Raw genomic sequence first — 72,089 nt, forward strand, 5'->3', positions numbered from 1 at the left:
TGCATTTCTTTTCATTTTTTCGCTACTATTCTCTTTTGTGTTTTGTTTGCTGCTTTGTTTTTGGGTTTTTTTTTTTAGTTTTGTGGCCTGGAAAGGTTGTTGTTTTTGCTGTGGAAGTGATTGAACATGGCCTTGAAGAACTGAATTTGGAGAATGGTGAAGAAGAGGCTTTTTCTATTCTGGAGGAATTAGAAGAACAGAATGCTGCGTATAGTTTTTGCTTGGTGGGATGTTTTCTTACGGCCAGTGTGGTGCATTTCCCAGCCATGAGGAATACTTTGGAAAATATTTAGCATCCCTTGGAGGGGGTGCAAATATCAGATCTGGGGGAAAAACATTTTCTCTTCAAATTCTTTAATGAGTTAGATATTTCCCGTGTTATTACAGGTGGCCCTTGGACTTTTAATAACAACCTTCTGATTTTTCATCAGATTGGGGAGAATGAAGACCCGATGTCTATTCCATTGTTGTATTCAGATTGGTGGGTGCAAGTTCATGACTTGCCTCCAGGCTTTTTCAGAGATTCAATGGCAATTCAATTTGGCAATTTTGTTAGTCGATTTCTAGAATATGATATGAAGCAGGTTCCCAATGGATACAAGAATTTTATGCGCATTCGTGTTCAAATTGATGTGCGAAAACCCCTAAAATGAAGGAAGAAAATTATGATTTCTGGGTTAAAGTGCTCTTATGCAAAGTTTAAGTACAAAAAATTAATGTTGTTTTGTTTTTTATGTGGATGTCTTGGCCATGGTGATAATTTATGTTCGATGAGATTACATAATGTGTAACAATCTGATTTTGGGCCTAGTCAGAACAGTGGTTTCGGAACCACTATTCCGGGGCCGAAGAAATTATTTTTAATGATATTTTGTGTTATAGCATGATTATATGAGTGCATGAAATTTTTGGTGAAATAATTTTAGCGATTTCATGCTTAATTGTAAAAGAGAACTAAATCACATAAAGGACAAAAGTTTTGTTTTGCTAGCTAAATATGTTAAATAGCTAGAAAACCAAAATTTAGGGTGTTTAAAGAGCAATTAGACCCTTAAAATGTTGATGGCCGGCCATAGAGGGGACAAAAGAGTTGAAAAGTCAAAAATTTGGTATGGTTGGTATTTGATGACATACACAAAGACTAATAAAATAATACAAAAATATCCACCCTTCTTTCCATCTTTCTCTACTGAAAATTAGGGAAGAAAAACCTCCATGGGAGCTTGAAAATTTCAGCAACATAAACCTCTTTCATGTTGTAACACCCCTACCCGTATTCGTTGCCGGAATAAGGTACGAGGCATTACCGGAGTTTACGAATTAAATTTTTTTAACTCAATATAACCCCTTTATAGATATCCAATCTTCCCTGCAATTTTAAACCGAGACCAATCCACATCAACCAATCCAATTCAACATATTTTCAAGATAGATCCATGCATATTTATAAGATAATCTCATCCCATACTAAAACCAAGATTTGTTAGCTATACCAATGGCTGACCTTACATTCATTTCACATTAACTTTTACTTTATTAGCTTATACATGCCATTGATTTCCAAAATAAAGATTCTTTCTGTACCGAAATCTTGAGGTTGATAGTGTGATGTGTCTCTGACCGAATCCGACCTCCGAGCTCTTAACACTACAAAACAGGGGAAAAGAAAACAGGGTAAGTACTTTGTACTTAGTAAGCTCATGTAACAAGAATTATACTTACCTAATATTTTCAATACAATGCAATAAACATTCATATATCCATTCAATGCATTATTACCCTAACATGCACAAACTCAACATTCAAGTTAGTCCAATAATTTTCATGTATCGATAATATATACCATGATTGATGAGTTCATCAATACCATTATTTCCATTCCCTTGTTATTTTTCCACATTTATCCCGTTGAATTTCTCAGAATTTTCGATGAATTTTCAAAGGTACACTTTTAATGAACAAATCCCGATCTGTCAATTCATATTCATGTGCGCACATTTCTATTTCAGAGAGCACACTCCCGCGAACCTCATCCTTATAGCGGGATTACTAGTCCAGGCTAAATCCCCTGTAATATAAACTCATAGAGTATTGTCGGGATTACCAGTCCAGGCTAAATCCCCTACAACGACAATTACTCTAATGAGCTTGGATCTGAATTACCAGTCCAGGCAAAATTCAAACCCTAATTCAGATTACTCGTCCGGGCTAAATCCATTTTACACATATTCTTTGGGAGGGCTATATCAAGATAGGATCACCCGTCCAGGCTAGATCCTTTTTACTGTCAATTCCTTTTCAGAGATCCATCGAATTTTCCTTTTATTCAACTGAGATTTCCTCCCTTTTTTATCAAATATATCAATGTTTCATCGATTTTCATACAATGAACATTCAAATCATATTCACATCAATAACATACATTTCAAGCATTTAAAAATATAATTCAAGTTACACGAACTTACCTCGATACTCATTCGTATACAAAAATCTACTAATCTCGAACTTTTTCCTTTCCTCGATCTAGCTTCGTACTTGAATTTTCTGGATCTAAATAAATAAATTTAATTATCAATTTAATACATTTCATGTTCATATGCAATATTCTCTATAATTCCACTATTATTTATAGTTTATTCAAAGCTGTCTACTTGAGTAATAGTCACTAAATTATTTTTATCTTGAGCTACAGAACTCAAAATTAGGATTCGATAATTTTTCCTAAAACTAGACTCAAATATCTTCTTACCATAAAATTTTCAGAATTTTTGATTTAGCCAATAAGTAAATTTTGTTCTTTAAAGTTACCCATGTTCTGTTGTCTGATAGTTCTGACCTTTTTTCACAAAAAATTAATTATCTCTTCATACAGGATTCAGATGATGTTTCCGTTTATTTTTCATGAAAATAGACTCATTCAGAATTCTAAATATATAAATTTAAGCCCATAATTATTTTTATTAAATTTTTTATGATTTTTTAAATTCAGAATAGGGGAACCTGAATTCATTCTGACCTTATCTCACAAAATTTATTATATCTCATGATTTACAATTTCATTGATTACACTGTTTCTTTTATGAGAAACTAAACTCAATAAGACTTAATTCTATATTTTTTTCATCTTCTAATTCAATTTCTAAAATTTATGGTGATTTTTCAAATTTAGCCTACTGCTGCTGTCCAAAACTGTTTTAGTGCAGGATGTCTATTACCATTTTTCCCCTAAGCTTTTAATAAATAATAATATCGTCCCTACTCAATTAGCCTCTCAATTGAGATGATTTTCTCAATTAACACTTTATTCTATCACTTTAAACTACTTCATAACCTTTGGGAATCAGAATTTCAGCACTAGACTTTAATTACAAACATTTTCACAATTAGGTCCTAAAAATCAATTTCTATTGAAATTACCTAATAAAATCATCTCATAAACAAATTAAAGCTTCAATTTCATGCTATTTCATCATAAACTTATAGAAATCAACCATGGTGACTTTCAATTTCATCCATGAACTCAAAAACTAATGAATTTAATAGTAGGACCTAGTTGTAAAAGTCTTAGAAACACAAAAATTACAAGAAATAGGCAAGGATTAACTCACTTGGTGCAAAAATTATGGAATACCAGCTTAAATAACCCTTCCTATGGCATTTTGGCTGATGATAATGAAGAAAAATGAAGAGAAATCTAGATATTTCCTATTTAGTCCTATCTTTATTTAGTTAATTATGCAATATTCTAATTTTGCCCATCAATTTTCCTGCTGATTTCATGCCCTTTCCTTCCAGCCCAAATAAATTTTGGGTCTAATTTCCTTTTAAATCCATTCTCATTAGACACTTAAGCTATTTAATCATTCTAGCAACTTTTGCACCTTCTTTAATTTAGTCATTTTCATTTAATTGACTACCCAAACATTAAAACTTCCTAACGAAATTTTAATACCACATCACTAACATTTCATAAATATTTATAAAAATATTTCCTACTCGGTTTTATAAGATTGAGATCTCGATACCTTGTTTTTACCCAATTTCTTCAATAATTTCTTTTTCTAACTAACCACTAAATCGGTAAAATTTTTCTATCGATATTTTCATACGATTTTCCTATTACATTAATATTCATGCAATAATTTTTTTAAAATAATTTCTCTTTAAATCGGATTTGTGGTTACGAAACCACTGTTCTGATAACTTTGAATTTAGGCCATTACACATATAAGTCATTTTGGTGTTGGTTTTTGATGTTTTTGAGATCCTTGAAGCATGATATAGCTATTTCTATCATTATTTTGAACTAGATTTTATGTTCAAAAATTCACCCATGTGTGTCATGCATGTTCTTTGATGTTTAATGGAATAAAATGTATCTTGGTTGTGTAATAAACTTTTGTGAAAGGATTTTCATGGAAAACACCTAAATAGGTCATTTTGTAAAAGCTATAAAATAGGTTGTAATTGTGTGAAATAATGAAAATTTTGGGTTGCTATAAGAGTAAAAAAGGTTTGGCTAGGCTTAAGACATGAAGAAATTAGATAAAAATCGATTTTCAAGCCTAGGGGTAAAATGATCATTTTGCCAAAAATGTGAATTTTTTATTGTGTAAATTTATTTAGTGATTAAATGAGTGAATTTCATCATGTTAAATCAAGAAAATCGAGATTTGGGCTTAAACCGAAAAATACGAGGTTGTGGACTAAAATGACGTAATTAGCTGAAATTGTATTCTAGTGTTTCCAGGTTAGCTCGGGGTTGGAGATCGTCGGGGGCAGCATCACACTATCAAGTCACTACCATTGGAATAATGAAGCATATATTAGAAATTTCAAGTGAATGGCATGTATAGGGATCTAGTTTATTGACATGTATTATTATGCTTTGGCCAAATGTTTTGGCTTATATTGAGTTATACATATATGGCCATGAGATGTGGCTTATATTGATTATGGCTTGTAAACCTAGCTATTCATGCCATGTCTAATGTTTATGATATGATTATGTTTGCTTGCCATGCATTGTTGGTAATCATAGTATAATGGTAGAAGTGATCATCAAAATGACAAGTCCTATGAATGTGAATTAAGGAATCTAGACTTGGTATTGCATGAGTAGATGCATTGCTTGTAAGAGGACATGTTAATGTTATGAATATGTCTAAATAAAGAGTGTTTAATCACTAAAATGAAGCCATGAATTGTGGTTTTAATATGTATAAGGGTTTATGGGTAACATGAAGGCTTGGAAAATAGCTTAAGTGTTTATTATAAGGCTGAGACACGATCGTATGTCTCAACCATGTGAGAGACACGGGCGTGTGGCCCCGCCGTGTGGTTCGACTTGCATGCTGACATCATAAACAGAGAGTTACACGACTTGAGAAAACGGGCGTGCCAAAGGCACACGGGCATGTCCCTATGTCCACACGGGCGATGACCCTATTTTAGGGGAAAATTTTTTAAGTTTTCCTGAAACTTCTCAAGTTTTTGGTTTAGTCCCGAATCAGTCTCGATGTATGTTTTGGGCTTCGTAGACCCAAATAAGGGACTACATGTATGTGTTTGAAAGGTTTTGAATTAAAAGAGATTTTATGGCCCAGTTTTTACATGAATGTGTATTGTTGTAGGCTAATTTTGGCCTGTTACAATTAAACCCGAATAGCCCAATAGACCCTAAATTACCCATTACCCAGTTACAAGCCCAGCATACTAAAACCCTAAGCCCAAAAATGTTTAACACTTTCAGAGGAACCCTAGGGTTTCCTCCCCTTCAGCCACCCCACTTTCCTCTGACACTAGCACCATCTCTGGTCACCACCATGTCGGCTACCACGCCCCATGCTTCTGCCAACACCATCCCCGCATGCCTGGCACCTCCATACCCTGTAAGACCAGAAAAGAGACAAGACAACAAATATTAAACAAAATATTGTAAAGGCTATAAAAGCCGATTTGGACTTCTGTAAAAGGGGTTCGGCTTCCTTTTTTTTTTTTCGTTTTTGATATTCATTCGAATGTTCAAGAGAAGTCAATAACCAAGTTAGAGTAAAATACATATACAAACAAAGGACTCGACAATCAAATCGAGGATCAAAGTTGTCAAAAAATCAAAACTATTAAACATAAGGTAATCTTTTATTTTTTATTTTAGTTTCGTTCTCTAAGCTTATTTTCCACACATAAATACTAAAATATATAAAACAAATATAAAACAAATATTAAAAAAAAAGAAAATTACCTTTTTCACGGTGATTGGGCACCACACGCCATGAGGGTCCGTGATGGACCCGTGATCGCCCCAGCCGAGCTCCCTCTCCTTCTCCCATTCTCTCTTCTTTCTCTCCCTTTTTTTTTCTTTTCTCTTCATCAAAAGTTTTTTTTTTTGTCAAATTAGGGCCTTATATAGCCCACCAAAACGACGTCGTTTTGGGGGCTGCTCATTAGCCCCAAAACGACGTCGTTTTGAACATGACCCGAACCGTCTGACCCAACCCGCCTCAGGATCCGCGTGTTTTTGTTTGAATGGGCTATTTATGCGCGCAGTCCTTCCGCTTTTCTGGGCCTTTACAATCAAGTTTTCTTATTTTCAATTTGGCCCCATAATTTTTTGTGTTTTTCAATTGGGTCCCCTATACTGCACAACGTTTTGACTAAGGGATTTATTGCGCTTTTGACCCTCCAAGTTACGCGCATGTTATAATTTCGTCCTTTTCTTTAGTTTTTATTTCAAATTGGCCCCAAAATTTAGTTTTTAATTCAATTTCGTCCTTTTTGACCTTTTTTTCACATTTCTACTTTAATTTATTATTATTATTATTATTATTATTACTTCTAATGTGTCCATATTATGTATTGTACCGTGTATATATATATTTATATGTTACGTACTTTTAATATTATATTTATATATACTATTAGGTATATTTTAATACATATGTATTTGTGAAGTATTATCAATAGTTTTTATTATTATTAGTTTCAAAATGTATATATTGTGTTTATATTTTAATACTACGCTATACATATTTTTGTATTATGTATATATATTTTAAATATTATATATTGAGTATTTCTAACGTTATTACTATATATACATACGTATTTTTATCGCATAAATGTTTTTATTTATCACTTCTAATGTATATATATATATAGCATATGTTTTATATCGTATATTTCCTTTATTTTTATTAGTTATATGTTTTTATTATTTCATGTACATATCTTTATAACATCTTTATTATTATTAATCTTAATACATGTTTTATATATGTATATATTATGTATATTTTAATATTATATTATATGTACGTATTCATATTATAGTGTTTTTAGTTGCATATTTTTGTACTATATTATTTTATTATTTTGCTATTATTAGTATTAGTTTTAGTTTCAATAAATATTCTAATATGTATATACATATATACTTTAGTATCATAGTTGTATACTTTTACACGGTCTTATGTACATATATTTACACGCATATTTTCTTTTATATACATTTTTAATACCATATATGTATATGCTTTTACTATATTAGTTAGTCATTTTCTATTTTATATATACATTTTAAATACTATGTATAGTATATTTATGACTCTATTACTATATATATTTTATGTACACACTTTTAATATTATTATTATGTATATATAATCGTTGTTTTTATTTCATGTTTAATATTATCATTATTTACGTTTAATATCGCATGCATGATTATTATTTTAATATTATTATCATATTTATTATTTGTTTTAAAATATGCCTGCACTTTTATTTATTTCTATTTCATATCAATTTGCTTTGCATTATTTCGAAAATCTTATTCTTGTTTTCCGATTAATTTCAATGCATAAGGCAACATATTGGTTTAACACCAAGTCGTCAATTTCTTCGCTATGTTGGGTGAACGTCAATCGACTTGTGTTAAAACGGTATATCCTTCTCAAAAAAAAAATCAAAAAGATTGAAAATTCTTGTCTTTTCAAACGGATCACGATTAAATCCTATATTGAACTCGTATCTTTAAAAATCAAGACAACACGTGTTTATAAGATACCAATTTTGGGCGTCGCGAGGGTGCTAATACCTTCCTCGCGCATAACCGAATCCCGAACCCTAAATTTTCTCTGGATTTTAACGTAGACCTAAACTCAGCCTTTTATTTGTTTTAATAAGAGATCTAATAGGTGTCCGATCACACCTAGGAAAAAGGATCAGTGGCGATTCCCTGTTTATTTCAAAAATCAAACTTCAAATTTCAAACTTTTTTTTTCAATAAATCGCCACAATTAGCGACCAAGCTAAGCTAAAATTTTTACATCGCTACAGTTGGCGACTCCACTAGGGACATTTTTGAGAGTCGAGTTGAATTAAACGCGTGTTGTCAAAATTTTCAAAGTTCCGTGTTCAAATTAATATTTAATCATGATCCTTAAGTTTTGTTTTCGAAAAAATCATACATATATATCTCCTAATTTGTTTTATCTTTCGTTTTTCAGCTTTAAGTTTTATGGTTCTAGTTTTGTAGTTTTAAAATAAAACGTAAAGGTTTGTGAGTTTCTCCCACGCACCGTGCACTTGCATTTTGCATAACATGAGCTCTCTACCCGGGCTCCGTCCCTGTTAAGTGAAAGTAAACTCTACGCCTTCATGAGTTAACTCGTTCCTCCGCACAGGCTAGTGAATACTTTCGGGTTACATATGACTTATGCTTTCGTGAGTTAACTCATCCCTCCGCATAGGCATAAGTAAATGTAATCCCTCGAATTGATCTCGTAAGCCTATGATGGGCCATGACCGAGGCTCTGTACTAATCTTAGTAGATGACAATACAGACGATTCGAGTACCCATCTAGAACCAAAACCGCATATAGTGAACCATACGAGCCATCCAACTAGAGCCGTGCCAAACCTCCGTCCGTTTACTAGTCACCGAAATAAGTACACGGGAAAAACACATCTTACCTTCTGTTTCTTTTACATTTACGCTTTCTATGCAAGGGAATCGAGTCCATTGGACCAAGTAGCTTAATTTATTAGATTGTCTACAGTTTTTCTCTGTTCATATGTGTTGTGCTAACCAAGTTTGTTTGTTTTTATTCTTATTTTACATCATGCATTATAGGCATCATATTAGGAAGGTGTTGACTAGAGATCGGTTTCCAAAAAACTGGTTTCTAATAGAAGAGTCAATTATACAAACAACCGAGAGGAATACCGCGGTTCGAGACTGGTCTCTAAAGATTCAGAAAGAAAGAGGGGATAGTCTAGTGGAGGGATGTATTGCCAATCTGCCCGAGCACGTAACTGTAAATGTTCACCAAAATAACCTTGAAGATTTGGTTCGGGTGTGGAGTCAGTGGGACTCGGATACTAGGGGTATCTTCACTGAAAGATATGGAGACACAGCCAACTTTATTGCTGTCAGCGTAGACGAACGACTGATCCAAGCCATGGTCAGATTTTGGGATCCGGCTTACGCATGTTTTTTCTTCAACCAAGAAGATATGACTCCGACTATAGAGGAGTACGCTGCTTTACTCCGTGTCGATAATGTACAACCTTATAAGATATATGTAAAGGGGCTTAAGCCAATGACCTTCAAGAAAAAAGTTGGTGAGATTGACAGACATGACTGACGCATGGGCCAAAAAACAGATAAAGAAGAAGAATGAAACCATTTGTATTCCATAGTCTGCCCTACGAGATTTGGTTCTGAACCATCCCGACATGTTGAAAAGGATAAATCTATTCGCTTTGGCTATTTACGGTTTGATCATCTTCCCGAAGGTCCTTGGACACATAGAAGTTGCGGTGGTAGATTTCTTCGAAAGATTAAAACAAGGAATCAACCCCGTCCTAACTATCCTGGCCGAAACCTTCAGATCACTAAGTAGCTGTAGGAAGAAAGGGGAAGGTCATTTTATCGGATGCGCGCAGTTACTTAATGTTTGGATTCTGAGCCACTTCTGGAAAATAGAGCGCACATCGTTCCATATGTTTTCTAAAACATTCTCCCCATTAGAAGCTTATCTCAAGAAACAATGGTCGAAGGAGGTCACTGAACAATACTGGGTCTCAGTCTTTCAGAATCTTCGCGCCGATGACGTAACTTAGAGAGCCCCGTGGATACGCCCGTCAGTTCTGCTATACAAGGTCGGAGATCAAGATTGGGTGTCACTACTCGGATTATGGGGAGGAGTCGGATATGCCCCACTATTAGTTCAAAGGTAATTTTCTTCGCTGCAATTCATACCTGCCACAGGAGGATTGGCACAATCCGAGTTCGCTTTCGCGGGTGAAGGAAATATGAAGAAGGTCCGAGACAATGCAAAATCCTGGAAGAAAATTCATCTATTGGAATTAGCCTTATATGCTGATACCCTAACTCAAGATTACTACGTATGGAGGAAGCAACGGATAAATAGTCAGCAAATCTCGTCAACAAACTACACCGTCCAGAATCCTTTCTCAGAGGAAATGCCTTCTGAGCTAGAAATAGCAAGACAAGAATTTGAATGAGAAAATGCCAAAATGTCTCGGGACCTTAGTGCCCTTCAAGAAGAAAACTACCAATTGAATATCGACATTCAGATTGAAAGATCCAGAACCGAGAAAGTGCAAAAAGAAGTTGAAGTCGTGAGAAATGACTTAAGAGACCTCCATCTGGAAAATAAAAAGTTAAGAGGCACAATAAAAAATAGTGGGCTGGGCAAGTCGTCGGCAGAATGGAAAGAGGAGATAAGCAACATTAAAGGAGGGATGGAGTTTTGGAAAGGAAAAGCAAAGAAAGAGGAAGAAAAGGCTGCGCGGGCTATGATAGAATTGAGGAAGAAGAACGCTGAATATGAAGTCGTGTCTGCCGAGGTGATGACTAGTCGATCTAAACGTCAAGAACTAAAAGAAAGGATACAAGAGTTAGAAGATATGCTGCAAGATCGTCAACAACAATTAGATACTCTCTTGAAGGCTTTGGAAGAAAAAGATAGTCAGTATGATAGAGACGTTCGTGCTTACAAAGAGGGCCTCCAGGAAAAAGAAAGGCAACTTAGCTATTTGATCAATGAAGTTCGTGGGGTAGCCATACACGTGGTACAATTATCGGAAGAAGCTGAAAATATCAGTTGCCAATTCCCACCAAGCCAACGATTAACCATATCGGAATTCTTAGAACGAATAAAGAAATATGGCGATATAGCTAGAAAATTTGTGTAATAGCTGAATCAAAAATGGAAAAATGTTTTGTAATAAACTCTTTTGATGAATGAAATGCCTAAATAGGGGCTATCTTGAAATCAACACCAATTCCTTACATGTCATTCATGACTAACATTCATTTGGCATTCAAGCATTCATGCATTTATTCATTCATTCATGGCATATCCCGTACTCATTTGCTGAGGTTAAAACGTACAATTCGCAGTTACAATACTTCAAATCTGGAACCACGCCACTTGTATAGAACGCGTCGACAAACTAGAACAATGGAAGCTGAATTCAATGAAAGGATTGAAAGAATGGAAAGAATCCAAAAGGAATTGCAAGAGCAGTTGGCTAGGTCACAGCAAGAGACGAGAGACTTAATGGTGAGATCACGAGAAGAATCGCTTGAATAGAAGGATCAAATAGCCAAGATGATGGAGATGATGTCACTTTAGTTAAAGGAAAGGGACCCATGCAGAGCCCTGACATCGAGGAATCTTGGTCAAGAGTTAATCACAATCAAGACCCGCTCTATCCCCCCGGATTTACTCCACCACACGCCCGCGCAGCACAAAGAGGGTACACCCAAGGAGAACCCACAGACCCAGAGCAACGGCCGGTGCCACATACTCATTTAGGGCAAGGAATATTCATATCAAATTCTGGGGCTAATCCTGCCAATCCAATTGTTCCAGATTTGGACGATCCAGCGGAAATAGCCAGGTTGAGAACGGACGATCATGAGGCTCAAGAGAAGTATAGGAGCTTAGAGGAAAGACTCAAAGCAATAGAGGGTACTGAAGCCTTCTCTGCATTAAGTGCCAAAGAGCTCAGTTTGGTGCCCGATCTAGTTCTGCCTCCGAAGTTCAAGGTGCCTGATTTCGAAAAATACGATGGCACGAGATGTCCAAAGGCGCATCTTGTCATGTTTTGCCGAAAAATGACTGGTTATGTGAATGAAGACCAGCTACTCATACATTGTTTTCAGGATAGTCTAGTAGGATCGGCTCTTCGGTGGTACAACCAGTTTAGTAGGAAAAGGATCCGATCTTGGAAGGATTGGCATCAGCATTCTGTGAGCAATACAAGCATGTATCGGATATGGTACCAGACCGGATGACTTTGCAAATGATGGAGAAAAAGCCATCAGAAACTTTTAGACAGTATGCGTAGAGATGGAAGGATGTCTCAGCCAAGTGGAACCCCCACTAACAAAAACGGAGATAACCGTTTTTTTCATCAACACTTTGAAAGCACCGTTTTACAACAAACTAGTGGGAAGTGCCACGAAAGACTTTGCGGATATTGTAATATCCGGTGAGCTTATAGAGAATGCCGTCAAGAGCGGTAGAATGGAAGGTCAAGAAAGTTCAAGAAGGGCAGCGCCCATGAAGAAGAAAGAACCAGAAGCCCACATGGTGGGAATGGGAAGTCGTTATGCCCCTAACCCATATCTAAACCAACCCCGACCTCAAAATTATCCACCTCTGAATTTCTATTACCCTCCTCAAACCCCTTACTACCAAACACCGCCTCCTTACTCTTCTTACCCCATTTACTCCACAAGTAACCCGAGACCAACCGCCACATTCCCACAAAATACAATACCCGCCCAAGGTCAACCCAAAAACGAGCAGAGGCCAGCAAAACCTAATTTCAAGAGACCACAATTTACCCCTATTCCTGTGTCATATGGGGAACTGTACCCAAAACTTTTGGAGAAGCAATTGATATCCCCGCATTATATGGCACCATTGAGGCCCCCATACCCAAAATGGTACGACCCAAATGCTAGTTGTGCATACCATGCGGGAAACCAGGGACATTCCACGGAAAATTGCCTAGCCTTTAAAAGGAGAGTTCAAGGACTAATTGATGCGGGTATCCTACGATTCGATAGTGCTAGTAATACAACTGGGAACCCGTTCCCTAACCATACTGAAGGGAATGTGAGCACGGTGGGGAAAGAAGATGAATGGCAAGTCAGAAGATGTGTTTTAGAAATAAGGACGCCTCTGCAGAAAATCTGGGAGGTACTGGTTAAGAATGGATTGCTCTGTCGCCCCGATGATAATCTCAGAAAAGAATGTCAAGTTTTTTGTGATTTTCATGGAATTGTAGGGCACGACATTCAATCATGCGAGGAATTTAAAAGGTTATTGCAAGATCGGATAGATAATAAGGAGATTGCGATTATTAATCAAAGAGAGGCCAATGAGAAAGAAGTATGTGCCTCTGACAATTAATCGTCAAGTTGTCCGTATAGCACCGATCGACCATTCGTAATTTATTACGATGCAAGGAATGAACCGGTGAAACCAAAAATAATAATTGAAGTACCGTCTCCTTTCCCTTACAAGGACAATAAAACAGTACCGTGGAAATATGACGTTAATATCGTCACACCTGAAGCTAAAAAACCCAAAGCCATGACTGGAGGCGTCGGGGAAGTAGGTCATTTCACTCGTAGTGGAAGATGTTATTCGAAGGAGGTGAAGAAGAACAGTGACTTGAAACAGAAAGGAAAAGCACCGATGCACGTGACCGAAGAGGAGCATGAAATTGTGCCTGAACAAGAAGCTAAAAAGCCTGTGAATAAGGAGGAAGCACAGGAATTCTTAAAATTTATCAAACACAGTGAGTACAACGTGGTAGAATAATTGAGTAACTAGCCAGCACGAATTTCGGTATTATCTCTGCTGTTGAATTCAGAACCACACCGGAACGCTCTGTTGAAAGTGTTAAATCAAGCTTATGTGGCAAACAATGTATCCGTTGAAAAACTGGATAGATGGATGAACAAATTGAATGCGGATAATTTCATTTCTTTTAGTGATGATGAAATACCGCCCAATGGTAGAGGCTCAGTGAAAGAATTGCATATCACAACCCGTTGTAAGGGCTATATAATACCGAACGTGCTCATCGACAATGGATCGGCACTCAATGTCATGCCTTTGGCCACGCTTACCAAGATTCCAATGGATTTGTCCTATCTAAGGCCCTGTCATTCTATAGTAAGGGCATTCGATGGAACAAGACGAGAAGTTATGGGAAAAATCGAGATCCCTCTAGAAGTGGGTCCCTACATATACGACGTTGAGTTTCAAGTCATGGACATTACACCATCATACAATTGTCTCTTGGGAAGACCTTGGACCCATTCTGCTGGAGCAGTCCCATCATCCCTCCATCAAAAGGTGAAATTTATCATGGATGGCTGTTTGGTCACTGTCGAGGGAGAAGAAGACATTGTAGCATCTATTTCTGCCGACGCACCATATATTGATGTGAGTAAAGACGCTCTGGAATGTTCCTTCCGATCTCTTGAATTTGTCAATGCCACATTCATCGCTGAGGAAAACAGAATTCCCGAGCCAAAACTGTCAAGAAATACCAAGATGGGTGTCAAGTTGACTGTAGGAAAGGGAGCCCGAGCAAGGAAAAGTTTAGGGAGATGTTTGCAAGGAATAGTCAGGGCTCTAAAGCCAGTGCACCACAAGGCCCGGTACGGTTTAGGTTTCCAGCCAGACATGTGTCAAAGAATAAAGCAGTGGAAGAAAGATCAGGAAAGAAGGATCGCGAGAACACTAGGCCGAGAACTAGAATGGGAGCCCATGGAATTCCCCCCTTTGACAAGAATATTTACATCTGTGGGAATGATATACCCAGGGCAGTATAGTGCACAAAGCACAATATTAATGATCAAAGAGGGTTTTCAGAATATCAATATAAATGTCATTGATAAAGGAGTTGACACGAATAAAGACGTCTCAAAGATACGCCCTTGTCCCCCGGGTTTCATGCTGAACAATTGGACTGCCGAGGATCTTCTTGTAGTTTATAAGTCTTCAGAGTAATGCTCAAACGTTAACATTCTGTTATATCCTTAGATATAATAGAATTCTTTTGTAAGAGCTTGCATTCGCTCTTTATCATTTAAATGAATATTAATGAAGATGCATTTTGCTACGATTTTTCGCATTATCACTAATTCCATAATCATTTCATAGCCTATCTTTACATTTGCCTCATGCCATAACATAACATTCAGTTTGTTGGTTTCAATACTTGGATGCCCCTCTATAGTTTCCTTTTCCATTCAACTTTCAGGTGTTCAGATATTAATTGCACGAACAAACCCGTTACGAGTCTTGAAATCAATTTTGAGAAGGCTATTTGTTTAGGAGAATTCGAAGCCGAAGAAAATGCTAAAGACTATGTCTCGTCTCCTGACTTGCTAAGAATGGTGGAACAAGAGGATAAACAGATTTTGCCTCATCAAGAATCTATTGAAATAATAAACTTGAGAACTGAAGAAAAGAAGCAAGAAGTGAAAATTGGGACTTCTATTTCAGAGGACACCAAGCATAATTTGATTGCTTTGCTCTGCGAGTACAAAGATGTATTCGTCTGGTCATATCAAGACATGTCAGGATTGGATGAAGATGTAGCGGTCCATAAGCTCCCATTAAAGCCAGAATGTAAGCCCATTCAACAAAAGTTAAGACGGATGAGCCCTGAGATGTTGTTAAAGATAAAAGAGGAAGTCAAGAAGCAATTTGATGCTGGCTTCCTACAAGCCTCCAAATATCCAGCATGAGTGGCTAACATAGTCCCGGTACCAAAGAAAGACGGTAAAGTACGAATGTGCATGGATTATCGTGACCTGAATCGAGCAAGTCCTAAAGATAATTTTCCCTTACCACACATGGATACGTTGGTGGATAACACAGCAAAACATTCATTATTTTCTTTCATGGACGAATTCTCGGGGTATAATCAGATCAAGATAGCCCTTGAGGATATGGAGAAAACTACCTTCGTAACAATGTGGGGAACATTCTGCTACAAGGTGATACCATTTAGGTTAAAGAATGCTGGGGCAACATATCAGAGGGCTATGGTGATGTTATTCCATGACATGATGCATAAAGAAATAGAGGTCTATGTCGATTTATATGATTGCTAAATCTCGAGGGAAGAAGAGCATGTAGTGAACTCAAGAAGTTGTTCGATAGATCGAGAAAGTTCCAATAAAGCTTAATCCGCCAAATGTACGTTTGGGGCTACCTCGAAAATTATCGGGCTTCATTGTCAGCGAAAGAGGTATCGAGGTTGATCCAGATAAAATAAAAGTTATTCAAGAGTTACCACCTCCGCGCACGCAAAAGGAAGTCAGAGGATTTTTAGAGAGGTTAAACTACATTGCCCGATTCATCGCTCAACTTACCAACCAATGTGACCCAATCTTTCGGCTTCTTCGAAAACATAACCCGAGAGAATGGGATGAGAAATGTAAGGTGGCTTTTGATAAGATAAAACAATATTTGTTTAGTCCTCCAGTGCTAGTACCGCCAACTCCGGGAAGACCATTGATATTGTATTTGACTGTGTTCGAAAATTCAATGGGTTACGTACTGGGGCAAAACGACGAGTCAGGAAAGAAAGAAAAGGCGATCTACTACCTCAGTAAAAAGTTCACTGAATATGAGGCAAAGTATTCATCCATTGAAAAAACTGTTATGTTCTGCTTTGGGTAGCTCGGAGACTCAGACAATACATGTTGTATCATACGACATGGTTAATTTCAAACCTAGATCCAATAAAGTACATGATGGAATCACCTACACTCTCAGGAAGAATGGCACGGTGGCAGATCTTACTATCGGAGTACGACATCGTCTATGTGAGTCAAAAGTCAATAAAAGAAAGCGCAATAGCTGACTTCTTAGCAACTCGAACAACGGAGGATTACAAGCCATTGAGATTTGATTTCCCCGATGAAGATTTGATGTGCATTACAGAAAAAGAATGCGAGTCACCAAAAGAGAAGTCATGGAAGATGAGCTTTGATGGTGCATCGAACGCATTGGGGCATGGGATTGGAGCAGTCTTGGTATCGCTAGAAGGGAATCATTCCCCACTCACTGCCAGGCTGAATTTCTTCTGTACCAATAACATAGCGGAATATGAGGCATGTATCATGGGACTTCGTGCAGCTATTGAACGAGACGTCAAAACTTTAAAGATATACGGAGGCTCAGCCTTGGTGATTCACCAAATCCGTGGAGATTGGGAAATGAGAGACTTGAAACTAGTTAAATACAGAGATCTAGTGGCAGAGTTGATTAAAGAATTCGAAAAAATAACTTTTAATTACCTCCCACGAGAAGAAAACCAATTGGCTGATGCCCTGGCCACTTTGGCTTCAATGTTCAAAGCAAACAGGGAAACAGAAATAATTCCTCTTCAAATGAGCATATATGAAGTCCCTGCACATTGTTTCAAAGATTGAAAAAGAGAGATGGATTCGCCATGGTTCCATGATGTCTTAGAATATATCAAGAATCAAAAGTATCCCGAACAAGCAAACGAGAACGACAAAAGAACAATTAGAAGAATGGTAGCGGGATTCGTTCTTGATGGAGACATCCTGTACAAAAGAGGAAAAGATCAGGTGCTCTTGAAATGCATAGATGCTGTTGAAGCCAGAAAAATACTTAAAGATGTCCATGAAGGAATTTGCGGGACACATGCCAATGGTTTCACTATGGCCAGGAAGATTATGAGACTCGGATATTACTGGCTGACGATAGAAAGCGACTGCATTAATTTCGCACGAAAATGCCACAAATGTCAAATTTATGGTGATAAAATTCATGTAGCCCCTTTGCCCCTTCACGTCATGACTTCTCCGTGGCCTTTTTCTATGTGGGGCATGGATGTTATAGGGCCAATTTCTCCAAACGCTTCTAATGGACACCGATTCATTTTTGTGGTTATTGATTACTTCACAAAATGGATAGAAGCCGCATCATTTGCCAATGTGACGAAGACTGCGGTTTGTAAGTTTTTGAAAAAGGAAATCATTTGTCGATATGGTTTGCCTGAAAGAATCATTTCAGATAACGCTTTGAATCTGAACAATAAGATGATGAAAGAAGTGTGTGAACAATTCCAAATAAAGCATCATAACTCCTTACCTTATCGCTCAAAGATGAACGGAGCTGTTGAAGCAGCCAACAAGAATATTAAGAAGATTATTGGGAAAATGACCGAGACATATAAAGACTGGCACGAGAAGCTACCATTTGCTTTATATGCATATCGCACATCTGTACGGACATCTACGGGGGCAACTCCTTTCTCTCTGGTCTATGGAATGTAAGTTGTGCTACCTATCGAAGTTGAGATCCCCTCTCTACGAGTTTTAATGGAGTCGAAATTAGAGGAAGCAGAATGGGTTCGAGCTCTATATAACCAGTTAAACCTCATCGAAGAAAAACATCTAAAGGCAATTTGTCATGGACAGATGTACCAGAAGAGAATGATCGCGGCTCATGATAAGAAGGTACGGCCAAGAGAATTTCACGAAGGAGAACTCGTGCTGAAAAAGATTCTCCCAATACAAAGAGACCTGCGAGGAAAATGGGCACCGAATTGGGAAGGACCATACGTCGTAAAGAAGGCATTTTCAAGTGAGCTTTGATTCTCACCGAGATGGACGGAAGGAGTTATCGAGTCCAAGTGAACTCGACATCAGAAAGAAATATTATACTTGAAAAAGGAAACCAAGATGAAAACCCGAAAAGGGCATCTAAAAAAAAAGAGAGAAAAAAGGGTGATCAAGGTGAAAACCCGAAAAGGGCGTCTTGATTAAACAAAAAAGATTAGGATGAAAACCTGAAAGGGCATTCTAATGAAGCAAACCCGGGCTTAAAGAACAAGGCATTTTGAACGGTGGGTCAAATAGTGAGACTACAGTATTTGAAGAATTTCTGAAAGCTCGAAATCTTCTACACAAGAAGCCATGCTCGAAAAGGTTCTTGATTGAGGAATGTGGAAGAGTTCATGCATTGATTATCTAGAGCATTTGTATTCGTTGAATGCAATCCCTTTTCTCTTTATGACACTCTTTTACTATCATTGGTTAACTTTCTTTGTTTGCTACATTTGAAATGAATAAATGTAAGGTATCCTTTTGTCCCTACCTGACCATTTTCATGCATCTCATTATATGGTTCATTTACATGATAAATAGTGAAATGACATACTCTAAACAAAAGAAATGTTAAGCATTACCCGGGTAAGAATTGGATAAGTACAAGAGCCTCAACGCAAGGACAAAGCTCAACCAGGGGCAAAAAAGTGATATTTGAGAAACATTGATTACTCGTGAAACTTAAGGACGGATACAGGGCCTAAAGAGAAAGTCAGGAGCCGAAGTAATGAATGCAGATCATCACGAAAATCGTGATGAAAAAGGGCATACGACAAACATGCCTAAGACACGTAGCATAATCATGTAGGCATAAAATCATTTATGACAAACATGTGCATATCATGATAACATCATGCATGACATGTCCAGGTACTCCAGTAGAGCAAGAAGATGTGATGATAGCTGAAAGGACACATGAGTTCCACCAGGTGACATGTTCTGGTATTCTGATGTTTTTATTTCAAAATTCAATTCACATTACGAGAGGTGAGTTGAACCTCGGGACACCCTGAGGTATTGTCAATTTTTTGCATGTTTCAAAACTCAACTCATATTGCGAGAGGTGAGTTGAGCCTCAGGACACGTTGAGGTATTTTCAATTTCTGTCCTTCAAAAAAAAAATCAACTCATATTGCGAGAGGTGAGTTGAGCCTCAGGACGCGTTGAGGTATTTTCAATTGATGTTTTTTCAATTTACGCTTTTCAAAAATCAACTCATATTACGAGAGGTGAGTTGAGCCTCGGGGAACGCTGAGGTATTTTCAATTAATGTTTTTTAATTTATGCTTTTCAAAAATCAACTCATATTACGAGAGGTGAGTTGAGCCTCGGGTCACATGCCAAGGTATTTTCAAAATCTGTTTTGCAAATTCTGTTTTCAAAAAAATCAGCTCATATTGCGAGAGATGAGTTGAGCCTCAGAACATGCTGAGATAATTTCAATTTCTGCTTGTCAAAATCAACTCATATTGCGAGAGGTGAGTTGAGCCTCGGGACACGCTGAGATATTGTCAATTCTTTATATGTTTCAAAAATCAACTCTTATTACGAGAGGTGAGTTGAGCCTCAGGACACGCTAATGTATTTTCAATTTCTGTCCTTCAAAAAAATCAACTCATATTGCGAGAGGTGAGTTGAGCCTCAGGACACGCTGAGGAATTTTCAATTGATGTTTTGCAAATTCTGTTTTCAAAAAAATCAACTCAAATTGCGAGAAGTGAGTTGAGCCTTGACTCGCGTGCTGAGCTATTTTCAATTTCTGTTTTAATGCATGTTTTTAAAGAGTCAACTCATATCGCGAGAAGTGAGTTGAGCTCAGGATCACACACCGAGTACAGATAAGATTGGAGCCGATTGAAGACACCAGAACTTGTCTCCCTTAAAATGCAGTGAAGTTGATCGAGGATATCAGATCTTGCCTTTCTAAGTTGCAGAAGAGAATACTACAAACCTTATCTCACTAAAGTGATAGAAGAGTAGATCGAAGCCGCAAGTCTCAAATAATTGAAGTCACATTGGAGAAGATCAAAGTTACAAGGTATATATCAGAAGATACAGTGGATTGAACCAAAGCTGCAAGATACGGTGGACTGGAAGGAGACTACTTGAGCAAAAAGAACACCAAAGAAGTCAAGACTCAGCAAGACCAGACAAAATTGGCCTTTTTTTGTGTCTTTGCTCTATTCCCGTTACACGACAATGAGCAAAGAGGGGCAGCTGTTGTAGGCCAATTTTGGTCTGTTAAATTCAAACCTGAATAGCCCAATAGACCCTAAATTACCCATTACCCAGTTACAAGCCCAGCATACTAAAACCCTAAGCCCAAAAATGTTTAACACTTTCAGAGGAACCCTAGGGTTTCCTCCCCTTCAAACACCCCACTTTCCTTTGACACTAGCACCATCTCTGGTCATCACCATGTCGGCTACCACGCCCTATACTTCTGCCAACACCATCCCCGCATGCCTGGCACCTCCATACCCTGCAAAACCAGAAAAGAGACAAGACAACAAATATTAAACAAAAAATTGTAAAGACTATAAAAGCCGATTTGGATTTCTGTAAAAGGGGTTCGGCTTCCTTTCTTTTTTTTTTTCATTTTTGATATTCATTTGAATGTTCAAGAGAAGTCAATAACCAAGTTAGAGTAAAATACATATACAAGCAGTGACTCTGACACTGAAATCAGAGGATCAAAGTTGTCAAAAAAATCAAAAACTATTAAACATAAGGTAATCTTTTTATTTTTTTATTTTTAGTTTCGTTCTCTAAGCTTATTTTCCACACATAAAAACTAAAATATATAAAACAAATATAAAACAAATATTTAAAAAAAAAAGAAAATTACCTTTTTCGCCATCAGATGGTGGCGGTGGCCAAGACGCTACTGGCGAGGGTCCTGATGGACCTGGATCGCCCCCTAGTTGGAGCTCCCTCTCCTTCTCCCCTTCTCTCTTTTTTCTCTCCCCTTTTTTTTTCTTTTCTCTTCATCAAATGTTTTTTTTTGTCAAATTAGGGCCTTATATAGCGCACCAAAACGACGTCGTTTTGAACATGACCCGAACCGTCCGACCCAACCCGCCTCAGGATCCGCGTGTTTTTGTTTGAATGGGCTATTTATGCGCGCAGTCCTTCCGCTTTTCTGGGGCTTTACAATCAAGTTTTCTTATTTTCAATTTGGCCCCATAATTTTTAGTGTTTTTCAATTGGGTCCCCTGTACTGCACAACGTTTTGACTAAGGGATTTATTGCGCTTTTGACCCTCCAAGTTACGCACATGTTATAATTTCATCCTTTTCTTTAGTTTTTATTTCAAATTGGCCCCAAAATTTAGTTTTTAATTCAATTTCGTCCTTTTTTGACTTTTTTTCGTTACTCTACTTTAATTTATTATTATTATTATTATTATTATTATTACTTCTAATGTGTCCATATTATGTATTGTACCGTGTGTATATATATATATATTTATATGTTACGTACTTTTAATATTATATTTATATATATTATTAGGTATATTTTAATATATATGTATTTGTGAAGTATTATCAATAGTTTTTATTATTATTAGTTTCAAAATGTATATATTGTGTTTATATTTTAATACTACGCTATATATATTTTTGTATTATGTATATATATTTTAAATATTATATATTGAGTATTTCTAACGTTATTACTATATATACGTCACGTATTTTTATCGCATAAATATTTTTATTTATCACTTCTAATGTATATATATATATATAGCATATGTTTTATATCGTATATTTCCTTTATTTTTATTACTTATATGTTTTTTATTATTTCATGTACATATCTTTATAACATCTTTATTATTATTAATCTTAATACATGTTTTATATATGTATATATTATGTATATTTTAATATTATATTATATATACGTATTCATATTATAGTGTTTTTAGTTACATATTTTTGTACTATATTATTTTATTATTTTGCTATTATTAGTATTTGTTTTAGTTTCAATAAATATTCTAATATGTATATACATATATACTTTAGTATCATAGTTGTATACTTTTACACGGTCTTATGTACATATATTTACACGCATATTTTCTTTTATATACATTTTTAATACCATATATGTATATGCTTTTTACTATATTAGTTAGTCTTTTTCTCTATTTTATATATACATTTTAAATACTATGTATAGTATATTTATGACTCTATTACTATATATATTTTATGTACACACTTTTAATATTATTATTATGTATATATAATCGTTGTTTTTATTTCATGTTTAATATAATCATTATTTACGTTTAATATCGCATGCATGATTATTATTTTTAATATTATTATCATATTTATAATTTGTTTTAATATATGCCCTGCACTTTTATTTATTTCTATTTCATATCAATTTGCTTTGCATTATTTCGAAAATCTTATTCTTGTTTTTCGATTAATTTCAATGCATAAGGCAACATATAGGTTTAACACCAAGTCGTCAATTTCTTCGCTATATTGGGTGAACATCAATCGACTTGTGTTAAAACGGTATATCCTTCTAAAAAAAAATCAAAAAGATTGAAAATTCTTGTCTTTTCAAACGGATCACGATTAAATCCTATATTGAACTCGTATCTTTAAAAATCAAGACAACACGTGTTTATAAGATACCAATTTTGGGCGTCGCGAGGGTGCTAATACCTTCCTCGCACGTAACCGACTCCCGAACCCTAAATTTTCTCTGGATTTTAACGTAGACCTAAACTCAGCCTTTTATTTGTTTTAATAAGAGATCTAATAGGTGTCCGATCACACCTAGAAAAAAGGATCGGTGGCGACTCCCTGTTTATTTCAAAAATCAAACGTCAAATTTTAAACTTTTTTTTTTCAATAAATCGCCACAATTAGCGACCAAGCTAAGCTAAAATTTTTACGTCGCTACATGTATGTTTAAGTCTGGTAATGCCTCGTACCCTATTCCGGCATCGGACATGGGTAAGGGGTGTTAGATAATGGATCACAAGAGCTGAAGTTGGGGTGGGACTTGTCGTTAAGGGCTCAAGCGAGGAAGGCTACCACTGTCAACAACATCTGGCTGAGGGAGGAGGGGAGCATCTATCGTTTTGGAAAGTCTCGATATGGGAAGCAATCTAGCCCTAATTCAAGTCAATCTCATGGGCTTAGATCATGGGGTAATTTTAATAATATTCTTGGGTTTAATTTGGAAGGTTCAAAATTCTCAAATGGTTTGAATAACGTTCAGTAAGGGAGGAAATCTAGTATTAATGCTGGGAAGATTTTAGGGCATGGGAAAAGTCAAGTGATGGGACCCTCTCTAAATAATGATGATTTAAAGAAAGCACTAGGAGGGAAGGGATATTCGGTTGCAATGGGGTTTTCAAATATGGATTGTAAATTAGAAGATATTCCTATCATTAATGAGGAAGGGAAAAAAGACAAAGGTCTAATTTTCTAATCTCTAATGTTGCTAATGGACAGGATTCGTTGGAGATTTCTATTGGGTTTTTAGCTCATAATCATCAAATATCGGCGGCTTCCATAGGGCAAGCTGACCGGAAGCAATGAAGATTTTTTGTTGGAATGTTCATGGATTGGCGAGTCTGCGAGCAGTTAGAAGACTTCAGCATATGCTGAAAATTTATCATCCTCGAATTGTCTTCTTTATAAAGACTAAATTGAATGCTAGTAGAATGGAGAGTGTTAGGAGACGTTGTGGATTTTATAATGGTATTAACGTTCTTGCTGAGGGTTCACGTGGGGGTTTAAGTATAGGGTGGAATAGAGGACACTTAGTCACTTTGAAGAGCCTCTCAAACAATCATATCGATGTGGAAATTTAAGAAGAGGAAGGAAAACTTTGACCGTGTTTTACAGGTTTTTATAGAGCTCTAGATGTTAGCAATAAATTAGTTACGTGGGATCTACTTTGAAGACTGGGGAGAAATAATTCATTTCCATTTGGTTGGTGGAGATTTTAATGATATTCTCTTTGCACATGAAAAACAATGAGGTTTACCAAGGGACGAGGCTAGAATGGAGGTGTTCCATAAAATGTTGGAGGAGTGCCATTTGGAGGATATTGGTTTTTCGAGATCATGGTTTACTTGGGAAAGGGGCTAAATATTAGAGCGAAATATTAAGGAAAGAATTGATAAATGGGTTACTACTAATGCTTGGATTTAAATTTTCCTAACTTATTCCTTGAGGCATCTTCTGCATTCTTTCTCAAACCATTGTCCATTGTTCATTGAGACGGAGGTTGGGAGGAAGGGACGAAAACTTTTTAGGTTTCATTTTAAAGCTTGGTGGGTCCTCGATGAGTCGTGTGAGGAAGAGATAAATAAGTTATGAAAAGGACGTATTTGATCTTTTCTCAACCGCTTGTCTAGTCTTGCTAACGGGTTGAAAGATTGGGATGGTAAAATTAAGCACACAAGAGGACGCGAGGTGCAACGTTTAAATAGTCGACTTGAGGAATTGAATTGTGATGATAGATCAGAAAGGAATTTGGCGGAGCTTATGGAGGTTAAATTATACTTGAATATGGAAATTGATAAGGAGGAAAGATATTGGGAATAACGTGCAAGAGTGAACTGGTTGAAAATGGGTGATAAGAATACCTCGTTTTTTCACAAATTTGCATCGCAGCGATGGCGTATTAATCGAATTCGTGGCTTACAAAGAATGGATGGGTCTCTTGCTACAGATGGGAGACAGATTGAGGATATTGCTTGAGCCTACTTTTCAGATTTATTTAGTTCTAGAGGTGTTGGCAATTTAGAGCACATCTTTTCAGGGGTTCAACCATGCATTTTAGATAGTATGAATCAAAGTCTGATGGCTCCTTACACAGAGGCTGAAATTATTGTGGCATTAAAAGGGATGGGGCCTACAAAAGCTTCTGGTTGTGATGGTTTTTCAGAATTTCCTACCAAAAATTTTGGCATATTGTCGGTAAGGACACTAATAATTTCTGTTTGGATATTTTAAATCATGGCCATTCGATGGAAGATATAAATAGAACTCAACTGGTGTTGATTCCAAAAACTGCTAATCTTATCTTCCGGCCCATTAGCTTGTGTACGGTGATTTATAAGATTATTGCTAAGTTTGTTGCTAACTGGCTACAAAAGGTGTTGGACGGATGTATCGACGACTCTCAGAATGCGTTTGTTCCTGGAAGGCTCATTACTTATAATCTGCTGTTGGCATATGAGGTACTTCATTCTTTTAAGAATAAAAGATCAGGACAATAAGATTTTATGGCCTTAAAAATAGACATGAGTAAGGCTTATGATAGAGTGGAATGGCCTTTCATCGAAGGTATGATGTCAAAGTTGGGTTTTGCAGATTTGTTTATTGATTTTATCATTTGACGTCTTAATTCTGTTCAATACTTTATTTTTAATTAATGGGAAAGAAGGATTGAGTTTCAAATCTACGAAGGGTTTGCGTCAAGGAGACCCGTTAAGTCCTTACTTATTCTTATTTTGTAGGGAAGGTTTATCGGTGTTAATGAGATTGGCTAGTCGAGAGAGGAAGATTTGTGGTGCTAAGGTATGCAGGGCTTCTCTATCAATCACCCACCTTATGTTCGTAGACGGTTGCATTCTGTTTGGGGAAGTTTCAAACAGAGGGATTAATACGCTTAAAGAGATCTTGAGAGAATATGAGGTTTGTTCGGGGCAGTGTGTTAATTTTGAAAAATCCACAGTTTTTTTAGCTCGAATGTAAATGATCAAGATAAGAACTTGGCTTTTCAGATTCTTAATGTTTGATGTTCAACTGACCCAGAAAAATATTTAGGACTTCCAAATTTGGTGGGACGAAAAAAGAAAATGGCTTTTCAAAATCTGAAAGACAGATTGAAACAGAAGATTAACAGCTGGAGCATTAGGTACATTTTGCAAGGGGGCAGAGAGGTTTTTATAAAAGCCGTTTTGCAAGCAATTCCCACATATATGATGGCATGTTTTCTTCTCCCAAAGTCTTTGTGTAGGGATTTGGAAAACATAATGGCTTCCTTTTGGTAGAATAAAAGCAATGGTAGGAGAAGGATGCATTGGTGTGATTAGAAGTCTTTAAGCGCACTCAAGGAGAATGGTGGCATGGATTTTCGCGATTTGAATCTTTTTAATTTTTCATTATTGGCCAAAAAAGGTTGACTTTTGTTATGTAAACCTAATTCGTTACTAGCGCGTACTTTGAAGGCTAAATATTATAAAGATTCTGATTTTTTAAAATCTAAGGTTGGGTAATTTACTGTCCTTTACCTGGCAGAGTCTGTGGGCTGTGATGGGACTCCTTTTGAAAGGATTGGGATGAATGATCGGTGATAGTCAGACTGTTCTATTTGGAATGATGCTTGGTTCCTAGAATTGATGAGATTAGATGTCAGAATCCGATTACTAATTCGAGTATTTTAAAAGTTACAGATTTGATTGATTCTAATACAAGGAGATGGAATGCTGAGTTGATTCATACTACCTTTTCGGAGAATGATGCAAAGAGGATTTTATGTATCCCTTTCTCTTTGAGTTTGCATGAAGACTACATCATCTGGCGAGGAGAATCGACCGGAGAGTATTCAGTTTGAAGTGGGCACAAAGTTCTTTTACATGATGGCAAGGCTCAAGTACAGGGTAGTTACAAACAATTTTACAAGAGATTATGGAACTTAGATTTACCTCTAAAATAAAGATTACAATTTGGAGATGCTCACGTAACTATCTGCAATTTACATTATCGAAGAATGATAGGGTATGCAACCTGCAGAAGATGCCAATCGGGAGCGAAAACGAGTGAGCATTTGTTTAGGAATTGTTCTATTGCAAAAGAAACATGGGAGAGGTTAAATATTGTTTGGCCTGCTTCAGAAGAACATACCAATTTTACAGAATGGCTTAAAAACTTTTTTGAGTCTCATTCTATTGTTATATGCAGGGTGTTTGTGTGCGCATTATGGGGGATTCGGACTTCCAGAAATAGATTCATTCATGAGGGGGAAATGAGATCGGGGTCTCAAGTTGCAGATTTTGTTACTAACTACCTACATGAGTTAGATGGTTTGACTTTGCTTTTACCTGAAAGAAGGATCCACACGACCAGATAGGTTGCTCCACAAGGGTTGAGATTTAAGATCAATTTTGACGCAGCTTTCAATAGACAAAAAAATGAATCGTGTTCTGGGTTAGTGGTTAGAAACGGAGAAGTTATTTGTTCAAAAACTATTATTAATGCGAATATACTTTCTGGTTTCGTAGCTGAAGCGTTGGCTTGTCTCCAGACAATCAATCTGGGTTTACACCTTGGGTTGAGGGACGTAGAGTTGAGGGTGACTCTTGGTCGGTTATTTGTAAGCTGCAAGAGACGAAAGAAAATAGATCTGCGATTGCTGAGTTCATTGAAGATTCAAAGAAATTGTCCATGGGTTTCAAATATTGTGGTTTTCTTTTCATCAACATGGAAGCCAACGAGGTTGCTCACATTATTGCTACTGAAGGTATTAAAAAAGGGGAGAACACTTATTTGTTGCAGATGGTTCCTTATGGCACTGCAGTGGTGGCGGATGCTGAGCGGAGATGGACGAACTACTTGACGGAGACAAAAGGTCGGAGAGTTGAAGAGGAGAGTGAAAAGGGTTATAAAGGAAACTAACTGTGTGTGTTTTCAAGCAGGGTTGCATATCTAAGATTTTTTTGGTTCTTAAGATGTTATCTGTTGAACTGATGGGTGATAATTGTGATTTTTGACGTCTTTTCCCATTCGATGTTGCTGCTTTCGAGAGGGGGATTTTCTTGGATTACAGTTGGGGCGCAAGGTCTCTAGAGCTCTCCTGTCGTTTCTGCTACTGGTTTTTGTTGGTTGGGCTACGTTATTTTGTTTTTTGTTTTCATTTCGTTTCTTTTTGGACCATATTTTTGTTTTGGTGTTTGGATTGGGTGTGTTTCATTTGTTTGGGCCTGACTTCAATAAAAATCCAGAATTTCTTCAAAAAAAAATTGTAAATTAGGTCAAATTTTGTTATTAGTCCTAGTATTATGTGTAAGTTACAGATACAATTCATATACTCTAATTTGATCAATTTTAAGTATTATACTTTTTGAATTTTGAAAATTCAATCCCGACTCAAACGATGGAAGTGAGATTTATTAGGTCAAATTCGACTATAAGTTTTGTACTATCCATAAGTTGTGGTTTAGTTCATGTTTTTCAATTTGATCATTTTTTATCTTTATACTTTTCAAATTTTGAAAGTTTAGTTTTAACTCAAATGGAAGCCATTAAATTCATGAACTAAAATAGCATTTTTTTTAGTATTATATCGAAATAAAAAACTAACATTACATATGTATAATATATTTACCACGTAAGATTCTGAAATTAGTAGAAATTAACCATTGTAATTTGAGTCATGACCAAGGACGAATTCAAAGGTGACTTCCCCCAATAAAATTTCTTTCGAAGTCCTTTAAAATATTATAAATTAATATAATAATAAAATTGTATTTTTAATTCTCTAAAAATTTATAATTTCAAGTCCAACCTCCAAAACTTGTTACCAGTCACCACCTAAAAATAACTAATTTTAAATAAATAAACTAAATCGGTAACAGCAGAAACTACTAACATATATATCTTGGCATACGTTTGTTTTCAAAATTATAGTATAGCAGCCATGCAGAATAAGGCAATTTTGGTATAACTTTTCAGTAAACTAAACGCTTGTTTTCAAAAAGGGAGACTTCGGCATTGCTGCTTCAGGCTCTTAAATTTCTTTGAAAGAAACGATTGAAGAGATTAACTTACTAAACTTATGAAAATCGATACCATGGAATCGATTAATCAAGACTCAAAAATAAAATCAAAACCCAACTTTAAAGAAACATGACACTAAAAATGAATTATCTTTGCATAGTCAAATTAAAAATCTTATAAATTTTGTAAAAAATTCAAGAAATTTTTTTATGTATTTATATATATTTATAATATATTTATAATTTTCAATTTTTTAAAAAGAATTTAGACTTTTATATAAAATCATAGTCACGTTATTATTTCATTAGTCGGTCAGCAGGGGCAAAGCCAGAACAATTTTGTAGCAGGGCCGGATGAAATTTTAATTTTTTATAGTATATATCTTTATAATTTTTAAAGGATTAAATTAAATTTTTAAAATTTTAGGGGGGGCAAAGTGTAACTTTACCTTTACTAATTTAAAATTTTTAAAAAATCTTAAAGACCTAAATAGTAATTTTACATTTTAGGGGGACCGAGGCCATACCAGCCAGATTCGCCCTTATCGGTCGGGTGATTAAAAATTTCTAAAACATTAATCACCAATCACCAAAAACAAAAATTTATTCATAGTTAAAATAACAATATCTCCTATACATTATATTAAAACAGGTGAGCTCCATTGACAATGGAACAAAATAATGTATAGAGAGAGTATCTTTTCTAGTTCCAGTATTCCTTTCAGAATTTTGGGTTAATGATTAAAAACCTGACATTGAAAAACTAACAAGGGTGAAGGCAAAGTACAGGCCAAAAGAAATGAATTTTAAGTATTTTCAACATTTAGGGAAGTTAGGAGGCTGTCATCTCACCATGATGATATCAAATCAGTGTCTTGGTGACTGATGAAAAAGTAACAGTTGCATTTCGTCAATACCTGCGTGACTACTCTTAAACCATAACAATGACCAATTAATTGAGATTGCTTAATTAAATTTCATGATATCTATATTCCTATAAATAGTATTTATGAAATAATGTAGTGCTTGGATTGATTTCTCTAATGCTCAACAGTGTCTGAGGGTTTACTGGCCTCAGTCGGCGCTGGGTTTGATTTCTCTTCTTCTTGAGGTGCTTTTTATTTAGGCTTGAAGGGACTGTGCAAATTAAGCAAAGGAAAACAAAATTTTTAGACATTTAAGGGAAAGCTTGGAGATAAGGTGATGGGTTGATGGGGAATGGAAGTGGAGCATGCTGCGAGGTTGATGATAATGATGAATGGGTATGAGTATTTAGTTTTTCTTTTAACTGAAACAGGTATTTGGGGTTAGTGGAGAGGTTTTAGAAAAACCATATTTTATAATTTTTTATATTTTAAATATTTTTATGTGCTCCTCCAACTCCAGTTCAAATAGTTAACATCACTAACTATTTTTGTTAGAAAATTAACCTTAATTTTTCCTAAAAAAAACTCTTTCCAACTCATCATATTGATAATTTTTATTTTATGTTGGAATTGATATTTTAAGAAAAATCCATGTTAACATTTTAATCCTTATAAATAATAGTATTAATTATTTGAAATGATAATATTATAAAACTAAAAAAATAAATTATTTCAAATTAAAGTATAAGAATCAATTCTCAATTTGAACATAATCACCAAAATCAAAATTTAATTATATACATTTCATTCTTACAATTTAAACAACAAATAAAATTGAAATTAAAAGTTTTAAATTCATGTTTCCTAACTAAATATTAAAATAAGTTACTTCGGGTCTACAAGAATGATAAATCTCCAAGCTAGTATTTAATTATGTTCAATCAATTTCTTTCAAAATATTGTTTAAACTCAACTAACTACATTGATGAAGGTACATGCGCACATTTTTGCTATGTGTAGTTTTTGTCTTCAAATTAGGTGGAATGCTATGTTCCCAACGGAAGCATGAAGACCTAGGTATCGGATGGCTTACATTTTTCTAGATGGTCTCTCTATAAGGGAGGACTTGTGGGCGACTTCTCGATTTTCTGTCATCTGGCTTACTATTTAGGTGTCCTTTTTGCTTTCCATGTGTCCTTGCATAGATAGTGGTATGACAATGTTCCCCCAATTCAAGTTGAGAGGGGAATTACAAAATGGCTTTCTTCGAGACATCTTGTCATCTTAGTCCTTTTTCTTTAACAACTTGCTCCGAATAGTGGTCTTGTTTAATAGTCAAACATTGTAACAAAACTTTTAATATTCTACCATAAATGCACTTTAAGGACTGTGTTCTTAAGGAGTAGTGATAATGATAAACAATAGCCTTTTGGAACAAGTAGTGAGTTGCCATTGAATGTTGCTTGTTTTTCAAAACAATAAGTTTTGAGAGATAGATCTATATATTTTTTGGGTTTTCTTCTTTGGGGTTACTTTACCTTATTTGTTTTTCAAATTTCTACAATTGTTCTTATCGTTTCCCTAGCCTTAGTTGATTTTTGCAATGATTTCTGCATTCTAGGAGTTTTTTTTGCTTTTATTCATCTAGTAGCTCTTCCTTTTTATATTGTTAGGGTTGTTTTTTTGTTGTTTTTCTAAAAAAATGGCCAAGGGAGATAGAAGGTCCGGGAAGACTTAAAGTAGAGGTGATGGTTGTATTGATCGTGATTCACCGAAAGAGGTGGTGAAGGATCGAAAAACTACCAAGAAAAAGTCCGGAAAGGTTATTGCCATAAAGTCCAAATGGAGGAGTGATTAACCTTAGCTACCATGCTCTAACAACCCGTCGGAAGATGAAGAATCTGTTGATATGTCATGGGCTATTTGTAAAACATCATAACTATGAATTCAATATCTAAGAAGGGTTGCATAATCTAATTGATGTATTTGGCCCTAATTCTAATGATGGGAAGCCTAAGTTCTTCCTTCCGTTGTTTTTTCTTGAAGCGGGTTTTACTCTTCCCCTTTTGGAATTCATTCGAGATGTTCTTTATAACTTCAACATGGCACTAGGGCAATTGACAAGTCTCTCTTAGTGGTTATTGATTGGGTTTTTTTTATCCTGTTTTGTAAGAAAGGCGTATACCTTTTCGTCTGGATATTTTGGTATATGTATTTCCTCTGGGAATTAAATAAGGAAAAGCTTCTTAGGTTGTTTGAGTTTGCCCCTTAAGCAACTTCTCCCCAGACGAGGAACCTATTTTATAAGGAGGAGGAGACAATGAATGTTGATTATAGTAAGTGTATCATTGTAGAATTGAAGTTTGGTAAGAGATTTGGCTTTTCCACCGAACAGACGTGCCACTCTACTAGGAAATGCTATTATCGTCCATGTTTACAAGATATTTTTGGGGCTTCCACTAGCTCAAGATGATAAACCAAAAGGGGATATTGGTTCTACCTCTCGACATTACTTTAAGAAGTGTCTTCAAGTATTGTTTAGAGGAGAGAGGTGTTAACGGGTACACTACTCAATACATAGTGAAAGAATTTTAAAATGATGAGACTATGCCCTTGGCAACATATGCTTTCCCTTTTCATATCAAATCTGGGATAGCTAGATGCCTTCGGGGGCTGACTTAACAGCCTAACTATATTATCAAGTTTTTCCATCTACATGATCATATATAGGAGGTGCCACTAGATGCTAGTCAAATTATCCCTTATACTAGTCAAATTATCCCTTATACTAGCCAAATTATCCCTTATATCAAGTTTGGTAATGGTTTCTTATATAATTGTTTTTGTCGTTATTACATGCATTTTTTATAAGGGGTAGCGGAAGAAGATCGTATTCAAGTTGTTCAACTCGAGAAATAAAGATTTGGATCTAACTCAAAAAGAGTGAATATTGCCATCATGCATCGTTGAAATGTTGCAAGTGCATTGCATAAACCAAAAGGTATTTTCCTAAAAGCAAACGTACCATATGGACAAATAAAGGTTGTTTTATGTTGGTCCTCCAGAGCTATAACTATTTGGTTATATCCCGAATAACCATCTAAAAACTAATAGAATTTATTACCTGTCAGTGGATCTAACATTTGATCGATAAAAGGCAACGGAAAATGGTCATTCCGAGTGGCTTTATTCAACTTTCTATAATCAACACAAATTCTCCAACCAGTAACAGTTCTCATTGGAATCAGCTCGTCACGCTCATTTTCAATAATCGTGATTCCACCTTTCTTCGGCATACACTGTACAGGACTTACCCATGAACTATCTAAAATAGGATAGATAATACCTGCATCTAACCATTTGATTACTTCCTTTCTCACAACTTCTTTCATAATAGGGTTGAGCCTCCTTTGTCCATCAATTCAAGCTCTCTCAACTTCCTCTAAAATAATTTTATCCATGCAAAAAAAATGGCTTATACCTCGAATATCAGCTATGGTCCAACCAATTGCTTTATTAAATTTCTTTAAAACATCAATTAGTTACTCCTCTTGATATTTTGTCAATTCTGCTAAAATAATCACAGGCAAAGTGGAACAGTCACTTAAATAAACATATTTCAAATGGAAAAAAAGTACCTTTAGTTTGAGTTTAAGTGGTTCTTCAATTGACAACTTGGGTTGTCCAAATTCTCTGACTTCTAACTCCAACAGTTCAAACCATGTGGATTGAATAAAATTTCTCGGATTGGCTTCCATCAAAGCCATGTTTTCTTCACATTTTTCATCCTTCAAAGGGTCAAACTCTAAGGCTTCCTCTAATGGATCTTCTTCAAAATTACTTTTCGTAGAAACTAAGGTTTCTATTTCTTCCATAACTAAAAACTCTTCTGTTGGATCGAAAAATTTCATCGCTTTAAGAATGTTAAAAGTTACCTGATCGTCTTGAACTCGCATGGTGAATTCACCTTTCTACACATCAATTAACGTTCTTCCCGTAGTTAAGAAAGGTCTCTCAAGGATGATCAACACTTTCTTATCTGCTTGAAAATCTAAGACAATGAAATCAGCAGGAAAAATAAACTTGTCAACTTTTACCAAAACATCCTCAATCTTTCCCTCGGGATATGCTAAAGAACGATCCGCTAGCTGAAGCGTCACAGTTGTAGGTCTTACTTCACCTATCCCTAGCATTTTTAAAATAGACTTAGGCATCAAGTTGATACTCGCTCCTAAGTCACACAAAGCTTTACCACAGTAAGATTCACTAATGTTACAGGGTATCGTAAAGCTTCTTGGGTCTTTCAATTTTGGTGGTAGCGTGTTCTGCAGGAACGCATTGCACACTTTTGTCAAAGCAACAGTCTAAAGCTTCCACCAACGGAATATTGATGTGTAATTGCTTCAGAACATCCAAAAACTTCTTGAATTGTACCTTCTGTTTCTACTTGTGTTGCTGTAATCTTTGCAGATATGAAGGTGATGGCACTTTCAGTTGAATCGGACAACTCTTCTGAGTAGGTAAATCTGCATCCAAAGAAGATGTTAAAGTATCTGAATTCACTGAGTTAGGATTTACCTTGTCAATTTTTGCAGATTCTGACTCTTTTGGTGTAGGAACTTCAACAGCTGGTTAACTTTCCTCCTTCTTAACAGGCTTATCTTCGATATCAATCAATCGGGGTTCAAAAATTTTACCACTTCGCAATGCCACTGCCTTACTATGTTCTTTACCCAAATTTCTTGTATTCTCAATACTGCATGGCAAGGTTCCTTGCGGTCTATTGCGAAGCTCCGTAGCTAACTGACCCATTTGGTTTTCCAAATTTTTCAGTGTTGCTACATGGCTCTGGATCAAAGCGTCATTCTTTGCCATGTACGCTTTCAATAAGTTCTCCAAATTGTTTGATGACTCAGCTTGAGCTGATAAAACCCTTGAAATTGTTGAGTCTCTGCTGCATAAAGTTGTTGTTCGATCCATTTCCTTGGTTGCTCCAAGAAAAGTTAAGATGATTACGCCATTAAGGACTGTATAAGTTGGACTAGAGTCCTTATCCACTCCTATTTTGATGTTGGTTCCCCACATAGTACACTGACTCGGGATTCGATAGACAATTCTCAAAAGAATGACCTTCGCCACAGTACACATGAGAAACTACTTCAAACGGACTTGGTGGCTGAGCTACGAAATTATCAGCACTATTAGCGGTAAACTGTTTTAACATAGAGGAAATAGATGATACCTGAGCTGATAAAGAAGTGAGGGCATCAACTTAATGAAATTCGGTTACACGTCTTCCTGAAGCCATTCGATTTGTTGGCCATTGATAATTATTGCTTGCGATCCTCTCGATGATCTCAGAAGCCTCATTATAAGACTTAAACAAAATTGCACCATTCGCAGAAGTATGTACCATTAATCTTGTATGTGCATTGAGACCATTATAGAATGTCTCCAACTGAATACAATAAGGAATCCCATGATGAGGACACTTATGAAGTAACTCCTTAAATCGTTCCCAAGCCTCATATAAAGACTCGTCATCCATTTGTTAGAAAGTTGTTATCTTATTCCTCAACTTATCATTTTTGCTAGGTGGGAAATACTTAACAAAAAAATTTTCTGCTAATTCTTGCCATGTAGACATAGAACTTGGTGGCAACGAATTGAGTCATGCTCGTGCTCGATCTCGCAACGAGTACGGGAACAACTTCAACATCAGTGTGTCTTCAGTCACACCGGCTATCTTGAATGAATCACTCACCTACATAAACAATCGAAGGTGGAGATGTGGATTTTCTGTGGACGTACCACTGAATTGGCCCACCGTTTGGAGCACTTGAAACATCACTGGTTTCAATTCAAATTGGGCTGCCTCAATATTTGGCCTTCTAATTCCTGGATTTAACTCACTGAAAAGTGGCACAGCTATTGCCTGATGCATCGGTCCCTATCATCGGTAATAAGGATGAGATTTCGTACATGATTGGCTTCATTACCTTGGTCTTGATTTTGATTTCCAAAGTCCATCTCGACTTGTCTTTGAATTGTTCATTCATGTCTTCTTTGTCTGAAAGTTCGCTCAAATTCAGGGTTTACTAGGATTAAATCGATAATCCGATCTATGCTCATAAACACCTCGAAAAGAAAATCACAAAATTAAAACGAATAAGTTAATAATGTTAGAAATAACCAAATTGGGAATAAATAATTTCACAAAAAATGACTATGGCAACAGTTAACAATCCCCGGCAACGGCGCCAAAAACTTGTAATGCTGGGGTTTGTGCAAGTTTACACAGTCGTTATCAAGTAATAAATAAGTATCGAGTTATCGTCTCCACAATCATTGTATTTTTGTCAAGTCATTTAATTGTAAAATTATATTAACAACTTGGTAAATAAAAACACAATATGATTTGAAAGTGATGATTAAAATTAAATATATTAAACTAAATGCAACGATCCATAATGCAAATTATCCTAAACATGCAACTATATGAATGAAATAAATTTTAGTAGAATTAAAAACAATTTGCAATTATAACATAAATAAACTAGGACAATTACTTTAATTAAACTCAATTTATTATCAACATGTTTAATAATATTCGGAAAAACATTCCATGGCAACTCAATCTTTCATGAGTTTGAAAACCATATTAGGTCCTTTCGAAATACTTTACTTAGTAAATACCCATTTTATTGATCCTTATTTACTAAGGGTTTCTTAGTATTCGTGTGAGGTAACAAGGATGTGTCAGATTTGAAATGGTTTAATCATACAAATTTAAAAACTATGCAGATAACAAAGCTTGGTCAGAGTTGTTATGCAACCTACAATTTAATCGAGTCTGGATATAAATTAAGCATGCACATTTCAATTGTGTGTTCATTAGCCGTCGTCTGGTTAGGAACCCTTAACTAATTCAGGTGCATTTAAAAATACAAACTTGATTTTAGTTGAAAACATGATCGATTGAGGCACAAACATTATAAACATGAATCTAATAAATATTGTTGTAAACAAGAACAATGAACACATAGCAAATATTTTTAAATTAAATTAAAGAAAAAACGATTAAACCCAATTCAAAGTGGTTGTCACCCAAGACTCTGAATGACGAGTGCACCTTCGTTCCTTCGCTTTGCTCCTTTGTCGATTACTCTCCAAGGTGGCCAACCAATGGCTATTTAGGAGGCTTAATTGCTAAAATCTCTATGAAGAGATGATTCTAGGCATGGAGAGATGGAAGAATACTAAAAGAATTAAGAGAAGAGAGAAAGATGAGGAATGAGATATATTTGATGCGTGATGAGGGATAATTAGAAATGAGGAAATGGGGTCTTATTTATAGATGAAAAGAAGAGGATAGTTTGCTAAAAATAGGAGGTTTCATCTCTTCAAGCATCTTCAGTTGGTGGCCGACCATGAATTGAGAAAATTGAGCTGATTTTTGTTTTATTTTTGCTAAATTCAAATGCCACAACAACTCAAGACAGAGACTCAGTCAAGTGTAAATCTTCGGGTAAATCTCTAATTTCTTCAGCATTGCAAGGACCTTTTACAATAAAACCAAAAAATGGTTTGTGCACAACCATGTGTGGCTAAAAATTGGATTGACTTCGTCAAAAATTTGGACGATTTTATAATCCAACAAAGTTATCAGTCTTGTCCAAAAATAAATCAATAAATTAGAGAAACAAAGAACAAAATTTATCCAATTTAAATAATTAATTACAACCCAATTTATTAATGAAATATTTTAAATTAAATTATTAAATATAAAATTATATTTAATAATTTAATTTAATCATGCATGACCAATTTTATGTATTAAAATATATTATATTCAAATAAATATAAAATAAGCCATTTTATGCATGAAAACTACATAGTAAAGGATAAAATCACATTTTAATAATTTCTATGTCCTATTTTCATATTTTCACATATTTCATTAATTTATTAAACAATTACTTAATTTTAACAACGAAATTAAGCACAAAGATGATAAATTACATAGGAAAAATCCTATATATTTTTCAGTTTACAACAGGCTACAAATCTTATCTCCCTAAAATTGTAGTACAGCAGATTAAAGCCGCAAACCTTATCTCCCTGAAGTTATAGTAGAACAGGTTAAAAATAAACAAATCTTATCTAGCTAAAGTTGCAGTAGAGTAGATTAAAGATAGGCCACAAATCTTATCTCCCTAAAATTACTGTGGAGAAAATTAAAGCTGCAAACCTATCTCCCTAAAGTTGTAGCGGAGCAAATTCAAGTTACAAGTCTTATCTCCCTAAAATAAGAGTGGAGTGAATCGAAGCAACAATTCTTATACCCCTGAAGATTCAGTGGGTTGGAATGAGGCTACGTGAAGAATAGGAACACCAAAGAAGTCAAGATTTTACGAGACCGAGCAAAGAGAGACAGCTATAATAGCCCAATTTGCCAGGGCCTATTTACAAAAAAAACCCAATTACAGACCTAATTACAATACCCAAATGGCCAAAATCAAAATGGCCCAAAACCTAAAAAAACCCTAGCCCACAACACCTAAAGAAAAAGCAAAGAAAAAAACCCTAAGTGCGTCGCACCTAGGCCTGCCACTGCCATATCGCCTCTACCACTACCACCACCTGCTCCATCGCCCATCAACCACCCTACAAAACTAAAGCAAACACTCAAAGTAACAAGAACAGTTTGTAAATTGGCTATAAAAGCCACAATATAGATTGAAATCAGTTGTTCGAAAAAAAAAAAGAAAATAGAAATAAAGAGCAGCCAAAATTTTCGAAGGTTTTCTTATCTTTATTCATTTTTTTGATACACGAAAGGTCCCGAAAGGTCCCTTCTCCCTTTGGCCATTTTTGGCCACTTTTTCTAAAAAACAACCCCAAATTCGAAATTAAGGGGTCGAAATGATTAAAGAGGCTTTTTTTAGAGAATTTTTTTTGCCACCAGAGACGGCAGCCAATGACCGCGACGGTCCACAGCGACGCCGATGGCCGGAGCATGGCAGGAGGGGAGAATGTGTTCAAAAAAAAAAAAGAACTTTAGAATTTTATTTTTTTTAAAAAAAAGCCTGAAATGCTTTGTTTAAATAGGCCCATTAAACGATGTCGTTTTAGGGCTGGCTTTAATAGCCCCAAAACAACATTGTTTTCCGCGAACCGACCCAATCCGGCCTGAACTGCCTAGAACCCGAGTGTTTTTGGACGAAGGGGCTATTTGCGCCCCTAGTCCTTTCGCTTTTTAAGCGGTTTCAAATTAAGTCATGTTTCTTTTTTAATTTTTACCCCGTTAATTTTATTTGATTGTCAATTTAGTCCCCTGATTTGGCCCCAAAACGATGCCTTTAGGAGATTTGGAACTCTATCTCTTTTGATCCCTAATTATTTTCACACATTTTATTTTGATCCTTATTTCTATTTTATTTTTTTATTATTTACAATTTGTATCCTTAACTTCATTTCGACTTTAATTCAATCATTAATCAATTTAACTTTAATTATTATTATTATTATTATTATTATTATTATTATTAAACTGTTTTATTTAATATTGCTTTATTCATTTGTTTGCTTAATTTCAATTTTTCATTAAACTTTTATTAGTTTTTATTTGTTAATTTACTAATTATTTTTATTTTTATTTATAATTGGCTTGTTTTATTTTCTTTATTTTTGCCCTTATTATTGTTATTCCATTATTTATTTATTTATATTTTTTATATACTTTCAAAATTTATATTATTCATTACTATTATTAATGTTATTATGCATAATAGTACCGTGATTTATTATTACTATTATATCTTTTATATTTTATTAAGTATATTATGCTATTATTACTATGAATTTATAATCATTATTCGTTAAGCATGATATTTTTAATCTTTTAGCCGTTTTTTAAACCATAGCGAATAAATTAAATAACGACATTTCAAATGTTATATCTGTTTTTGCACAATGCATAAAAAAAAGAGATTTTTAAACCGAGATTAATTTTCATTATTTTGGAATTAGAAAATCGTGGTCTAACTTATGGAATATGATTTCTTTTAAAAACTGAGACAATCGAAAATCTTTCAAAATAAATAATTTTTTTTAGCTTTTGTTCTCGTTTTCAAGATCCAATGCATTATGTCTTAGCTTACAGGACATAATCTCTGCTTCTCGATTAATTTGAAATAAGTCATTTTTTTCCTTAAAAATTGATTTAGTTAAATATTTTAACAAAAAATCGCATTTTAAAGTCTCTTCAAATGTTCAATTTTCGACACTAAGACATCAAGTAATCAATTAGGTACCAATTTTGGGCATTACGAAGGTGCTAACCCTTTCTCGAGCATAACCAACTCTCAAACCCGTTTTCCTGAATTTTGTAGACCGAGAATCATTGTTTTAACAAATTAAATCTTTTATTAAAATGATCAAACTACGAGATGATTCGATCACACCTCATAAAAAAAGGACTGGTGGCAAGTCCCATTTTTCGTTTTCAAACAAAAGTCGATTTCAAAAAAAGAGTTTCGACAGTGATAATGAAGGCCAGAAAAGCTCTACGTGCGTTAAAAGGGCTAGTGAAGTTACAAGCTTTAGTGAGAGGACACAACGTGAGAAAGTAAGCCAAGATGACACTTCGTTGCATGCAAGTACTAGTTAAAGTTCAGTCTCGTGTTTTAGACCAAAGAATGAGGCTATCACGTGATGGTTGCAGTCGAAAATCAGCATTTAGCGACACCAACAGTGTATGGGAATCATGGTATCTTCTAGATATATCGGACAGAAGATCATTAGTTAGTGTTTTAAGCCTTTTGTTTATGACTTTATGTGTGGTTTAAAGATTCAGCTTCTTATTTGCCTTTTTTGTATGTCTGTGTGTGTTCTAGTCAAGAGAAGGAAGTAGCATAGCAGATGAGTGGGATGAAAGGCCACACACAGTTGAAGAAGTGAAAGCTATGTTACGACGTAGGAAAGAAGCTGCTTTGAAACATGAAAAGAGCTTGTCACAAGCATTGTCACAACAGGTTCATGTTCCGTCTTGAACCATGTCTTGTTGGATCATATTGTAATGATTCATATAAACTAATAAAATAGATGAGGAGAGCTCGAAGGAGTCCATCAATAGGGGGACAAGATGAGTGGCTTGATCGTTGGATGCCTGCTAAACCATGGGATAACAGAGGAAGAGCTTCAATAGATCAAAGAGATAATGTCAAAACTGTTGAAATGGACACTTCACAGCCTTATTCATATTTAGCACCGAATTATAGAAGAACAAATTCAAACCATGATCACCAAAGGCCTAGTTCACCTCTCCATAGGGCTCAACTTAATGCACAACCTTTCTACCCTTCTCCAATTACACCCTCTCCATCAAAAAAACGTCTGTCTCAAGTACGGTCTGCGAGCCCTCGTTACGTTAGGGAAGATCGAACCCCGTTTTCATCATCACAAACACCAAGTTTAAGGTCCAATTATTATTACACAGGCAAGGTTAGTACTCAAGCTAGTACTAGCATAAACAATGCTACTCCATTGCCTAATTACATGGCAGCCCAGAGGCCGCAAAGCCTAGGATTAGGTCTCAAAGTGCACCAAGACAGAGGCCATCGACACCAAAAAGGGAATGCTATCGTTTCTTGTCCCAGAACCATATGGTATCGAGATGAGGTACGAAGTTTATGGTCATAGCTTGAGGAGCCTGAGTTTTAAAAGTGTAAACGGATTGCAAATCGGATTGGAACAACAATCTAACTATTCATCTTGTTGTACTGAGAGCCTTGGTGGTGAAATGTCACCATCTTCAACTAGTGACCTACGAAGGTGGTTGAAGTGATCCCATCAATGTAGCTGCTGGTTTTTACTAGTTTTATAGTGTGTTTCCATTGTTGATTTTACCAATTATTGGTTGAAATTCAAACTTTATAAGTGAGGCAACTGCGATGAACCCTTCCTCACTGGGATCTTTCTTGAGATTCATAACCAAATTGAGTGTCTAATACTATAAAGTAACTCTGTAATTCTGTTTTATCATAACTTTTTAATATATTGAAGCCTATCATCTTTTCCATGTATGGTATTCAAGTTTGGTAAGTTTCCACCCCCATGAAGATATTGCTCAAAATTTACCATCTTTATTTGGATTCAAAATAAGGATAATTTTATCGTTTTCATCTGTTTTACTGTTTGAAATTAGTCTCATTCAGGTGACTTCATTGCTTTATAAACAACGATAGATGTTAGAGATAGGGCAGAAGCCAGTAGAGATGTCCATTAAAAGAGGGAGTACGCTGAACATGATCTCAATAATGAAGAGGAAACTGAAACACGGCATGTGGTATGTTTTTTCTTTTTATTATTATTTTTTTTTATGCCATTGACCCTCATTGGTCACTTCCAGTCTTAACTTTCCCAGAAATTCATAATAACAATAATGAAGGGGAAATGATATTCGATTGGGTTTCGGGTTGTGAGATACAAAGATACTTGTGCTTCTTTGGGGATGTTTTATATGACATGATATGATTGCACCCATTGCCAGTCTTTTATCTTTTGCAGGTCTTTCATATGGTCTTGGGTTTCTGATCTGTAGATGCCTTTGTAACATGGGAGTTGTAGCTTTCTCTTTCTACATGTGAACAAAAATTAATATTTTTCGTTTTATTACTTGAATTTCAATTTGATAATTAAGTTTATTGTAATTTTAAATTTAAAAATTAAAAATTTGATAGTGTTACATTATGAAATTATACCATATCAAAATTTATGTGTGTTATATTTAATATCATAAAAATCAATTTTGATACATCCTATAATCAGAACCATTATTCATCAGTGTTAGGAATAGTTGCGCGTAATAAAGATGGTTTGGTTATGGCATCGTGTACTTACCCATGTGAGAATATTACAGATCCAACAACGGCTGAAGCCAAGGCATGTGTACAGGCTGTCACCATGGCGGAAGAAATGGGTTTTCGCGAAATATGTGTTGAAGGAGATGAGTTGACGGTCATCAGAAAACTAACCCTTGCAACAGAAAATAGATCAACTATTAGAAGTAATATTCATGCAATCAAAGAGAAATCGTACAGATTTAGCAGCATACAGTTTCAATATGTACCAAGAGAAGCAAATACGGTGGCGCATGAAATGGTGATGGGAGGAAAGAAGTTCGATGGTCATCAATACTGGATGGAAGAGGTACCGTGCACAGTGCAAGACTTGGTGAATCGTGAAAGAATCATTAGAAATGGTGGACGAAATGTTAGCGATGAGTCCGGATGCAACAATAGAGGATAGATCCGATGAACTCAAAAATAGGAAGACTGGAATCGAAAAAGTCAGAAGATGCTAATTCATAGAAAAAGAGTCTCTTATGCGACTGATGCATAAAGAAGGGGTATTTTACCAATAAAGGCCCATTTCCAACTTTTTTACGGAAATGGGCCGATTTCTTAATTATTTATCGGAATAGGCTAAAAAAGGGGAAATTGCGTCCACGTTAGTGCGAAGTGAGGGTATTTGCCAGTAAAGCGCATCCCTGAGGAAGCGCTTTGTCCACATCAGCAGAAAATGCTTCCCTGATGACGCGATTTGTGCTGATGTGGACAAAGCACTTCCTCAGGGACGCGCTTTACCTGTGTTTTTCATCTGTTGGGATTAGGGTTTTTTAGGGTTAAGGGTTAGGGTAGGTTAGGGTTTTTATGGTTTAGGGTTAGGTTTTTTTAGGGTTTATGGTTTTTGTAAGGGTTTAATTAATTAAATTAGGTGTAAGATTAATTAATTAAATTAAATATTAATTAAAAATTAATTAAATTAAATATTAATTAAAAATTAATTAAATTCGGGTTTAGGGTTAAGTAACTAAATTTGTGTTTAGGGTTTTGGAAAAAAAATATATGCAATATAAATTATGTATTATTGTATTTAAAATAATTTTTTTTCTTCAGTAGTATCTGGAAAAAAATTTTAAGAAGAAGTTTCTAAAGGAATAGTATCCAAAACGCTTCAAGCAAGATGCACTGTCAGCAAAATTACTGAAAAATGCTCCCACGTGGACGCTTTTTTTTACAGTGGTATCTGAGAAAATAATTTTGAGAAGATGTTTCTGAAAAAATAGTGTAAAAAACGCTTTAAACAGGATGGACTGTCAGCAAAAGTACTGAAAAAAGCTCCCACGTGGAGCTCTTTTGATACAGTGATATCTGAAAAAATAATTGTGAAATGACCTTTCTGAACAAATAGTGTCAAAAACGCTTCATGCAGTATGTACTTTCAGCAAAATTACTGAGAAAAGCTCCCAAGTGGACACGCTCTTTTTCTACAGTAGTTCCTATTTGGCCTTAGACTATAAATGAGCCAAATTTCATTCCCAGGCTGCATAAGTTACAGTAAGAGAAACTGAGGTTAAAATAGAATAAAAACTGAAGATGAGTGAACGTATTAGTGCTGTTATTTACTATGATGGTGAGGTCCATGACACCGAGAACGGTGTTGTTTTTTTATCGGAGAATATAGTGCGACTGGTTTTTAACCGGAACATAGATTTGACATAACTTCGAAAAAGAATTAGGCGTAAAATCTTCGGAATAACTCTAATAAAAGTTTTGTCTATTAAGTATCAATTTTGTGCTTCGGTTGATTCCGTGAGATATGACTCATTTGACATCAAAGGTCCTCGTAGCTTGGAAGCAATGGTGGAGACTCATCTTGCTAGTGGATCACCCTACCTCGAGTTATATGTACAATTTGCATCGCCAAATGATGCATTTGTGAATTCAACATCTACTGCTGTTCAAGAGGAATACACGACCTCTGTCCGAGACTCTGCTAGTGGGTGGCAAAACACGGAAGCATCCATGTTTTGTAACAATATGGAATACACAACCCCTGCCGAGACTCCATTAGTGCATGAGACATGCACCTCGGTGGGTCGACGTTTGATACTGGAAATACATACTGGGGAACGACATCAACTACTAGTGGTTGGCAATCAACATCTGATTGGGGACGTTATGAAACGTCCACAAGAATGGACTATTTACTCCCAACGACGTCCACCGGTGAGGGAACCTCATTCGTTACAGATGATGGTGGGTCAATGATGAGTCCGATGTGGATCCACCTCGAGAGCTTGGGCCTAATGGTGCAGAAGTTGCATTATTTTCTGAATCGGAGCCTACTCTAACCATACCTGAAGATGAAAGGTGGTTCAGATGAAGAAGAAAATCCACGATTCAAGGCGTACTCGCCTCCAGCCTACATGCATAATGTCGATCTATCTCAAGATGATGCCTTGGAGTTTCTAGATCTACCACACAGAAGACGTGACCGTACAAGTTCATCATTGAATTCGGGTGAACTGAAAGTTGGTAAGGTGTTTTCCAATAAAAATAGTTTTCTTGGTGCATTGAAACAACATAGCATCATGGACGGGATTAACTACAACATGGTTAAATCCAAAACCGATAAGTTTGAGGCCAAGTGTGCAGTGAAAGACAACACATGTTCATGGAAAATTATGGCCTCGTTGAGGAAAAAGACAGGCTTGTGGGAGATTAAAAAGTACAAAGGTTCACATACATATGTTGGCAGTACAGTTTCACTAAACTTCTAGGGTTTCTGAATAATATTGTTATTACGTAATGTTGCATTATTTAACGTACTTTGTTTACAGGTGTTTCACAAGATCATCCAAAGATGGATTTAGATATGTTAGCTGACTTAATACTACTGACGGTGAAGGCAGATCTCAAGACTTCAGTGCCGGTCTTAATTGCCAATATTCGTAGCCAATTGAGGTACATACCCTCTTACCGCAAGGCTTGGATAGTTAAGCAAAAGGCATTAGAAAATATGCATGATGAGTGATATGCTTCATATAATGAAGTGTGGCAGTGGTCTCAGGTGCTGGAGAGATATGTCCCAGGTTGCATAACAGACCTTGAAATGGTGTCTGCGTACTACAACGACCGATTACTCCGTGGATGCCAAGTGTTCAAGTGTCTGTTCTGGAGCTTTAAGCAATGCCGAGACGTATTTCTATACTGCAAGGCGTTGGTACAAATTGACAGTACATTTATGTATGGTGATATACCTATCGACTACTGCTAGCTATGGCACAAGATGACAATGGGAGAATCCTTCCAATTGCATTTGCAATAACACCGGGAGAGTCAGCTGATGACTGGGAATTCTTTCTTTCTAGGTTAAGGAGGCATGTCTACCCCCAACCTGATATTTGCGTTATATCAGATCAGGGCACCAGAATACTAGCCTCAATTGAGCGTCAGGCTAGCCTATGGCATCGCACACACCATCGGTATTGCCTAAGGCACGTTGCGTCAAACTATTACGGGCAATTTCGATCTACAAGTGAACGACGACAAGTAACCAACATGGGTATTTAATCTTTACTAATATAATTTCTTTTGTAATATTCAATTTATTCTGAATGGAAGAGTGGTATATAATTTTTGCTATCATCTTATATTCGCAGGGTATGAGATAAATACGGACCGTTTTCATGAGATGTTGGCGGTTTTGCGTTCAGTTAATGAAGAAGACCATGACTACCTCTGTAACATACCTTTTGAGCAGTGGATACAAGCATATGACGGCGGCCTACGATATGGTCAAATGACCTCGAACTTGGCTGAATGCATAAATTCTGTTCTAAAAGGAACGCGTCATTTACTGATAACATCGGTTGTGTGAGAGACGTATTTTCGTTTAACAGTACTATTTCTGAAGCGAGCAACGAGGTATAAAGGCGAAATGCAGGGAGGCCATGTATGGTGTGCGAAGGTATTGTAAAAAATTAACAAGGCGAAGGCACGGGCCAACACCATGCACACAGTGTGTCACGATCGCGACAACCTATGGTTTCATGTGACTGAGTTTGACAGACCGAGCCAAGGTATTGTTGGCGAGCAATATCGTGTACACTTGACAAATAGGACCTGCGACTGTGGGAGGTTTGACGTACTTCGTTATCCATGCGCTCATGTAATTGCAACTTTTCAGAATCTCTGTCTGGATCCCATGAGCTATGTCGATGAAGTGTACAAAATAGAATACATGTACAACGTGTAGAGACACGTATTCCCACTGGTCCCAGATGAACGTAAATGATCGTCTGTATCGCTTGCTCCGTTTAAGTTGTTACCGGATAGAGATTTGCGTCGTAAACCAAAAGGTCGACCTTACTCGACTAGAATACGTAACAATATGGATATTCAAGAAACAACCAACCAACACAAGTTGTGCAGATGGTGTAGGAACCCCGGCCATACAACTCGATCTTGTCCAAATCGGAATAGCTGATAGTTGTTGTAATAAAATTATGTTGCATTATTTACATTTTATTAAAATGATGGAAAACATTAAAAATATTTCCTTATTCAAAACAACTTTTATTTTATTACAAATATAAAAGAGTAAATTATAATTAAAATACTAAAAACAACTTTTATTTTATTACAAATATAAAAGAGTAAATTATAATTAAAATATTAAAAACAAATTTTATTTTATTAAATGAAAGAATATAAAAAGTTTATACAAGTATATTAAAAAAATCAATGCTGGTGCCGGTCGAAATTAGTGTCACATGGGGGTCATCGACGGTTATGCGCTGGATTCCTCATTGGTTCAGGTTCCAAAGAGGGTTTTGGTTGCTCCGGCAGGGATTGTGGTTCATCCGGCTGGAGATCTAGTTGTGGGTGTTGGGAGGATGAGCCACCTTGATAGAATAATGACCGCGGAGGTATTTGCATCACCCATGGCGGAGGTGTTTGAATCTCATAAGGTGATGGGGATTGGTAAAAAGAAGAGCTCCCCGACCGCACCTCATGCGACGGCGGCCTATAGATCGGCGGTTGATTCTGAGTAATTGGGAACGGAGATGAATCGGGCCATGCATTCCGACCTACCATAGGACTGGAAAAAGGAAACATATAAGGGTTAGGATATAAATAAGGGCTAGGATACGCACCTGGCATAATCTGAATAGGCTGTGATATGAGTGTCGTTAGTTGAAGTGTTAGGCCCGGTGACTGTGTGGGCGCTGATTGTATGGGCATTGTTGATGGGCTCGGGTTGTTATCCATTCTTCTTGGATTTAAAGGGCCTCGTCGTTCCCTTTGGACACGAATCTACTGTCGCCTCTCTTTTTCGGACAATAAATATGGCTTCCCATGGATCCTAAACCATGGCATGTATTCCGGTACCCACGCTAACTCAGGAACGATGATAGGTTCCCGAGTAGGTATATAATCATACCGATTCTCTCACATTTTGATATATACTGAATGGAATCTTGGCCAATCCGTATACAATTAGCGTAAGTCCATTTTGTGCTTATCATCGAGCACCTCAGGTGCTATGGGAATCGGTTGTTGGAAGCCAAATTGCCGCAATACTCGATCTGACTGGTGCATCTCCACGATAGCATAGTTGACCAATGGGACCTTCACGTGCCAAACGTTCGGATTTTGAAATAATTCATCCGAAATTACTGCCCAAATTGTCGGATCCTCGTATGGTGTCCATTGAAACTATATGAATATAATAAAAATATTAGTTGTATACATAACACTAAATACTAAATACTAAATATTAAATACTAATACGAAACAAGTATTTTATTATCTATATATATTTTATTTAAAACTTACTTGTGCTTCCGACCATTGGTCTAATAGAAGCCATATATCTTCAAGACATGTAGGTATTCCAACATAACTCGCCGAATGGTTCCATCTAATTAAATATTTTTTTAGCATACAATTTTATTTTAAATTTACATAATAATTGTAAAATCTAATTTAAAATTTACCTCGTTATAAGTGGGAATGTATATGGCTGGTCCACTCGAGGACGTAAGAATGGAAAGCGAAACCATGCCCATGATTGCAGTAGTGATAGGCAACCTCCTATTTTGGCTTTGTTCAGTCGCGTTGCCCCGCACATCTCCCGGTACAATGTTGCCAACACGGCAGACCCCCAACTAAGTTCACCAGCTGCTCTAAAATCAACGAGTTTCAGCAGCCATCTCAGATGTACACGGTTTTGTGACAAGTCTGGCATTAGATAACCTCCGATCATCTCAAGAATGTATGCCCGAGCATATCGTATTCTTTCTATTTCAGTCGAATCATTATCTGGCTCCAGAAATGTGTCTCGTAACCAGCCCATCTCGATCCGACCTTCGTCAATATTGTCCGAAATAGCACCCAAAAGCTCGTAACATACAGCGCCTCAATCAGCAGAATAAGCAGACCCAGTGACTGCGTACCCATCCACCGACAATCCCAATTGCATTACACGTCTTCCAAAGTGATAGTATATTCTCCGCATGGAAGATGGAAAGTGTGCGTCTCGGGTCTCCACCTCTCTATCAACGCACTGATTAGTTTCAGGTCCAACTTGCACCCCCGGCCTATCGTGGCCACGTGCCAAAAACCCGCGTCCCGCAGGTAACCCTCTATCAACGGTGATGGAGAACCAAACATATTACGAATATAGCATTGCAACACCCGATCTACAGACTGTTATAAAAAATTATAAAATTAAAATTAAAATTGGATAAATGAAAAAAAAAATTAAATTGTATTGAAAAATTAATTAAAATTGCATAAATTAAAAAAATATTAAATACTATTGAAATATTAAAATTATCACTTACCATTGTCATTTGATCGACGGAGATGTGTTTATTATCGAGACGAATTAATTCCCTTTCCATTGCAAAAATTTAATTTAAAATACAACTAATTCAAAAAAATTAAATAGAGTTTTTTTGCAAAAATTAAAGAGAGATTTGAGAAAATTTGAGAGAATATGAGAGAATTTTTGGAAGAATTTGAGAGAATTTGGATAGGAGGACTTTTTTGTGTAAAAAATCAAGGGGATAGGGGGTTTTATATTTTTTTTTACCGTTGGGGGCCCAACAGTCAAATTTTTGACCGTTTGAAAAATACGGGCAAAGCATGTAATGACTCAAATTTTACGGTTATCGGGAAAGTGAATTTTCGGGTCTCCGTTTCTGAAAAATGGATTCGTAAATATTTATTAAAAATATTTACGAAGTCAATTGAGTGGTTAATTAGACTTAAATTAAGTAAATTTAGCTTAATTAAAAGTAATTAGTGGAAAGGATTTAATTGAATTAAGTGTGAAAGTTTAATTATAAATTAAAGAAAAGTTAAAGAGACCAAATAGGTAAATATACCAAGTCCCATAAATAAGGCGGCAAATGTGGATAAAAATCTTAGATTTTTTTCATGAATGTATTATTTAATAAGACTATATTATTATTTTATTATATTGTAATTTATATTAATGATATTATAACATTATTTTAACAATTGTATGGTAATTATAAATATATGTGTAATAAATTAAATACATACACTTGTAATACAACTAAATAATTACTTAAAATATAAGAATTTGTTATTATATTATATTATATTATATTATATTATATTATATATAAATAAGTAAAGAAACATGAGAAACAGAATGAAATTGAAACGAAACAGAGAAGAAACAGGGGAGAAAGAAAGCAAGAAAAAGAAAAAGAAAAATTTAGGGTTTCAAGGTTCAAAGTTAATTTGGTAAATCAATTTAATCCCTTTTCTTGTAAATTTTGAGTTTATAGAATCCTAGAAATGAATACTACTTGATTTAAGTGAAAATTTTGAAAGTTGTTAGATTTCTAGATATTGTTCTTTTTTAACAAAAAGATGAATTAAGGGCTAAATTGATAGAAATTAAAGTTAAAAATGAAATAAGGATTGAATTGTAAAGTGATTCATAAGTTTTATGCTTTAAGGACTAAATTGAAAGAATTTAAAATTATGGTTTTATGATGAAAAATAGATAATTATGTCTAAGTTTGGTTAAAAATTGAGTTGAAATAAAGTATGAATTAAGATAGAAAAGTAAGTGAATTTAGTTAGGATTAAATTGAAATTAAAAGTAGAAAATCAACATTTTGCACTAAGACTATTTTGGAAAGCAGCAGTAGTCTAAGTTTAAAAAATCACAAAAAATTTTATAAATTGAATTAGAGGATGAATAAAATATGGAATTAAAGTCTATTGAGTCTAGTTTCTTATACAAGAAACAATATAAGCAATTGAATTGTAAATTATGAGATATAATGAATTTTGTGAGACAAGGTCAGAATGAATTCGGGTTCCCCTGTTCTGAATATGGAAAATTACCAAAAATTGGAGAAAAATAATTAGAGGCTTAAAGTTATATGTTTAGAATCCCTAATGAGTTTATTTTCAGGAGAAATCAACAGAAATATTATCCGAGTTCTGTACTATGAGATAATTAATTTTTAGTGAAGAAGGGTTGAAACTGTCAGATAGCAGAATAGGGGTGAATTTAAAGAATAAACTGTACTTAATGGCAAAACCAAAAATTCTAAAAATTTTATGGTAAGAAGATTTGTGAGTCTAGTTTCAGAAAAAATTAGCGGATCTTAATTTAGAATTCTGTAACTCAAGATATAAATTAGTAATGTATTAATGATTATGAATTGTATTAATTTCGTAGTCAATGTGGTACCTAAAATCTCAGCTAAGAAAGGATAAGACAAAGTCAACGGGAGTTAGCTCAAAAATTACGGTTTGTATTTCTATAACCCGAACTTAATATTTAATTATTGAATTTATTATTTATTTTGTATGGTAGGTGCATTGATTAAATTATTTGAAATAAAATGAATATTGATTGAAATTGAAGGGTGAATTTAATTAATAATTGTTGTATTTTAATTGAGCGTTATGGTAAATAATTAAAGTATGAATTATTGGTATTATATTTTTATTGAAATGATTTGATTTGAAAACGTGGTGAAATAACTATGAACATGTGTTTATTGTGGAATTTAATTATATAAAATGAAAAGTGAATTGAATTGTATTAAATTATGAATTAATGTGAATAATTGAGATATATATATATATATTAAATTGAATGAAAACGTATGAGATTGTGAAAATGTGTGAATATATGTAATTATTGGAATGGTATATTAAGGAAAGAATTATTGAATTGAGAAAGTGAATTATAATTGATACTGAACTAAGATAGGAATTATACTGAAAAGTGAATTAAATACCCTATTAACTAGTCGGGCTAGTCGGATATAGTTGCATGCCATAGGATATGGAAGAGTACGGGTTTTGCCGGCTTATTGATCAAGCACTTATGTGCCGACTCATCATATCTTATCGCTTTACATTACCAATTCGGCACTTTGTGTGTCGAATCTTATTCTTATTCAGTTATCGATTCAACACTTTGTGTGTTGAATATCGCTCTTATTCTTATTCTTGTTTTGGCTTGACGATGAGGCACTATGTGCCGTACTGGTGTGTTGGTTGGATCCATGTATCCGTCTGAGTCCGAGTCATGTTAATAGGGGTAAATAAAGGTATAAAATAACTGATTATTTCTGAATAATTGATTATTCTTGAATAATAGATTCTTGAATAATCGAATATTCTTGAATAAATTATCATTACTGAATAACTGATTGTCACTGAATATCTGATTGTCACTGAATATCTGATTTTACTAAATAATTGACTGTTACTAAATAACTTAATTGCTACTGAATATTTGATTTTACTAAATAATTGACTGTTACTGGATAACCGATCAATTGATCGATACTGAATAACTGGTTATTATTGAATAATTGATTGTTACCGAATAATCGATCATTCTTGAATAAATAATTGTTCTGATTGTTAATGAACATTACTGATTGATTAATTGCTATTGAAATTAATAAATGATTTGAAATTTAAAGTAGACCAAAACATTGGTTAGAAAGTGAATGTTTGAATACTCATTGAGTTTGAATAGTTTGATATATATAAATTAATAAGTTTTATAATTGCTTAAGTGTTCAGATTATAGAAATACCACTGAGTGTATACTCAGCGTACGGTTTGTTTCCGTGCGTAGATTAAGTTAAGGCTAGACTGTTGAATCAGCATCTCAGGCCGATCCCAAATTCAATGAGGTAAAGTATGTTGAGTATTGATAATGACATGTACCTAGGATGTTTAATGAGAGTCATTTAGGTTGTAAAAGTATTGATGAAATAAGTAAATTATGGTTGGCAACGGTATATAGTATGAATTTTGAAATTTATTAAAAATTCGTAGTGATTCTAAATTAGTTCCGAATTGAACTTACTGTTCATATTGGACCGCAAGGGCCCATTGAAGGGACGACATCTTAAAACTAGGATGAGTGTGACTGGAATTGGACTGTACTGACTGGTAATGTCTTGTAACCCTGTTTCAGCGACGGTATAGGGTTAGGGGACGTTACAAAGCACGTCCCTAAGGAAGCGCTTTGTCCACATCAGCACAAATCGTGTCCTTAGGGAAGAGTTTTCTGCTGATGTGGACAAAGCGCTTCCTCAGGGACGCGCTTTGCTGGCAAATACCCTGACTTTGCGCTGACGTTGACGCGATTTCCCCGTTTTTGACCTATTCCGGTAAATAATTAAGAAATCGGCCCATTTTCGTAAAAAAAAATTGGAAATGGGCCTTTATTGGTAAAATACCCCACAAAGAAGTCTGGGTATAGAGAAATGAAAATGGGATTTCAAAACAGTGGTTTGTTTCTATGGTAGTTTAAGGTCTTTACTATGCTTTCATTTGTTTTGTTTTTAAGTCTTTCTTTTTCTACTTTATTTTCCCAATGCACCGATTGGGGTGTTGGCGTTTATTAGGTTCTTAGCTGTTTATGTTTTCATTTGCCCAATGCTCCGGTTAGGGTGCTTGGCACAGTAGGTTAGCTGTAAAACATTAATGCTTGCGTCTGATTTGGGTTTTATCCCATTAATAAAGGCATCAGTTGAGGTTTTTCAAAAAAAAATAATAATAATAATAATAATAATTGTATTTGTAATTGAATAGGTTGAACCATCAATTTTTGATCTAGTTAGTCTCATCGTTAAATAAATAATAATTAAAATTTTATAAAAATATAAAAATTTATTAAATCGGTTCTACTTATTTAATTGTCAATTTTTATCCTGGTTTTTTATTTTATCAATTTTAAGTAGTTTTCGAGTTAATATGTTTAACCCCTTTGTTCGAACCATTATATCAATCAATTCTTAGCACGTCCGATTCAGTCCTATTTTAACAACATTGATCATATCTGTCAAAACTATTTTTTTGAAAAACGGGGATGGACTTGGGTTTCGAAAACGAAAGAACGATAATCGTCACCAATCCTTTTTGATAAGGTATGATCGGGTCAACTCAAATTAATCATTTTAATAATAGTTAAGATTTATTAAAACGATGCTTTTTGGTCTACGAAAATTAGAGAATTAGTTCGGGAGTCGGTTACGCACGAGGAAGGATTAGCACCCTCGTAACGCCCAAAAATTGGTACCTAGTTGATTAATTAGTGTCTTAGTGTCAAAAATTAAAAACTTAAAAGACTTTTAAATACGATTCCTCTTTTTGTAAAAAAAAAATTCGACTGTTAAAGACCTTCTCGTCTCGAAGTAATAAAATGTCATATCCAGTAAGTTAGGACATGACATCTCGAAATTTTGAGAGTGAGCTTGCCTTTTATTTAAAATCCGTGTATTTTAACTTTTTAAAAGGATATTCGATTATTTAGAGTAAACGAGGAAAATCGAAACCCAGTAAGTTAGGGCACGATCTCTCGAACTTCCAAATACCGAATTGCCTTTGTAAAAAAAATCTTATCCCGAGGTAACAAGATGTCATATCCAGTAAGTTAGGGCACAACACTTCGTATTTCCGAGAATAAGTATTTTATTCAAAACTCGTATTGCGATTTTAAAAGCATATTCTGCTATTTAGGTTAAATGAGAAAAGTCGAAACCCAGTAAGTTAGGGCACGATTTTCTCGAATCTCGAAATACGAAATATTACTTACTTAAAACAACATTGTAATGTATCGAGTAAAAATATGACGTGATTTATAGTGAAATATAAAAGTAAATTATGGTACTAATACGTTATAATAATAATAGGTGCGACAATGTCAATAACAATGATATGAACAAATATAAAAGATGAAATAAAAGCAAGGCCAAGAATATAAAATATAAAACAAATGCATAAGGAAAATGAAATAAGTAAATACATAAAAATATAAAACATGACAAAATAAAAATGACAATGATAATGAGAACGATAATAATAGTAATATTAATAATAGTAAAAAATAATACTAATGATAATAATAATAGTAATAATAAGAATATTAATATTAGTAATAATAATAATGATAATAGTAATAGAAAATACAAATAATATAATAATAGTAAATAAAAGTAAAAGTAATAGTAATAATAATGGTAATAATAAAAGGAATAATAATAGCAATAATAAGAGCGTTAATAATAGTAATAATACAAATAATAATATATATATGAAAATAATAATAGTAAAATAATAATAATAATAATAATAATAATAATAATAGAAGTAGTAATAATAATAATAATATAAATACAAGTATAATAATAATAGTAATAATATAATAAAACAACAAAAGTAATGAAAAGGACGAAATTGAATCTAAAAACAAAGTTTTGGGGTAAATCTGAAATAAATAAAAGGAAATGGGCCAATTTGAACACGCGAATAACAATGGGGTCCAAAAGGAAATAATCCCTACCCACCAAAAGCAGCGTCGTTTAAATATGGACCAAAATGTAATTAAAATAAATCACGAGGTAAAACTTAAAAATAAAAAAACTAATTGCGAAACAATAAAAGAGCGAAAGGGCTAAAAGTGCAATTAGCCCTTCCATTGAAAACACGCGGATCCTAGGCACGGAGCGGAGGCGGGTCAGGTCATGAGTTAAGTCTCAAAACAATGTCGTTTATGCATTTGAGGCCAGATCCCAAAATGATGTCATTTTGGGGACTATATAAGTCAAATTTTTTGGAAAAAAAATCATTTCATCCTTTGTTTTTTAAAAAAAAAAACTTTAAAAAGCTCTCTCTTCTCTCTCAAGTGTCTCTCCCTCACGCCAAGCTCGTGAGATCGCCGCCATGAAGCCGTCGCCGACCACCGTGAATTAAAAAAAAGGTATTTTTATATTTTTTATTGTTATATAAACTGTTCTTTTAAGAAAAATAAAGAAAATATAGATGTATTAATATATTTGAGTAGATTCAAAAGAAGAAAAAAAAAAAAAAAATGAAATCACCTCTTGAGTTGTTGATTGGAATTTTGTTTTGGTTCTCTCCTTGTTTAATATTCACTCTCCATTTTGACATTGAAGATATATTCTTTGTGTTCATTCTAAAAAAGAAAAAGACCCTTTTACATTTGGTTCTTGGCTTTTTAAAGCCATTTACATATTTTTTTATTATCTGTCTTTTCCATTTTCTTTTGTAGGTGCAACTTGAGCGGTGGCAACAGTGGGCGGTGGGCGACATGACGGGCGGTGGCGAGGCTAGGGACTAGTGTCATGGGTTGCGAAAGGAGACTTGCAACCATGACGGACTGGTGCAATTTATCGCTTTTGAGGGAGGTCATTCGGCCCAATCAGACTGGTCCAGTGCTTGGAGAGATTGAAAGCCCATCTCCGGAGCTTGGCAAATATGGAAAGTAATCTTCAAAGATATGCTTGGCAAATATGGAAGGAGATCTTCAAAGATATGCGATCTTAGACTTTAATGTAATCTTTAAAAGATACGATTCTGTAATCTTAGAGATTTGATATCTTGATAGCTTTAGATCTTAGCCATTGATGTATTTTGATCTGTACCGTTGATGTGGGGAAGGTTCAACTATAAATAGAGGCCTCTCCCTCTCATTGTATTCATTCAGTGATTAATAGAATTTTGAGAGTATTCACTCAAACTTTTCTCTCAAGTGTTCTTATTTTTCTGTGGCTTTTGTTCATCTTTTGAGATCGTTCTTACTTCGTTCTTCTGCTGTTCTTCGTGCGTTCTTGAGAGGAGTTCCATTGAATCCTCATTTTTGCGAGACGGGCTGACTTAGGCGTTTTGAGTGAAGGATCCTTAATTGTTGCGAGATAGGCTGACTTAGACGTTTTTGAGCGAAAGAACGCTTGAGGCCGCATTTGATTGCTTGGGAAGACTCTAAGTCCGTGACGGTTGGTATCGAGCCGCGTTCAAAGACATCGTTGAGCGATGTCAAAAGAAGTGCTGAGAATGTTGATGGAATGGAGACTCGTGGGAGGGCTAGGAAGGCTAGCCGTTCGAGGGACATCTTGTCGACTTTGGAAGATCGAGTCGTCACTCTTGAAGAATCCGTGGGGGATGTCAAGGAGAGGGTTGATGATATCGATGATAAAGTCAATGATGGGTTGCAATCTATGCAAGAGCAACTCAAAGAGTATGTGTTGGATAACATTGAGAAGATGACGAGTAGGGATGATGCCATCGAGACTATGATGGTTGGTAAGACTGATGCCATGGAGGCTATGTTGACGGCCTTGAAAGAGGAGATTGCGGAGCTCAAGGGTGAACTCACAATCTACAAGGCTGCTTTGGGCAATGGAGGGTTGGCTGCTGTCACACCCAAGCCCAGCGTAGATGTTCCCAAGCCAAAGGAGTTTAAGGGAACAAGGTCCGCAAGAGAAGTGGACAATTTCCTATGGGGAGTCGAGCAATACTTTCGTGCCAAGGGTATTGCTGATGATGCCACTAAGGTAATTACTGCTGCTATGTATCTTACTGACATTGCCTTATTGTGGTGGCGTCGTAGGTCCACCGATGTGAGACGTGGTGGGACAGAAATTAGAACTTGGAAGGAGTTTCAATACGAGTTCAAAGCGCAGTTTTACCCTGAGTATGCCGAGGATGAAGCTCGGGCAAAGTTGCGTCGGCTTTCGCAACAAGGCACTGTGAGGGAGTATGTGCAGGAGTTTAGCGAACTCATGCTTCAAATTTCTGATATGGGTGAGAAAGAGGCATTCTTTTCCTTCATGGATGGATTGAAACCATGGGCGAAGCAAGAGTTGCAACGCCGAGGAGTCCAAGAACTTACCAAGGCCATGTCATGGCGAGAATCATTGGCGAATTTGGTGTGAAGAAAGACAGGCTGAGTCTTTCAAGCCCAAGTCCCAGCCAAAGGGAAATAGTGGGGGAGACAAAGAAAAGCCCCCTAGAAATGACAACGGTAAAAAGCCATGGGACAAAAGGAAGAGTGGGCCTATAAGGTGCTTTCATTGTGTTGGACCACACATGATTAAAGATTGTCCAAAGAAGGCGCTCTCTCCTGGAAGCGAAAGCGAGTCGGATATGGAGGATAACAATCTTGGTTCAATACTAGGGGTGTTGAAGACAAGAGGAGTCATGGGCTGATGTTTGCGGACATTATGGTAGCTGGCAAAAAGTTGAATGCACTTATCGACACAGGTGCGTCTGATTTATTTATGTCCGAAGGGGCTGCGCATAAACTTGGTCTCAAGATTAAAAATGACCCGGGTCGAATTAAGACGGTGAATTCGGAAAGTGTTCCAATTAAGGGGGTCGCAAAGGGAGTAAAACTCCAATTTGGCGATTGGACGATCTGGCATCCATCAAGGTAATACCACTTGATGACTATGATTTTGTAGTTAGATTGAGCTTTCTTGATCAGGTTAATGCGACGATTTGTCCTTCCGGTAATTTCATGGTGATTTCGGATTCGAATCATCAATGTATGGTGAGATTGACAAGAAAGGGAGCCTCGAAGGAAAACATTGTCCGCAATCCAATTTGCTAAGGAGTACGTAGAGATGAAGTCTCCTACTTAGCCACTTTGAAGATTGAGGAAGCTGGTAAGACCGCGGTGAGATCCCTAAGGAAGTGGGCCAAGTATTACAATCCTTTCGAGATGTGATGCCAAAAAGTTGCCAAAGAATTTGCCACCTAAGAGGAGGTGGATCATAGGATCGAATTGGTGTCGAAGATGGTGCCGCCACTAGGCATATCGTATGTCCCCACCGAATTGGAGGAATTACGGAAGCAGTTAAAGGAGCTTTTAGTAATAATAATAATGATAATAGTAATAGAAAATACAAATAATATAATAATAGTAAATAAAAGTAAAAGTAATAGTAATAATAATGGTAATAATAAAAGGAATAATAATAGCAATAATAAGAGCGTTAATAATAGTAATAATACAAATAATAATATATATATGAAAATAATAATAGTAAAATAATAATAATAATAATAATAATAATAATAATAGAAGTAGTAATAATAATAATAATATAAATACAAGTATAATAATAATAGTAATAATATAATAAAACAACAAAAGTAATGAAAAGGACGAAATTGAATCTAAAAACAAAGTTTTGGGGTAAATCTGAAATAAATAAAAAGGAAATGGGCCAATTTGAACACGCGAATAACAATGGGGTCCAAAAGGGAAATAATCCCTACCCACCAAAACGGCGTCGTTTAAATATGGACCAAAATGTAATTAAAATAAATCACAGGGTAAAACTTAAAAATAAAAAAAACTAATTGCAGAACAATAAAAGAGCGAAAGGGCTAAAAGTGCAATTAGCCCTTCCATTGAAAACACGCGGATCCTAGGCCTGGAGCGGAGCGGGTCGGGTCGCGAGTTAAGTCTCAAAACAATGTCGTTTTGCGCATTTGAGGCCAGTCCCAAAATGATGTCATTTTGGGGGACTATATAAGTCAAATTTTTTGGAAAAAAAATCATTTCATCCTTTGTTTTTTAAAAAAAAAAACTTTAAAAAGCTCTCTCTTCTCTCTCAAGTGTCTCTCCCCTCACGCCAAGCTCCGGCGAGATCGCCGCCATGAAGCCGTCGCCGACCACCGTGAATTAAAAAAAAAAGGTATTTTTTATATTTTTTTATTGTTATATAAACTGTTCTTTTTAAGAAAAATAAAGAAAATATAGATGTATTAATATATTTGAGTAGATTCGAAAAGAAGAAAAAAAAAAGAAAAAAATGAAATCACCTCTTGAGTTGTTGATTGGAATTTTGTTTTTGGTTCTCTCCTTGTTTAATATTCACTCTCCATTTTGACATTGAAGATATATTCTTTGTGTTCATTCTAAAAAAAGAAAAAAGACCCCTTTTACATTTGGTTCTTGGCTTTTTAAAGCCATTTACATATTTTTTTTATTATCTGTCTTTTCCATTTTCTTTTGTAGGTGCAACTTGAGCGGTGGCAACAGTGGAAGCGGTGGCTGACATGACAGGGGCGGTGGCAGAGGCTAGGGACTAGTGTCATGGGTTGCGAAAGGAGACTTGCAACCATGACGGACTGGTGCAATTTATCGCTTTTGAGGGAGGTCATTCGGCCCAATCAGACTGGTCCAGTGCTTGGAGAGATTGAAAGCCCATCTCCGGAGCTTGGCAAATATGGAAAGTAATCTTCAAAGATATGCTTGGCAAATATGGAAGGAGATCTTCAAAGATATGCGATCTTAGACTTTAATGTAATCTTTAAAAGATACGATTCTGTAATCTTAGAGATTTGATATCTTGATAGCTTTAGATCTTAGCCATTGATGTATTTTGATCTGTCGTTGATGTGGGGAAGGTTCAACTATAAATAGAGGCCTCTCCTCTCATTGTATTCATTCGATGATTAATAGAATTTTGAGAGTATTCACTCAAACTTTTCTCTCAAGTGTTCTTATTTTTCTGTGGCTTTTGTTCATCTTTTGAGATCGTTCTTACTTCGTTCTTCTGCTGTTCTTCGTGCGTTCTTGAGAGGAGTTCCATTGAATCCTCATTTTTGCGAGACGGGCTGACTTAGGCGTTTTGAGTGAAGGATCCTTAATTGTTGCGAGATAGGCTGACTTAGACGTTTTTGAGCGAAAGAACGCTTGAGGCCGCACGGATTGCTTGGGAAGACTCTAAGTCCGTGACAGTTGGTATCAGAGCCAGCGTTCAAAGACACTGTTGAACGATGTCAAAAGAAGCTGCTGAGAATGTTGATGGAATGGAGACTCGTGGGAGGGCTAGGAAGGCTAGCCGTTCGAGGGACATACTGTCGACTTTGGAAGATCGAGTCGTCACTCTTGAAGAATCCGTGGGGGATGTCAAGGAGAGGGTTGATGATATCGATGATAAAGTCAATGATGGGTTGCAATCTATGCAAGAGCAACTCAAAGAGTATGTGTTGGATAACATTGAGAAGATGACGAGTAGGGATGATGCCATCGAGACTATGATGGTTGGTAAGACTGATGCCATGGAGGCTATGTTGACGGCCTTGAAAGAGGAGATTGGAGCTCAAGGGTGAACTCACAATCTACAAGGTCTTTGGGCAATGGAGGGTTGGTCTTTGTCACACCCAAGCCCAGTAGATGTTCCCAAGCCAAAGGAGTTTAAGGGAACAAGGTCCGCAAGAGAAGTGGACAATTTCCTATGGGGAGTCGAGCAATACTTTCGTGCCAAGGGTATTGCTGATGATGCCACTAAGGTAATTACTGCTGCTATGTATCTTACTGACATTGCCTTATTGTGGTGGCGTCGTAGGTCCACCGATGTGAGACGTGGTGGGACAGAAATTAGAACTTGGAAGGAGTTTCAATACGAGTTCAAAGCGCAGTTTTACCCTGAGTATGCCGAGGATGAAGCTCGGGCAAAGTTGCGTCGGCTTTCGCAACAAGGCACTGTGAGGGAGTATGTGCAGGAGTTTAGCGAACTCATGCTTCAAATTTCTGATATGGGTGAGAAAGAGGCATTCTTTTCCTTCATGGATGGATTGAAACCATGGGCGAAGCAAGAGTTGCAACGCCGAGGAGTCCAAGAACTTACCAAGGCCATGTCTGTAGCAGAATCATTGGCGGAATTTGGTGTGAAGAAAGACAGGCCTGAGTCTTTCAAGCCCAAGTCCCAGCCAAAGGGAAATAGTGGGGGAGACAAAGAAAAGCCCCCTAGAAATGACAACGGTAAAAAGCCATGGGACAAAAGGAAGAGTGGGCCTATAAGGTGCTTTCATTGTGTTGGACCACACATGATTAAAGATTGTCCAAAGAAGGCGGCGCTCTCCTCTGTGGAAGCGAAAGCAGAGTCAGATATGGAGGATAACAATCTTGGTTCAATACTAGGGGGTGTTGAAGACAAGAGGAGTCATGGGCTGATGTTTGCGGACATTATGGTAGCTGGCAAAAAGTTGAATGCACTTATCGACACAAAAGGCCTCGATTTATTTATGTCCGAAGGGGTCATGCATAAACTTGGTCTCAAGATTAAAAATGACCCGGTCGAATTAAGGCGGTGAATTCGGAAAGTGTTCCAATTAAGGGGTCGCAAAGGAGTAAAACTCCAATTTGGCGATTGGACGATCGGCATCCATCAAGGTAATACCACTTGATGACTATGATTTTGTAGTTAGATTGAGCTTTCTTGATCGAAGTTAATGCGACGATTTGTCCTTCCGTAATTTCATGGTGATTTCGGATTCGAATCATCAATGTATGGTGAGATTGACAAGAAAGGGAGCCTCAAGGAAAACATTGTCCGCAATCCAATTTGCTAAGGAGTACGTAGAGATGAAGTCTCCTACTTAGCCACTTTGAAGATTGAGGAACTGGTAAGACCGCGGTGAGATCCCTAAGGAAGTGGGCCAAGTATTACAATCCTTTCGAGATGTGATGCTGCAAAGTTGCCAAAGAATTTGCCACCTAAGAGGGAGGTGGATCATAGGATCGAATTGGTGTCCAACATGGTGCCGCCAGCTAGGGCGCCATATCGTATGTCCCCACCGGAATTGGAGGAATTACGGAAACAGTTAAAGGAGCTTTTAGATGCGGGATTCATTAGGCCATCTAAATCTCCGTATGGTGCACCAGTGCTATTTCAAAAGAAACATGATGGGTCATTACGGATGTGTATTGATTATCGGGCCTTAAACAAGATCACCGTGAGGAATAGGTACCCTATTCCCCTCATCGCAGACTTGTTTGATCAGCTTGGTAGTGCGAGATGGTTTACCAAGTTGGACTTGAGATCGGGGTACCATCAAGTTCGGATAGCCGAAGGAGATGAGCCAAAGACAGCTTGTGTGACGCGGTATGGCTCGTATGAGTTTTTGGTGATGCCATTCGGACTCACGAATGCCCCAGCTACATTCTGCACCTTGATGAATAAGGTACTTCAACCTTTCCTTGATTGTTTCGTGGTTGTTTACCTTGACGATATTGTGGTGTACAGTAAAACACTCAATGAACATGTGGAACATTTGAGGGAGGTGTTCCAAACTTTGAGGGAAAATGAGTTGTTCGTCAAAGAGGAGAAATGCACCTTTGCTCAACGAGAGGTGCCATTTCTAGGCCACATTGTGGGAGGTGGCAAGATCCGGATAGATGAAAGCAAGGTTCGGGCTATTGCCGAATGGGAGGCTCCAACCAAGGTGACAGAGTTGAGATCTTTCCTTGGGTTAGCAAACTACTACAGACGCTTTATCGAAGGCTATTCTAGAATTACCGCACCCTTGACGGATATGTTAAAAAAGGGTAAGGTATGGGATTGGAACCCACAGTGTGAGAAGGCCTTCAATCAATTGAAGCAAGTAATGACAAGTGAGCACAGTACTTGCATTACAGTTACTCAAGCCTTATGAAGTGCGTCTGAGATCGTCGATTATGCCATTGGGGAGTATCGATGCAAGAGATCATCCCATTGCTTTCGAAAGTCGAAAGCTTAATGAGACAGAGCGGAGATATACGGTCCAAGAGAAGGAAATGACCATTGTGGTGCATTGCTTGCGCACATGGAGGCATTACTTATCGGGTTCCGAGTTCGTGGTCCATCGATAATGTTGCCAACAGTTATTTTCTAACCCAGAAAAAGTTGTCTCCCAAACAGGCTCATTGGCAGGTTTTTCTAGCTGAGTTTGATTTCACAATGGAATACAAGCCAAGAAGTGCCAACATGGTGGCTGATGCACTTAGCCGAAAGATGAAATTCGCGGCCATCAGTCAACCCGACGGGTCCCTATTGGAACGCATTCGAGAAGGGTTGTCCCATGACCCCACAGCCAAAAGCTTGGTTGAGCTGGCCAATGAGGGGAAAACGAGGAGATTTTGGCTTGATGGGGAATTACTATACACCCATGGGCACCGCCTCTATGTGCCTCATTATGGGAAATTGCGCAAGGAAGTAATGAAAGAATGCCATGATTCACGATGGGCGGGCCATCCGGGAATGCACCGTACCTTGGCTCTTTTGGAGGATCGATACTATTGGCCTCACATGGGTGAAGATGTGGAGACCTATGTGAAGACTTGTCTAGTATGCCAACAATACAAGGTTGAGTTAAAGAGTCCCGCCGGCTTGCTACAACCTTTGCCCATTCCGGAAAGGCCATGGGAGAGTGTATCCATGGACTTTATTGTGGGTTTGCCTAAGTCTGACGGATTTGCAAGTATTTTTGTTGTGGTGGATAGGTTTTCTAAGTATGCGACGTTTATTCCTGCTACCAAGGAGTGCCATGCTGAGGAGGCAGCTCGCTTATTTCTTAAACATGTGGTAAAATATTGGGGAGTGCCATTGTCTATTATCAGTGATCGAGATGGGAGATTTACGGGTCGGTTCTGGACAGAGTTGTTCAAGTCAATGGGCTCAGAATTGAACTTCTCCACAAGCATGCATCCACAAACTGATGGGCAAACTGAACGAGTGAATGCATTGTTGGAGACTTATCTCCGACATTATGTGAGTGCCACGCAAAGGGATTGGCCCAAGTTGTTGGATGTTGCCCAATTTTCATACAACTTGCAGCGAAGTGGGGCAACTAACCAAAGTCCGTTCGAGATAGTGACGGGCCAGCAGCCACTCACACCCAACGCTGTTGCGACCCGTTATACAGGCCCAAATCCTGCTGTGTATCGATTTGCGAAGGATTGGCAAGAAAAGAATGACTTGGCTAGGGCTTGTTTACACAAAGCAAGTAAGCGCAACAAGAAGTGGGCCGATCAGAATCGAAGGGATATGCAGTTTCAGGTGGGGGACTTAGTCCTTGCCAAACTACACTTGATGTTGCGATATACGGGTTTGCACAAGGGGCTTGTGCGAAGGTATGAGGGGCCGTTTAAAGTCTTGAAGAGGGTAGGCAAGGTGGCCTACAAACTTGAGTTACCAGCCAAGCTGAAGCTCCATCCAGTATTCCATGTAAGCATGCTCAAGCCATACCATGAGGATCAAGAGGATCCAAATCGAGGCAAGTCGGAACGAGCACCAATGGGGGTAAAAGTCTCTTATGACAGAGAAGTTGAAAACATTGAGGCAGATCGTATGGTGAGACAAAGGTATCATCGGCCACGACACGAATACTTGGTACGATGGAAAGGACTACCTGACAGCGAGGCAAGTTGGGAACCTGCCGAGGCATTGTGGCAATTCCAAGAGGAGATAGCCCAGTTCCATGAGGGGGACGCGACGAGGGCGTCGCTAGAACAAGTGGGGGAGAATGTCATGGGTTGCGAAAGGAGACTTGCAACCATGACGGACTGGTGCAATTTATCGCTTTTGAGGGAGGTCATTCGGCCCAATCAGACTGGTCCAGTGCTTGGAGAGATTGAAAGCCCATCTCCGGAGCTTGGCAAATATGGAAAGTAATCTTCAAAGATATGCTTGGCAAATATGGAAGGAGATCTTCAAAGATATGCGATCTTAGACTTTAATGTAATCTTTAAAAGATACGATTCTGTAATCTTAGAGATTTGATATCTTGATAGCTTTAGATCTTAGCCATTGATGTATTTTGATCTGTACCGTTGATGTGGGGAAGGCTCAACTATAAATAGAGGCCTTTCCCTCTCATTGTATTCATCCAGTGATTAATAGAATTTTGAGAGTATTCACTCAAACTTTTCTCTCAAGTGTTCTTATTTTTCTGTGGCTTTTGTTCATCTTTTGAGATTGTTCTTACTTCGTTCTTCTGCTGTTCTTCGTGCATTCTTGAGAGGAGTTCCATTGAATCCTCATTTTTGCGAGACGGGCTGACTTAGGCGTTTTGAGTGAAGGATCCTTAATTGTTGCGAGATAGGCTGACTTAGGCATTTTTGAGCGAAAGAACGCTTGAGGCCGCACGGATTGCTTGGGAAGATTCTAAGTCCGTGACACTAGGGGCGGCATTAGGTGGCTAGGGTTTTGTCCTTTTCTGAAAATAGGTTTAGGTTGTATTGGGCTAGGGTTTTATTTTTTTGGGTCGTTTGGGTTGGTTTAGATTTTAGGTATTGGGCTAATAGTTTAGTTGAGGTTATCTAATATGGGTTTAGGTTTAATTGGTTGGGGTTTTGAGGCCCGGGCAGAATTGGGCTTGTACAATATTATTAGGTCTTGACATATTAATCCAAGTTCAAGTGTTAAAATAAAAAAAATTGCATATATAAAAATCAACTTATTTACCAAATTCAAGAATAAAAAATATATATTATTCCTATTACAAACATTCTTAAAATTCAAATTAAATTTAAAGTATAATCCAACCGTGAAACAAAATTTTTTAATCACTCACAAAGTTTAAACTTTTATAGTTTTATTTAACAATATCGAGTTTTTTTTTCCAATTCGATCCAACATGTTTTATTTTTGCTATGGGACTTAAAAGCTCATCGATGAGACATACAATTGATTGGGGAATAGATTGATAGCAAGCATTGGAAAAAAAAAAAGAACATTTATCAGACAGCCAGCTCCATGACACCCCACATCTGTGGTAGCTACGATGCTTATGAGAGTTACATATTAGAATCCTACTTCAAATCATTATTGCTTGAATTGGGTCTTAGATTTTCCTCTTTTTTAGAAAAAAAAGAAAAGAGAAAGTCCGGGTTTAAATAATGTTGATGTAATTCTTAATCCTATTCCCTCGATGATTAAGGTTAAAACTTTATTCATATAATTTATTTTCTATTGTTTTCTATAAAAAAAATACAGAATTACATCAAATTAAATTGAACAAAAGTATTATTAGTCTTATCTTGTTGAACAAGCTCTAAAACTTCATTTGGGGTGCCATCATAAATCTGAAGACTTGATTTTCCCACTAAACTCAACTTGGTCTGACAATCAGCAATTTCGTTGAATTCTCTAGGGACATACCCGATGCACCACTGCCCTTCAGTTCTCATAATTCTTTGGACCCTCCTGAGTATAATAATACTAGAGTCTATCATCAAATTATCTTGTAAAGCCCTGACAACCTCAATATTATCTGTTTGAATCGTGGCCTTTTTAAACCCTTTTACTAAGTAGCACAAGTAAACCATCTAAAATTCTCCATAACTCAGCTTTAAAAACTGAGCAACGTCCTAAGAAATGACTAAACCCCTAACAGAAGCACTATCATCACCACTAGCTACTGCACTGTCAGTGAACAAATTAACCTACGTATTAACCATGGGTGCTCGAGAAGCATTAGCTTGAGGGGAGTGTTGGTAACGTCTATGACTGAAATCAAATTGTTGCGCCCAACTAAGGGAAACCTTAACAGTCTCAAGAGCCATCCAAGTAACGTCTTGACAGATGAAAGTATTCATTTTTTTTCTAGGTGCACCATTCAATTAGGCCAAAAAGACAAGACCAAATTACCCCTCGTCCAAACAGCCGTATATGGAAGCCAAGATTAGAAGTCAACCAATCTTGTAGGGATCTAGAGAAGAACCAACATTGCCTATCGATAGGAATAACATGTTGTAACGTCCCTAACCCGAATCTGTCACCGAAATAGGATTACAGAGCATTATCGGAGTTTACAAATTAATTATTAGACATTTCATTTCATCTAGCATTCATATTTGAAACCAATCAAAATCATACATATTGTTTCTTAAACGAGCCCTCGATGCCCAAATTTACGCACTAGAAACATATAGGGACTAAGTTGAAAACTTAGAAAAATTTTCGAAAATATTTAAATTTTCCAACATTGCAAGGGTCAAACGGCCAAGTCACACGCCCATGTGCTAGGCCGTATGAGCATTCTGTTTTGTGCAAATTTAAGATACAGGGGACACACGATTGTGTCACCTGGCCGTATGTCACACATAATTAAGACACACACCCGTGTCTTTGCCCATGTGGACAAAAATAGGCCATTTTACAGGCTATATTTATCACACAATTTTATGTCTATCTGGAGAAATCTATTAGAGAAATCTAGATAGTGTTGTCCCGATATGTTGATCCGATCCTCAAAATCTCACAGTTATCTACAAGAACATTTAAACCACACAAGTAAGCTTATCGAAGCTTAGTAAGTTCATAGGCATTTGAGATAATTCTTGCCAAACTAATCATAACAATTCACAATATATAATTCACTAACATATCCTGCCAAACACAATAACCAAATGATGAAATCACTTAATTGAGCTCAATTTCAATGTTCACTGAAATCTATCACATAATTTCTCATAACAGTTACCAAACTTTGTTAAATCAGAGAACGTCTTACGGAATTGAGTACTTCGTTTTCCCAATGCCATGGTCCAACTATGGTCATTCACATATTCACATATCGATGCCATAGCCTAGCTATGGTCTTATACGTAATCACATATCGATGCCATAGCTCAACTATAGTCTTACACGTAATCACATATCGATGTCATAGCCCAACTATGGTCTTACACGTAATCACATACTGACATGGTCCAACCATGGTTTTTTCCGTCAATTCATCTTTTAACACCGAACAAAAGTACCCAACCCCGCTTTCTACTTAATTTGAACATTTAATTCAATTTTTATACTTTTACAATATTCACAATTTAATAACGAACATATGAAATAATACATCATATAATTCATAAAACTAACAAATAATCATTAAAATTCAGCCATATGAACTTACATGGGCTGATTTGCAGAAGTTGTAGAAATTCAAGGACTAGTCTGTTATTTTCTTTTTTTCGCATTTGTTTTCGGGTTCTTGATCTATAGTGTAAAATTATTCCTTCATTAACATTTAATTCCATTCTAATCTACTTCACAATTTATGCCCTTCAAATTTTGAAATTATACATTTACCATAAATTTTACAGTTTTTACAATTTAGTCATTGATCAATTAACTCATCAATTGAGCTAATTTTTCTCAATTAACACTTTATTCAATTATTTTAGGCTACAATACAGCCTTTTATATTCAGAATTTCAACACCAAACCCTAATTCTTAACTTTTTCACAATTAGGTTCTAAAAATCAATTTCTAACAAAATTACTAAAATCATCATATAACAAAATTAAAGCTTAAAATACATGTTAATTCATCATAAACATTCAAAAATCATCAATGGTAACTTTCAAAGTTACCCATAGAATCAAAAACTAATAAATTAGATAGTTGGACCCAGTTGTAAAAGTCTCAAAAACATAAAAATTTCAAGAGAAAAGCAAGAATCAAACTTACATGAAGTAAAAATATAAAACCATCTTGATAAGCTCTCTAATGGCTATTTTTTTCTTAAAATTGGGGAAGAAATGATCTAGATTTCTTTTAATTGATTTTTATTTACCTAAATTTGTAAAATTTCCAATTTTACCCTTATTTCACAAATTTTCAGATTTTTTTCTTGCTAATGCTGCCTCAACCAGTCCATAGGTGTCTAATTTCCCTTTAATTCCTTCCTTATTTAACACTTGAGCTATTTAATTATTCTAGCTAATTTTTTACCTTTTTCAATTTGGTCCTTTTTTTATTAATTAACTATCAAAACGTTAAAATTTTCTAACAAAACCTTAACACTAACTTATTGACACTCCGTAAATATTGTTTTTTTATATAATCGAGGTCTCGATTCCTCATTTTCGAGACTAATTAACCCAATAATTTCTTTCAAATCACAAAATTTACTAATTTAAGAATATTTCTAAGATCATACCTAACTCATAACTATTAACTATTAAAATTCCTAATTTTATCATTGGATTTAGTGATATTGAATCACTGTTTCCGACACCACTGAAAATTGGGCTGTTACAACTCTCCCCCTTTAGGAAATTTCATCCTCGAAATTTGGTTACCTGAAAATAAATTTGGATATTGTGATATCATTGATTCTTTTGTTTCCCATGTTGCCTCCTCCGAACCATTACAATGCCACAACACTTTAACTAATGGTACTCATTTATTCCGTAATTCTTTAACTTCTCGAGCTAAAGTCTTTACCGATTCTTCTGAATACGTCATATCCGGTCGTATTTCACTATGAGAAATCACATGCGAAGGATCTGATCGGTACCGTCTTAGCATAGACATATGGAATACATTGTGAATCTTTTCAAGTTTCGAATGTAACGCTAATCTATAAGCTATCAGACCGATTCTTTCGATAATTTCATATGGTCTGATAAATCTTGGGCTCAATTTTCCTTTTCTGCCAAACTGCAATACTTTCTTCCACAGAGAAACTTTTAAAGACACACGATCACCTATATTGAACTCTATATCCCTTCTTTTCAAATCTACATATGATGTCTGACGGTCCGAAGCAGCTTTCAAACTGTCCCAGATTATTTGAACTTTTTCTTTAGTTTCTCATATCAAATCAACTCCCATTAACTTGGATCACTCAATTTGAACCAATAAAAGAGAGGCTTACATTTTTTTTCCATACAGAGATTCAAAATGTGCCATTTTGCTACTGGATTGATATCTATTATTATAAGAAAATTCAGTTAAAGGTAGACACCTTTCTCAGCTACCACCAAACTTGAGTATATAGCACCTGAACATATCTTCCAGAATCTGAATCACCTGTTCTGATTGCCCATCAGTCTGAGGATGAAACGCGATACTAGAATTTAGTTTTATACCCAAAGGTTCTTGTAGTTTACTCTAAAACCTCGATGTAAACCTCGAATCTCGATCCGAAATAATAGATGTTGGCACCCTATATAAACTCACAATATCTGATATATACAATTTTGCTAACTTCGAAAGTGGAAAATTTGTTTTGACCAGAATAAAATATGCTGACTTGGTCAATCTATCCACAATCACCCAGATCGAATCTTTCTTTTTCAGAGTCATAGGCAATCCGGATACAAAATCCATCGTGACATGCTCCTATTTCCACTTAGGAATCATAACAGATTGTAGCAAACCTGTTGGTACCTGATGTTCTGCTTTTACCTGCTGACAAATCAAGCCATTTGCCAGAAATTCACAGATTTCCTGTTTCATACCCGGCCACCAATACATTCTTTTCAAATCACAATATATTTTTGTACTACCCGGATGAATAGAATACATGCTACTATGAGCTTCAGATAAAATATCATTTTTCAAAGCTGAATTATTCGAAATACAAATTCTATTGTGAAAATATAACATACCGCTATCATCAACAGTATATTCAGTACTCAATTTGTCCCAAACTATCTGTCTTTTCAACACTAATTTCGGGTCCTCATCTTGTAACTCCCGAATTTGTTGAGAGAACATAGGTTTTGCTTTTAATTCTGCTAATACAGAAACATCTTCATTAACAGAAAAATGAGTATTTATTGCCAGATGTGCAAACAATGATGACTTCCGACTAAGTGCATCAGCAACCACATTAGCCTTTCCGGGGTGATAATCAATAATCAAATCATAATTATTCAGTAGTTCTAGCCACCGTCTCTGTCTCAAATTCAGCTCTTTCTGAGTCATCAAATACTTCAAACTCTTATGATCTGTATACACATAACACTTCTCACCGTATAAGTAAT

The 72,089-nt window shown here is 36.1% G+C and overlaps 1 protein-coding gene, 1 long non-coding RNA gene, 1 other non-coding gene and 1 pseudogene across 5 annotated transcripts; 2 read left to right on the forward strand and 2 right to left on the reverse strand.

The window, feature by feature from the left end:
- Positions 1-26,939: 26,939 nt before the first annotated feature.
- LOC108478642 (uncharacterized) lies at positions 26,940-28,608 on the reverse strand. Its single transcript, XR_008276087.1, has 3 exons — positions 27,816-28,608; positions 27,220-27,501; positions 26,940-27,104 (listed from the first exon to the last, which is right to left on the reverse strand). It is a non-coding gene; the product is annotated as an uncharacterized LOC108478642 (long non-coding RNA).
- Positions 28,609-35,829: 7,221 nt separating this feature from the next.
- Positions 35,830-35,936, forward strand: LOC128286342 (small nucleolar RNA R71). The gene has a single exon (XR_008276885.1). It is a non-coding gene; the product is annotated as a small nucleolar RNA R71 (small nucleolar RNA).
- Positions 35,937-38,373: 2,437 nt separating this feature from the next.
- LOC108478102 (uncharacterized) lies at positions 38,374-43,744 on the reverse strand. Of its 3 annotated transcripts, none has more exons than XM_053023384.1 (3): positions 43,488-43,603; positions 43,259-43,393; positions 38,374-39,030 (listed from the first exon to the last, which is right to left on the reverse strand). In XM_053023384.1, exons 1-3 carry the CDS (start codon positions 43,547-43,549, stop codon positions 38,916-38,918), a joined length of 312 nt encoding a protein of 103 aa, XP_052879344.1. In that variant the 5' UTR covers positions 43,550-43,603; the 3' UTR covers positions 38,374-38,915. The 3 variants fall into 3 exon arrangements, 1 of the variants encoding a protein (XP_052879344.1); XR_008276098.1 differs by lacking the exon at positions 38,374-39,030 and adding an exon at positions 42,689-42,995 and having other exon boundaries at positions 43,488-43,609; XR_008276099.1 differs by lacking the exon at positions 38,374-39,030 and having other exon boundaries at positions 42,689-43,387; positions 43,488-43,744.
- LOC108478732 (protein IQ-DOMAIN 17-like) lies at positions 40,996-43,707 on the forward strand (annotated as a pseudogene).
- Positions 43,745-72,089: the final 28,345 nt, after the last annotated feature.

The sequence above is a fragment of the Gossypium arboreum genome, chromosome 12 (assembly GCF_025698485.1).
Source record: "Gossypium arboreum isolate Shixiya-1 chromosome 12, ASM2569848v2, whole genome shotgun sequence".
Taxonomy (NCBI): Eukaryota; Viridiplantae; Streptophyta; class Magnoliopsida; order Malvales; family Malvaceae; genus Gossypium; species Gossypium arboreum.

What these genes read in the sequence shown, in the direction of transcription:
- LOC108478102 (XM_053023384.1), bottom strand. Translation starts at nt 43,549, where the DNA reads ATGACCATCGAACTTCTTTCCTCCCATCACCATTTCATGCGCCACCGT. An exon ending in CACCGTATTTGCTTCTCTTG is followed by an intron (nt 43,394 to 43,487) that starts GTACATATTGAA and finishes TTCTGTTGCAAG; the next exon opens with GGTTAGTTTTCTGATGACCG. An exon ending in TCTGTAATATTCTCACATGG is followed by an intron (nt 39,031 to 43,258) that starts GTAAGTACACGA and finishes TGTTTGCTTTAG; the next exon opens with TTTTGTAGGGTGGTTGATGG.